Consider the following 72,089-nt stretch of genomic DNA (forward strand, 5'->3'; position numbering starts at 1 on the left):
CATAGCTGCGTATATCTTCTCCTGTTATCATTTCTGCATGGACCTTTGAGGTTCTCAGCAGGTTGAAGATCTCCTACATTCCTGTATTGTAAGACCAACTCTGTCCCTCCTCTTCTGTAAAGGTTGATTGAGGGAACCGTGTATGGTTAGGGTTAATAACATGTTTGATTTGGGTTAGGTTCATTCTGCAGGATGAATAATGGTATTGGGAACCTGCGATATTTATAAGATGATAGAGGTGAAATATATGTATGAAAACAGAAATCTCGGTAAGATTTGAAGCCCAGAAGGTCATTGGGTCCTTGATTTGGATACTTAGCTTTGAATTACGTTCTGCACAGATGTCTCAGATAAATCTATAGAGAATGGCATAGGATCTTGTACCTTGGATGATTGAATGTTGAGGAGAACATTCATTCAAAAAGGGAGAGTCGGTAGGATTAGGAAGATAGTTGGTAGAATTAGAAAAAAGTGTGAGTATAGGATTTGGACAAAATGTTCTTTAGCAATAGGGTTTCAGGTAGACAAAAAATGTAAATGTCAGCACATATGAAGAGTCAGTCACAATGATGAACGGGGGAAATATGTAGGAAAGCAGATATCAATAGAGACATTAGGAAATCATGCAAAGTATGAAGTGAGTGATAGCAATAGACATTTTCAACAGGCTTGAGATTGAATATATAATCTTAGGAACAACAAATATGTAGTCTACAATAGGATTGACATTTGAGAGCATTAGGCAAACTGGACATGGGTGATTTTCATAATCCATACTCACATTCCATTTAGGCTTTGGTACAATCATAAGTGTGACTTTGCATTTTGTGGCCAGAATATTACTGTGATAAAATGTATATGTAGATCAGGTGACATGAGTATTTCTACCACCATTTCTTGGATCAATATTTTGAAGAGGTATAAATTAGTATTGGGGGTACATATAGGTGTACCATGTGTGTATGAATATAGAGATAATGCATGAATAGACCATACTGTGAATAAATAATATAACTGTTTCGAACTTTAGAAATTGGAAAAAATTGATATCTGAAAATACACAGGGAATCATATATTGATATACATACATTCATTCCAACCAGTTATACATCTAATGGTAATATTACAGTTGTGGTTTATCATAAAGAGTGTGTGAATTTTGCTTCTAAATTGATTATGGAAATCGAAAATAATGTGTTTGGAACGAAGTCTCATGAAATGACCAGTCAAAAACAAGGAGGAATACATATGTTCTGAAGCAGGAAGTGATAGAATGTGTTACAAATCTCTTTAAATTTATGAAGTTTTGTCTGAAATGTATATTCTATGATGTAAAAAAACTGAAGAAATAGTAATGTACCAGTGTTGAATAAAAATGAATGTCAAAATACACATCATGTCCCATAGGAATCTACTTGCATTGATGTTAAAGTGGGTCAGTTACTGTCAAAATATAAGGATTTGTTTGCACCATTCACTGAAGTGAATTTTCAGTACTATAAAACAAATATGTACTTCAGGTGGATGAATATTTCTGAAAATAATCTTATGAAAAGTTGAATATAAAACCACATACATGAACAAGAATGAATTTAGGGAGTGAATAATATGACACATATATTTCATATTTTGAAAAACCTAGAGAGTATATATATATATATATATATATATATATATATATATATATATACACAAAACACACACAGAGACATTAAAAAGTAGCAATACATATGCCAATTAAAATTCATCGTGAAATATATATCATCCACAGATCCAAAAATATTAATTTTACTGAACATGGATTTATGTATAATGTTTTTCAACTAAGAAGCTCACTCATATTTTGAATTTTCAGTTCCAAAAGCGTTTAGGAGGAGTGATTTCTTCTCACACTTTGTATCTGCCTAGTTAGCCACCTGTCAAGAATATAGGTGTGATACCAGGTAGGATTCTATATGTGCGTGTAAAAATACATGTGCTGAATTGGCTACAGAAAAATGGAGACAGTAATTCACATATGTGTTAACTTTAATAACACATGCAGAACTATTTCAACAAAAAATTGACAAGATTTATAACTCCTACCCTATATCATGCAAAAGGCAAGACCAACTATACACCATGCCTCCTCTGAAGTGCTAGTATTTCTATTCTGTTTGGGTTATTTTTCTCCATTATATTAGAATTAGTAGTCAGAATCTAGTAGGGTATGGGTTATTGTCAAGGATTCAGTATTCTGAACGGAAAATTGAAAAATGAATTCAATGTGTATGTAAATATGTGCTACACAAAAATCTTCCCACTCTCATCCAGAACAATGCCTTGACAATACCTTCGCCCCAAGTAAGACACAATCAGAGGAGAAGATTTAGAAAATCTGTGAACAAATATCTGGAATGGAATATGCTCAGGAGTTCACAACCTTGGAAGTGGTAGAGAAGTTTCCAAATGTAAGGGACAGGGTAAACACTTCACAAACATGGAGGTCTGCTGGCATAGAGACTTCTTGAAAAACTGCCTGTGAGGTTGGGCACTTGAAAAATATGTTGTTGTCAGGAGCTTTAGCTTCCTTTCTAGTGAGACCATAAAAGCTTGGTCTGCATCTATGAAACCTGGAGGACATGGTTTCTTATTTCCCAATGAACATGAGGCAGCAGTGCTGAATTCTCTTTTTAGGTAAACTGTGGCCACTGGGGGCTAAATGTCTCCCCATGTGCACTGTGAAGCCACATGGTCATCCTCCATTTTCGTGGTGTTTCTTCCTGCTGCACTGGGAGTTTGGTATTTGCTTCACGAAATACAAGGAATTCAATTGGGTCACAGTGCAAGAGGGAGTTCTGTCACGTGTGGTGGGTCAGGTTCTGCAGGAGGATACAAGAACCAGGATTCTATCCAACATAGCTTGCCCCCTTGACCATAGCAACCTGATTCTGAACAATGTCCTGAAACCTCTCCATATAACAAGTTGCCTTTACATGGAAGGTTCTGCTGGCTGCACCATGTCAGTCACAAGCCATTTGGAAGCCAATGGAAGATCCACATGGCCCCACCACACATGTTTTATCACATACCTGCCCACCACTGCTCTAGGCCAACTACTCAACAGAGTCCAACTTACTGGCATCTTTGTTCTACACCATTTACATGAAACCCAGTCAATCAAGGCACTGTCTGGTATATTCATGATCAGCAACAGGACATCCAAAGGTTCTCCAGTGCCTCCTGGTGATGGGAATTTCAAAAATTTCATGGTATTTTTCCAGCCATTTTTCAAGGATTAAGTTGGAGGCACTGTGAGTTTCAATTCTTTCAGGAAACATTAAATGTTTAGGAAGTTCATTTCAATGAAAGCTCTGGAGAACACTCATAGGTAAGGCTTCCCAAAGAGTGGCCAAAAGATCACATGATGTTATGCCCGTTTAGGCCTACAATGTGAGTTCCATATGAGTTTTGACTCTCAACTATGGGTGCCAAATCTTTCAGAATAAAATCATGTGGTATCCTGGCTGAGAGGCCTAGTGCTCTGTGGAAAGGCATCCTGGGCCTAGAACTTAGTTTCCAAGGGCGACACTAATGCCTGGCTTTCTAAAATCTCAACACTATTCATGGCAATACTTCTCTGAGGTCAGTTTGAGAACTCAGTCTCTAAGGGAATCACACCAGAGTTCAAGCACATGTGGACCAAATCATCTCTTCTAACCGCCACCCTAATGACCATAATTTAAAACAAAACACTCCAACGTGGCACTCATCTTCTTCCATATAGACACTCATAATGACCTCTGGCAGAAGTTTTCCATGAAGGGCACAGCCCAAGACCGTGTCCAAAATAAGCTCTCTTGCACCTAATTTGCCTAAAATCAAGGTGGCCTGGACACCCTTCTTGTGAACCAGGAGAGATCAAATAGGCCTCCCGTTAATACTGCTCTGCTTCTTCAATTTGAGGCCAACTGACTGTGGGGTTTGGATTCCTTATGTGAATTGGAGTCTTGAGAAAACCCAAGCAACTATGGGCTAGCCTCTGCAGGGCTTTGAATAACTCATTTGACCCAAAGGATCCCTATTCTGACTTGATGGAGGTCAGGAAAGTTACAGAGGAAGGCGAGAGACTTCATCCACAAACACTGTTCTTTTGGCCATTTTGGTTTTTGATGTACACATGGGATCTTTCTTTAGATCCATCAGGAGCTGAGAATCTTAGCCACAGCCTCACACAGGGCAAATAGGCTGATTCAGACACATCCTTTCCAAAGCAATTAAGCAAAGAGCCACAGGTAATGCCCATTAATTTCCATTTGAAAACTGTTATCTTCAGGCTTCACAAATTGGTGGACTGAGGAAAAGACCTTCCTGACATTCAGGGCAACAGAAGAATTGGTAAACAAAAGGCCCCAAGCAGGGTTTCTCCACTGAGACTTTCCTGGTCACACTGATATCTGAGTTTTCTTAGATGCTCGCCATTCCCTTCAGCTATACAGTACATGGTCATGTCACAGACCTTCGAGGATGCACATATCTTAAACACAAAACCATGAGCCTATTCTGGAGAGTGGTGAGAATTCAGAAAGAAAACAGGAACTTAGGTAGATAGCAGGTGTTGCACATCAATAAGGCATGCTGCAGTCCATTCATAAATGGGGCTGGATGAATGCTGGGAAGCTTTCTACTAGATAGGACATATTCATTGATGCATTCTATTTTCTAGTATCTAAAACCACGGACACAGTGGGGTACACAGACATAGAAACACTCACCTTGTCAAATGACATACTAGAAACAGTTCACTCCAAACAAAACAAACCGCCTTTCATACCTATTCCCAGAACATGAGACAAAACGACAAACCCACACCCACACCACAAAGGAACCTCCTTCCTCCATGTAGGTCTGTGACTATCTGGAGTGTCCTCTGACTGGTGGGCCATACTATGTTCCCTGGAAATGGCCCGTTCTGTCTCAATCTGGTTCCTTGGCCAACTCTGTGAAGTTGTCAGGAGCCAGCAGTGAGCCACTGCCTGCTTTCTCAGGAAAGGCCCCTCTTCATAGCTTTCCTTGCATTTGGCCATCCTCACATCAGTAGGTCCCAAGAAAGACTGAGTCTTTCCTTGGTAAATCAAAATAAGTTTGACCACTGGGACTGGGACTGGGACTGGCTCTGGGTGCCTGGCTTCCTGGATTCCAAGTTCAGAGTGTTCCATCACCAAGGAAGTTAGGTGAGCTCACTTCCTTTAGGATATGAATGAGGTCACTGCCTTGGCAACAAATTTGTCCTAACAGTTGCTTCCAATGTTCCCATGAGAAGGAGGCTGCCCCTACTTCCCGTGACACTTTCACCAGTTAGAGTGGTATGTCAACCATAGGCATGCAGGAGCAGCTCTCAACACATGCCTGCTTTGGTCCATCTTCTATACATTAAGAAGAGAGTGTCTGATTCAGACACATCCCTTCATCCTGAGCAGGTTGTTTGCCATGGAAGACTTTTGCTCTCTCAGGTCCTTCACAGTTGCCTACATCGTCTCCAGGGATCATTTCTGCATGGACCTTTGAGTTTCTCAGCAGGTGGAAGATCCTCTATATTCCTGTATTTTAAGACCAACTCTGTCCCCACTGTTCTGTAAAATTAGATTGAGAGAACAGTGTATGGTTAGGGTTAATAACAGGCTCGATTTGGTTTAGAAAGGAAACTACACGGTAGAGCAAACAGGGTCCTACAGTTAGCAATAATATGAGGATTATTAATGGACCGGCCATGGCAGATAAAAGCGTAGTTAACCAGGTTGACTATGTGAACCAAGACTCAAACCTCCCTTTTGGGGCCTCTGTCTCTGTTTGACTCTCTTCAAGTCGTTTTCTTAATTTACTCATAGATACTTTTACAACTCCAGTATTGTTGGCATAAAAACAACATTCTTCCCTCAATACAAGCAAAAAGGCACCTTTCTCTCATTAAGAGGAGGTCCAACACTCGCCTGCTCTGTAAAACAACTTCAGAGAGAGAGAGGTTAAAATTTCTGTAAAGCTGTAATGTCGTTTTTTAACGTCTTTAAGCTTTGGTCTATTTCTGCTTCTAATTGTGTGTTTGTTGTGTCTCATGGACTAGTGCAGTTGTTCCTGTGCCCACCCCTTCAGCAACAATTATTCCTAATAGTATGGCTAAAGTGGGGATACAGGTTCCCGGTGGAACCGGGTTGTATGCCACCCTATTTGAACTTTAAATGAACCTACGTCATGATAGAGCACTCTGAAAAACATCTGCATCATTACATAATTAATCACATCTATTGACCATTTTCTGAAAACATAAATAATGTTAAAGTCTACAGAATTATACTGTTTTAGGGACGGACAAGGAAAGGCACCAAAGAGCACCAAAGTCAGGAAAACAGTCTTATTTGGTTGCATCCGGATTTAGAGGGCATTGCTTCTGTTGTAATCAATTAATCCCCTGAATCCCAATTTTCGGTAGTTTTAGAATTTGTACCCAAAATGTAAGGGAAGGGGCTCAGAAGTTCACCGTCCGCAGAAATTCACAAAAATTAGTTTTTGTTTCTATTTTTTTTCCTCTGTTCTGGGCAAGTTAACTTTTCAAGGACACCTTGGAAGGGGAGAGCTTTTTTGTCTCTTTTTTTTCTTCCTGCCAGCTGTCACCATGGAGCCCAGTTGGTAACTTTTTATCTTAGAAATGTAGCCATCTCTGTGAAGCCCCAGCTCATGGCCAGAGGCCTTGTTCACATATTTTGTGAAAAACTGGTAAGGCGGTGTCTAGCTTAGGGCTGGTAATTTTTCCAGCCAGTGGCCAAGTAGAACAGGGCAACATGAAAAGTGGAAGTTTATCTACATTGAACTCTTTCAGAGGTAATCTTTTGCTGAAAGACCTAAAGTAAGCCTTGGTGAAGACTTCTGGAGAAGGTCATTTAAGACATTTCTTTCTACCTGGTACAGAGGGGGAAGACGGGGAAGGCGAGGCTGACAGCAGCTCCGTGGATCTGAGAATGAGGAAGGAGAGATGTAAAAGAATAATGGAAAAGGGGTTTGAGATTTTCCTAGAACAAAACTTGAGCAGTAGAACAGGTAGAGCAGAGGGGAAGATGGGAGTGAGAATCCCAAAAAGCCTGTGAGGGACTTTAAATTCTTAGTAACCTGTCTTCAGTGTTGACAAAGCAACTTTAAAGGCCATTTTTATTACATCTTTGATAGGGGTCTGAGGGCTCTTCTCAGCTGGTTTGAGCTTTGGGTTAGCTTGCTAGAGGACTTGGTGGGACCTAGTGCAGGCACTGATAGGAAAAGAGAGGAGTGAGTGGGTGGAGGGGTACCTCGGTATCTGCTACCTCAGCAAGGGGGCAATGTTCTGAAAACCAGTGGAGGTTTGGGTTTTTGATTTAGTAATTGGAGGAGAGAAATCAGGTTGCTGAGGTGGGAGTGACAGCAGCAAGTCTAGAGCAGAAGGCTGAGGGTGAGGAATTATTGGAGAAGCATAGTACAGGATGTGAGCGAAGGAGAGAAAAGGATTCCACATAGGGAAATTTCACCCTTTTGAGAACTTGCCAAAGTTAAAAATGTCACGCAGAATTTGAGGATCTAGAGAACCCTCTGGGGGCTATAGTATTTGGTTGTCTAATTGGTAATATGGCCAATGCTGTGTACTAAATTTGATGAGGAGTTTGGGTTCCACAAGGCACCCCCTGTATGCTCACATCCCCTTGACTTACACAAGAAGTCGGCTTCTCTCCCACACAGCCGTGGCTATTTGTGGCTTTGGTAGTCTGCCGGGCAAACATAGTAATCTAGGCTAGCCAACCTGAATCTGTCTCGCATGTCCCTGCATCCATAATGTTTGTTTCAATTATCTATGGTACGGAAGGGATTTAATGGAATTTTAGTGGGATCCTCTTCATAAGGGATATCTCAATAGGAAAGACCTATACCGAGCTGAAAAATGTCTGGGTGGAGAGATGGCCACCTGGTCCCTAAGGGGGCTGTATGCGAGATAGACCATACTTCTTGTCTAGTAGGATTTGTGATCAGCCATCGCTGCTGAACCGGATGATGAGGGTTAGAACTACTGGTGGCCAAGGGGAGAGTCTACAGTCTTATCCACATAGCGAATATGCAATTTGAAATGGTTACCAGGCTTTTCCAGTTTCCAACAAGAGTCTGGACACAGCGAAGGCTTGAGATGAGAGGCATGGATCCAAAAAGTGATTCCGTCTACTTTTACCGCTGTAGGTTTTATAAGTAGCACCTGGTATGTTTCTTTCCAGTGGGGTTCCAGGGATGACACCTGATGTTCTCTTATGTAGACGAAGTCTCTTTCTTGATATTGATTTGGAGTCCCCTCCTGCCCAGGTTGGTAGGCAGTCGCCAGCTGTTTCCACAGGAATCGCTGAGTTCTTTCAATGACTTTAAGTCTGTCAAGCAAGGGGGTGTGGAAGTGATCGTTAGGCCTTAGAGTTGGGGTTAGGTCCCTTACTGGATGATGGGCATCATAGAGAATTTCATAGGGGGTGAGGTTACACAAAGAAACAGAAGGAGTATTTCTCGCATGAAACAGTGCATAAGGCAGGAGCATAATCCAATCTTTTATGCCGGACTCTTAGCTTAATTTCATTAAGGTCTATTTAAGGTTCTATTTATTTTTTCTACCTTTCCTGAGCTCTGGGGTATATAAGCATAATGTAACTTCCAATTAATCCACAGGGTCCTGGTTAACAACTGACTTACCTGGGCCATGAACACCAGTCCATTATCAGACATTATTACTTTAGGCAGACCGTATCTTGGAAAAATATCTTTCAGGATCTTCTTGAAAACCATTTGTGCAGTTTTTTTTTTATGTGTGTGTGTGTGTGTGTGTGTGTGTGTGTGTGTGTGTGTGTGCGCGGAAGGCTTCAATCCATCCTGAAAATGTATCTACAAAGACTAGGAGATATTTAAGTCCATACCTTCCTGGCTTAATTTCACTAATGTCCACTTCCCAGAATTGTCGTTGTCTGGTTCTTCGTAGGTGCTTTCCTCTAGGAAACTGGAAGGGTAAGCATTAACCAGTTGATTGCCTCGACAGGCTTTTGTTACCCGTTCAGTTATTTCCTTTCGCTGTGAGTCGGTTAGTGGAAAACTCTGTTCTTAATCCTACAGGAATGCCTGCAGTTTCTTTGAACCAAGGTGAGTGAGTTGATGTACATTTTTAACGTAGTGTACGACTTTCTGTAATTGCAGGCTGAGCTCAGTGAAGTTGAGGCGTTTAGTGTCAGTGTCCTTAGATGTTATCAAAAACTTCCTGGTGATCAGGGGTCCATTGGAATTGGGCATCTCCCTTTAACACCGGGTATAAAGGAGCAGCTAAGGACACAAACCCAGGTATCCATAATCTTCAAAAGCCAGCAGTCCCAAAAATCTCTCTGAGTTGTCTCTTGTTAGATGGGGGTGGTATCTACACAATGGTTTGTTTTCTGGGCTCAGTGAGCCATCATTTACTGCCCCTAAGGGAATAGCCCAGGAAGATTACTTCATGCCAGCAAATTTGGGATTTTTTGGCTGAAAATCTATGCCCGAGTTGAGCAAGCTCATATAATAGTGCTTGGGTCCCAGACTCAGTTTTCCTTGGTGTTGGCTGCCAGTAGCAGGTCATTCACGTATTGAAGCCGGGTGACTTTGGGGTGTGTAGTTCTGAAATTGCTGAGATCTCTGCGGAAGGCTTCAACAAAAAGAGTGGGGGAGTTTTTGAACCCCAGTGGGAGTCCAGTCCAAGTTAGTTGACCAGACGTTCCGGTTTCTGGGTCTACCCACCCAAAAGCAAACAGCAACTGACTATCTTTATGCAGAGGCAAGCAAAAGAAAGCATCTTTTAAGTCCAGAACAGTAAACTATTTCCACTCAGGGTTCAGAGTGCTAAGCAGATTGTACGGAATAGGTACCGTGGGGTGAATGTCCTGCACTCTGTTGTTGATTTCTCTTAGGTCTTTAACAGGGGGATAGTCCCCGGGTCCTGGCTTTTTTTTTTCTAGTAGCATGGGAGGGTTCCAGGCCGATTGACAGGGCCTTAGGACCCCTAAGGCCAGATATTTCTGAATATGGGGCCTTATCCCATCTTTAGGTTTTTTTGCTTAGAGGATATTATTTGACATTAATTGGGGAGGCTGAGGTTTTTAACTCCACTGTTATTGGAGGTTGTTTCATGGCCAGGCCTAACCCAGCAGTTTTTGCCCAGGCATCTGGGTAATCTGTTATCCAATTCTGGGGTAGCTTGCCTGTTTGATCAGTCTTGGAGGGTGTGAAGAGTGGATGTTCATCTTCTACTAATATAGTTAAAGCCGTGACGATAAGAGTTTTTTACTGAAGGATTTAGAAATTTCATTTGGGGGCCTTTAGGGTTAAAAGTTATTTTGGCCAAGAGCTTGATGAGCAGATCTCTGCCCATCAATGGGTCCGGGCATTCCTGGATTACTAGGAAGGAGTGATGGATTTTTTCCTTTCCCCAGGTCCATGGTCCTCTTAGTAGTCTAAGCCCAATATTTACTGCCATTAGCCCTTTTAACTACAGACCTTTCATATGATAGAGGGCCCAATGGGGCCTTAAGGGCTGAGTATACTGCTCCTGTATTCATTTCAAAGTTTACTGGGGTCCCCTACACTTCAAAAGTTACCCTGAGCTAGGGAAAGGGATCTGAGCCGCAACTTTCTTAGTCATCCTCCAGAGTCAGAATGGCTGGCTGGCGTGGCTGTCTCTTTATAGGGCACTCTTTGGCCCATTGTCCTTTTTCTTTACAGTAGGCACATTGATCTGAGGCCAGGGGTGGCCTCTGGCATGGGCCCAGATATCCCTTCCCGTCACCTTATGTCTTAATTTCTGGCCTCTTTCTTGTTGTGACCAGGATCTTAGTCAATGCCTTAGTCTGTCTTTTGCTTCTCTCATCCTCCCTTTGCTCCTTTCTTTCTCCCTGTTTCTCTCTTATAGTATACTTTCTCGGCTTCTCTGACTAAATCTCTCTTTTAACTTTTTTTTTTAATATCCATGGCAGCTTGCCCAATTAAGGCCATCATTACAGATGCCTTTTGATCCTCTGCCTGAGGATCGAAAGGAGTATATCTCTTATATGCCTCCATAATTCTCTCTAGAAACAAAGAGGGAGATTCATCAGGCCTTTGTATAATTTCTCTTACCATGGCTAAATTAGTTGGTCACCTAGCAGCCCCTTGGAGACCCGCTATTAGAGCCAGGCAATAATTGGACAGATGCTCCCTATCTTCAAAGGTGTTGGGGTCCCAGTTGGGTCGGTTTAATGGTAAGCCGGCTTTGATTATGTTGGGAAGTTGTGTTGGTCGCCCATCAGGTCCGAGGATATTTTTTTCTAGCTTCCAGGAGGTGTTTCTCTCATTCCTCTGTTATGAAGAGAGTCCCTAGGAGTTGTTGGCAGTCATCCCAAGTAGGCAGGTGTGAAAACGTTGGCGAGTTCTCTGAGTTCTTTTAGCCGAGCCAGCTTCCTCCAGGGAAGGAGGGGCTGTGTGTGCCGTGGGACAGTCATCTGGATGGCGCTCGGCCAGCCTAGCTTCCTCGAATGGTGGAGAGGCTGAGTCAGCAGCAGGGGGATCACTTAGAGGGTGTTGGGAGTTGCGGGATGAAGGCAGAGGATAAGGAGGGGGAGGAGAGTCCAGTAGAGTCTTGAGACTCAGGGAGAACAGAGGGTTCAGGAGGAGGAGCAGAGAGTTTAAGAGATAGAATCGTGGGAGAAGGAGTAGGAGGTGGTGCAGGGACAAGGAAAGGCTTCACCCTGGGAGGAGGAGATTTGCAGAGGTCCTGACAAGTTAAGATATGTGGCTGTTGATCTGGATGTCTATGTGGCCCCTGCTGAAAGACAATATCTTGAACTTTTCACATGAGTGCGAAGTAGAAAGATTCTTCTATGGGCCATCCGACTACAAAGGTGGGTCATTCTGAGACACAGAATCTGCCAGGTCCGTCGTTTTACTGAAAATGAAAGATTCTGAGCCCTTAAGCAAACTTTGGTCCAGTGATCAAGGGTCAGGGACAGAGGCATTGAAGTGCTCTGTCCCATAATGAAATATACACAGACAGTGAAAGCAACGACACACGACACAGACAAGACAAGACAATAAAGACAGGAAATGGACGTCCAATTCTGAGACGAGGACTGAGTAGCCGGCAAAACATGATGGGCTGGCAATACCGAATCCGAAACAAAATATCACTGAATCGAGGAGACTATTGTTCCTCGATTTCTCGAGTCCATCCCCCAGGGACATGCCCTGTGGCTCTGTGACTTGTGTGTCAGCCACCATGGGAGAGAGCTCACGCTCTTTACCAATAGCCATTTTGTCAAACCCTAACCTTAATCCTGAAACCAGAAAGAGGGGCCTTATGTACCCCTAGAGGAGCCCGTTGGGGGTCTTTCATCTGCGGCTGCCGGAACTCGCTGGGGCCACCAGATGTAAAGGTCGGGCGAGGGTTGGTGGAAGAGACCACCAAGAGACTGTCTCATGCAACAGCAAAGGGTTTATTGGGAGTCCGGCATGCAAGGGCTCAGAGCTCACTTGAATACAGCAGAGAGCCCTGAGAACAGCTTAAGAAGTGCTTATATATTTTCCTTGGAGAGGGCAGGGAGGGAAGTTTATTGATGGGTAAGAGCGAGTGGGCGGTTTGCATGCAACTGGTTGACGGAGTACATTCTGCAGTTTGGCAGTTGGGGACAGCACATTCTGGGAATAAGAATAGCAAACAGTTCTCAAGATTTCAACAGTTTTTCGTTAAGCATACAGAAAATCAAGAAGTGACAAGTACCTATTTTATTAACCTTTCAATATAAGTATGAAAACAAAAATCTAGGTAAGATTTGAAGCCCAGAAGTTCATTGGGCCCTTGATTGGTATACTTAGCGTTGAATGCATTCTGTAGAGATGTCCCAGAAATATGGATATACAATGGCATAGGACCTTGTACCTTCTCGGAGGTCAATTCCAAAACACAGACTCTAAGGGGAATCACACCAAAGTTCAATCCAAGGTTGACCCAATTATCTCTTCCAACCGCCACACAAATGACCACAATTAAAACCAAAACACTCCCACATGACACTGATCTTCTTCCATATAGACACTCATCATAACTTCTGGCAGAAGGATTCCATGAGAGGCGCAGCACAAGACAGTGTTCCAAATAAGCTCCCTTTCCCCTCATTTGCCAAAAGTCAGGGTGGCCCGGACACCCTTCCTGTGAACCAGAAGTTATCAAATAGGCCTGCCATTAATACAGCTCTGTTCTCCAATTTGAGGCCTACTGACTGTGGGGTTTAGATTCTTTATTTGAATTGTATTATTAAGAAAACCCAAGAACCTATGGGCTACCATTTGCAGGGCTGTGAAGAACTCATTTGACGCAATGGATCCCTATTCTCACTTGATGGAGTTCAGGAACCTTACAGAGGAATGCAAGGGACTTCACCCACAGTGACTGATTTTTTGGCCATTTTGATTTTGGATCCACTCATGGGATCATTCTTTAGATCCATCAGGTGCTGAGAATTTAAGCCACAGGCTCACACAAGGCCAAGAGGCTGATTCAGACACATCCCTTTACAAAGCAATTAAGCAAAGAGCCACAAGTGATGCCCACTCATTTCCGTTTGAAAACTGTTTTCTTCAGGGTTCTCAAAGGCCTGGCCTAAGGCAAAGAACTTACTGACATTCAGGGCAACAGAAAAATAGGTAATCAAAAGGCCCATTGCAGGGGTTCTCCACTGAGACTTTCCTGGTCACATCGATATCTGAGTTTTCTGAGATGCTTGCTATTCCCTTCAGCTATCCAGTACATGTCCATGTCACAGTGCTTGGAGGTGGTACATATAGTGGACTCAAAAGCATGAGCATATTTTGGAGAGTGGCTAGATTTCAGGAAGAAAACAGGAACTTAGGAAGATAGCAGGTGTTTTCCATCGATATGGCAAGCCCTAGTGCATTCATAAATTGGGCAGGATGAATGCTGGGAAACTTTCTACTAGACAAGAAACATCCATTGATGCATTCTCTTTTCTAATGTCTATAACCACGGACACAGTGGGATACACAGACATAGAAACACTCGCCTTGTCAAACAACCTACTAGAAACAGTTCACTCCATTCCAAACAAACCGACTTTCTTACCTATTCTCAGAACATGGGACAAAACCACAAACACACATCCACACCCACAAAGGCACCTCCTTCCCCCAAGTAGGTCTCTCACTATCCGGAGTGCCCTCTGACAGCTGGGCCATACTATGTTCCCCCGATATGGCCTGTCCTGTTTCAGATCTGGTCTCCTTGTCCAACTCTGTGAAGAGGTTAGGAGCCAGCTGTGAGCCACTACCTGCTTTTTCAGGAAAGGCCCCTCTTCAGAGCACTCCTGGCATTTGGCCATCCTCACATCAGTAGGTACCAAGAAAGACTGACTCTGTCCTTGCTAAATTGAAGCAAGTGAGACCACTGGGACTGGGACAGGGACTGATTCTGTGTGCCTGGCTTCCTGCATCCCAAGTTCAGAGAGTTCCATTACCAAGGAAGTGAGGTGAGGTCGCATCCTTCAGGAACTGAATGAGGTCACTGCCTTGGCAACCACTTTGTCCAAACAGTTGCATTCAAGCGTACCATGAGAAGGAGGCTTACCCTACTTTCTGTGGCACTTTCACAAATTAGAATGGTATATCAACCATAGGCACCAAGGAACAGCTCTCCACACAGGCCTGATTTGGTCCATCTTCTCTTTATTAGGAAGAGAGCCTTTAGTCCGGGGAGCACAGCAGTGAACCTCTGCACTAAAACTATTAGCAAGCACCTGGTGGAAGAGGCCTCCATAGGTAAGTGGCGCCTTTATAACATCTGATATCCGGTTAAGGGAGATCTCTTCTGATCACAGAGATGTGGCCTGGGGAGGCTCACATATACTCCTGTCCAGGAGAGTAACCAGAATCGTTCTGTCCTCTGTTCTGTTCTGTAGGGAATTCCTCTGGAACTGTAGAGCGGGGCCGATGGGCACGCACGCGCTCCTACCCTGGAGCTTTAGCAAGATGTTGCACTGTTCCACTGTTTTTCTGTTTAGGCGCCAGGTTTCTGTTTTTTTGTGTTTTGTTTTGTGTTCTATTTTTTTTATTTGTTTGTTTGTTTTTGTTCATTTTGTTGTGTGATTTCGGTGGTAAAACTTAAGGATTTCGGACGTGAAAATGGGTAATAAAGAGAGTAAGCCTGACACCCCTTTGGACTGTGTTTTAGGGAACTGCGATGAACTTTACCCCCCTTTGTTAAGCCGAATGATAGAAGCCCCTAGATGGCTGCCTGGAGCACACCCATTGCAGAGGGCAATGCCTGCTAGGGACCTAAGAACTGAGTATCTCCCAGGTTAACAAGTGAAACTCCTTTAAAACCCCTTGTCACTCCAGATCAAGAAAGTCACAACCTTTGGCAGAGTCCCCTGTGTTTCTCCTTTGTTAGCAAAGCAATTAACCTCCCTTTTTCTTTTTTTCAAAACCCAGGCCTCATTATTAAATTGGTATTAATTGGCTTCAAGGTAAGGAATTGAACTTTAAGTTACAAATTTGGTACCCCCCCCTTTGCCCCGGAACTTTATGAGAGCTGTCTACTGAAATATTAGGAGATGGAGCATGCTTGGTGTGGAACTGAACCAGAGGAGCTAATCCTGTAAGTAAAAGGAGGGACTCAGGGACTCCCAGCAGCTGCCAAAGCCCTGTTGATTCTGGGAATTCCCTCCTTCCTTCCCTGCACAGTAAGGATTATGCCACGTCTGTCTTGTTAAAAAAGAGAAAAAGAAAAAGGGGACACTAAATGCAGTGAAGTCACCATGGAGACACTTTATTTTACATTTCAGGTTGCCCCTCTGTTAAAACATGTGGTCCTCCCCTGTGGATATCTATGGTGCACACTGGTGTAGGAGATTTTACTCTTATCTGCTCTGGTTTAAAGGGTTCCGTCTGACACCCATAGTCTGGACCTCCTTTCTGTCTGTATTGTGTCTTTGTTTCTGGCCTTTTAAGACATGTGCAATAAAGTGTTGATACTATAAATTGTTTCTTGGGAATGATGTTAGCTGAATGTGTGTCTAAATGATGATGTTTTATTTTAACAATCTGGTATCTGAATGGGTTTTTGAAGCATTGCACATTATTGCAGTTAAAAGTCGGGTTTTGGTAATTGTTTAGTTTATGATTCCAGATAATTCATGCCAGAGAACTTAAATACTTAGGATGGAAAACTGAAGAACTCTACTTCCAAGTTGGCAAGTAACTTCCCAATCATACAGTCTTTTTTTTCACCAATTTTGAATTGGGTATCCTTGGAAAATGTCACTGTGTGTACCAGTGCATAAATTTGGACAAGGATAGTAAATCATAGAATGGTATCTGTTGACAAAACAAGATGTAAAGATATAAAATTTTGTGAATTGTATCTTAAACTTGTATCATAATTTTCAACATCCGAACCTCAAAATTATGGTTAAAATGCCTTAGGCCTGAGGTGTCTGCTCAGAATAGCAGTTTTTTCCTGCTCCTTCCAGACCTCAGCCATGACTTATTTTGAAATGCAATGAAAGAAGCCTGCAAGCTTAATAGGAGACTGATTTGAGGCCTAAGGGAAACAAAAGGTAAATTGTGTGGTATTTACTAATTACTAGCCAGTCATTTTTTCTAGGACTTTTATTTTTTTCCTTAGATACTTTATTTTTTTTTTTGAGCACATGATTTTAGCATTCAGACCTTGGTTAATGTTTTTCTGATCAGTTCTATCTTTGACCAACTGTGGACTTTTTGAAACATTGCAATGGAGATTTCACCTGCGAAAAGCTACAAGGCCTTTACTATTATTATGTGTGCACAATTTTGTTATGTGTTGTATGTCTATATATACATATGTCCGTATATCATATATTTGATACACAAATTAACATATATAAGGAGCACTCATAAAAAAAAGTGCTCATAAAAACAAATTTAAAAAGTGGATCCAAAGATATTTAATTCACGTGATTTAAATGTTTCAAATTAATTGGATAAACAGATACAAATAAATGCCTTTAAATTTAAGCTTACAAATTTTTCAAGGAGTTCAAAAATCTAATAATATATTAATATCTACAAAATGTCTAATATGCCTTGGTTCTAGGACCTTTCCTTCAACATAAAAATGGTTTACACTGTTCAATACAATTCTCTAATAATTTGATAAATAAGTAAAGTAAATTTGATATGGGATTACTCATTCATGAGTACTTTTGTTAGATATCTGATTCATTTACTACGGTCTGTATAAGTTTTTACTAAGTCTGTATAAGATTGTAAAAATCAGTCATGTGATAATGAGACAAAAATTTCTTAAAACATAAGTTTACCCATAACGTTGTTTATTAAGTTTTATTTTTTTCTAGAACAAGCAACCATAAAAATTAAACAACTGATTAAATAAGAACTGTTATTTTAGAGCACTGTACTGCCATTTCTTTAAAAGCTAAACTTGGTTAATGTAGAAACATCAATGTAATTGTGATGCTATTAATGTTTTTATATCTTACAGGTATGCAAGTCTGTAAGGAAGAAACTTTAAAAGAGCATTATATCAAGCTGGTGCTCTAAAGTTGTATGGTAAAAAATATATTGGGGATTTATTTACCTGTTATCAAAAAGATATGTAAACGCTTATGTTACTTTTTATATTGGGGAACAATTTAAATGCATATTTAAGTCAATGAGAGCCTAATCTATGTAAAGGTTAAAAACTTCAGCCTTTCTTTAATTCATGTTTTGAATGTGATATCATATGGTGTTAGCTAACGTTCATGTGACCTCAAACAATTTATGTAAACTTTGTCAAATGATATTTAAAAATAAAGATCAGCTTCAGAACTAAAATACTTAAGATTTATAAAGAGCCCTGCCTTACCTGAGATAAGGCTCTGTGTCCCATCTTACTACATGTGAGAATGACTATGAAACCAGTAGGTCAGATAATATTTCTTTAAAGTTATGTTAAAAAGTTGTTTTTTTGAGGTCAATAATCCTAGGATCTCAAACAGGGGATATAATGTGTAACGCAGCCAGAAAATTCAGGGTAGCTATTACACGAACTAAGTATCTTTACTTTTGTTAATTTTATTTTGAAATTTTCATATAAGTGATCTAAATATTCCCTGTTAGTGTTTTACAAATGTGTTGCTTTAAGAACACAACATGGGTTTATTCAAGATAATAAGTCTTTACCTACAATACCGACAGAATAATACAGATCCCAATTAATAAAAAGATAATAATAGAGTTATAGACATTAAAGCCCAGTACTCAATATAAGGCTGTTAAAATTTATTTGCTGGATGTTTAAGATTAGGATTTAAAATTAAAGTTAAATGAAAAGGGCCAAAAAAACAATATTTGGCTCTTGCCCTCTGAGTCAGTCTGAATCCAGGGAACAGGGGAATTCTCTAAAGAGCTTTGTAACTCTGAGCCACATAACCTCCTGATCAGGGAGATTAATGAGACCACTGGAGAACAGAAAGCCAATTAGTGTATTTGTTATGAAGAGGAGAGTCATCAGAGAAAGCAGACATCCCTGATGCTTCCGAGGGAAGCCAAATGGTCAAGCAAGACCTGGACCCACCTAGCGCAAATGGCACTAGCAGAACTGAGAAGCTGCTCTCACGTTTCCCCAGGAATGACTCCCATAAAAGCTCAGCTGACTGTTATCAATAGATACAAACAAAAGTCAGTTTGACTGCTTCATCTTAAACACTTAGCAAAGACAGTTAAGATCAAAATACAGCAATTCCTGGGCATTTTAAATAATAATAATAATAATAATAATAAAATTTTAAGGTATGCACTTTATGTTAGCCTCCCAAAATAAGTAAGACTGGAGGCTACAAAGAAGGATTCTCAGACAGGAATGCCTGATACTTATAAAAAGAGACTATCAAGAAGAGCTGCCACAGGCAGAAGTTTTCAGTTTAAGGCCTACAGATATTCCTAACGTACACAGGTAGGCTTGGTGTTTGCTAGTACGATTATCCAGCCCCAAGTAACAGAATTAAAGGTTTCTCTATTAGACACAGAGGTCATACTAGTAAAAGGATTTTACAAGATCAGATGACATTAAATTATTAAACTGTATCTTATGGGGAGGGACAAGTGTAACACTAAAAGTTAAATATTAAGTTGACAGTCCTGATAACTGGGGATATTAAAGACTGGTGAGGGAACTTCTATACAGTGACATGTTCCAGCTGCTGCAACATTTATTCAATACTCATGGTTTTTGTTTCTGTCATAGAAGAACCCATCCCCAGATGACTTTACAACCTGTTCTTCCCCAACCAGACTTCAAACCGAACTGACTTCTAAAAGGCAACTCATGTCCCTCAACTGACTTCTAAAAGGCAACTCTTGTCCCTCACCCCATGCCCACTCACGTCACCCTGTCTCAGGTCACAAGGAGAAAAAATGAGTGACGCCACTCTTCTTACAACAATGGAGAGAAAGATAAATAGACTATCAATATAAGTAATTATTTAAGTCAGGTAAAATCAGGGAGATCGGTTTTCGGTGAGTTCTAAAAATTTGGAGACTCTTATCTGAGGGATTAAAATTTCCTCAGTGCTCTTCCCCTAATCTATCAAAGATTTTAAAGGGACACAGAGAAAAAGGGGGAATGATAGACCCAACCTGGGCAATGGGTCTGGGAGCTAGCCCAAGTCCATGCTGATGAAAATCATAGGACCATTCCTAACCACCCCACAGGCCCTCATGCTCTCCCAGAGCAGGATCCCCTATGGGATTACAACACCCCTGAAGGCTTACAGTCTCGTGACATTTTTTACATCCTGACTCTTGGCGGGCCTGAAAAAGGCCACCCGCAAGGCTGTTAACTTTCAAAAGGTGCAGGAGGTCAGTCAAAGGAAGAAGAAAACACCTTCAGAATTCCTGGATAGACTAACCAAGGCCCTTCAACAGTACACAAACCTTGACTCAGAAACCCCTGATGGCCGTCATGTCTTAATGACATATGTTCTGGCCCAAAGCTACCCTGACATTAAAGCCAAGCTTACAAAGCTTGAACAGGGCCCTGCTACTCCTCAGACCAAAATCCTCACTGTCACTTTCAAGGTTTTTCATGGTAGAGTGGATGAAAGTGAATGCCGTAGTCAGAGGGCTGAAAATGCCAAATTCCAAATGTTGGCCCAGGTCATTCAGAGAAGGACATCAGCACGCCGTCCCAATATGACACCCCCTGGAGCTTGCTTCAAATGTGGTAAGGAGGGACATTGGGCCAGGGATTGTCCTTCACCAAGGACACCCTACAACCCCTGCCCAAAATGCCATCGAAGGGGACACTGGGGGGCAGACTGCCCAACAACCCGGAAGGGAGGTTGGTCAGCCGCCCGGCAACCACAGCCTCTCTTGAGCTTGGCAGAGGAGGATTGACGGAGCCCTGGGCCTTCTTTCCAGACTATTACCATCAAGAATCAAGAGCTTAGGGTTACCTTCCTGGTGGATGGACGCTTCATTACCTTCCTCTTGGATACTGGTGACGCTTTTTCGATCTTGAGGGAGTATTGGGGTTCTACCACACCCTCAAAAACTCCTATTGTCAGGGTAGGAGGTAAACAGATTTTCCCTCAAACCCCCCCATCATTTATATGCAGGGATCCGTTTTGTCCTTCACTCACTCCTTTCTCATTATGAGCCGTTGCCCCATTCCCCTTCTGGGAAAGGACATACTCTCACTATTAAAAGTCACCATTCACATATCACCCCACACCTCTCCTACCTCTCATTTCCTCATGATGTTCCTACGGGCAGATACACCTCCTTCATGCACTCTCCCACGACTATCTAAACCAGTTAACCCTGAGGTTTGAGACACAACTACACCCTTTATAGCTAAATGTAGTCCTATTCATATTGTCTTACGGGACCCTTCAAGATATATTAGTCAACCACAATATCCACTCACAACCACAGCCCTCCTCGAATTAGAACCCATCATCCAGGATTTAATGCAAAAGGGGTATTTTAGGCCTACACACTCTCCTTTCAACACCCCCATTATGGCACTTAAAAAACCTAACGTCTCCTACAGGCTGGTTCAAGACCTTCGCCTTGTCAACTCCTCTGTGGTCCCGATCCACCCGCTAGTGCCCAACCCTTACACCCTCCTCTCTCAGATCCCTGCCACTACTACCCACTTCTCGGTCCTAGATTTAAAAGATGCATTCTTTTCTATTCCCTTGTTCTCAGAATCTCAGGATATCTTTGCTTTTACGTGGATTGACTCTCACACCCGCCATTCTCATCAGCTTACTTGGACTGTCCTCCCACAGGGATTCAGGGATAACCCCCATCTCTTTGGCCAAGTTCTTGCCCAGGACCTCACATCCTTTCACCCGACCTGACCTGACTCTATTCTCCTTCAATATGTCGATGACCTTCTTCTATGTAGTCCCTCTGGGAACACTCAATCCCACACCGCTCAGCTTCTTAATTTCCTAGCAGACAAGGGATATAGGCAGTGTCCCCACAAGGCCCAGGTTTCCCAGTCTTCTGACACCTATCTTGGTTTTTGCCTTACACCCAGGAAAAAGGAAATAACACTGGATAGGAGGCAACTCCTCTCTGATCTTCCAGTGCCCTATACGAAAGCCAAAATACTATCATTCCTAGGATTAGCAGGTTATTTTAGGGCCTGGATCCCAAATTATTCTCTTCTATCCAAACCCCTGTATGACCTCGCAAAGGGACCCCCTAGTGAATCTCTTGCCTCCTCCCCCATCTATCACTTCCGCAGGCTTCAGCAACTCCTCTTAAAGGCACCTGCACTTCACCTTCCTGATCTTTCAAGACCATTTTTTCTATATGTTCATGAAAAAGGGGGGCAAGCACTTGGGGTCTTAGGTCAAAACAATGGGCCTACATTTGCACCTGTGTCATATTTTTCCAAGCAACTAGACCCTACCATCCGTGGGTGGGCCCCTTGCTTAAGAGCTCTGGTTGCTGGACAAATTTTACACAAAGAAACCTCTAAGCTGAATTTTGGGGCACCTTGAACGATCCATACCCCACATCACTTGAAAGATCTTTCAGCTTATAAGGGCCTTCAAACCCTTCCTCCATCCAGAGTTCTGTCGCTCCTCACTTCCTTTCTGGAAAACCCTAATATTACTTTCCTCCCCTTCTCTGCACTGAACCCTGCCTCGCTGCTCCCAATGACTCCCACGTCTAACACACCAACTCATAATTGCTTGGAATCCTTAGATGATTTCCTCCCCTGTCATTCTTCCATTTCTGAGGGACCACTCACCAAGCCTGACCTTATCTGGTTTACTGACAGCAGTTCCTTTAGGCAGAAAGGCACTCATTTCCCTTTATACGATGTAGTTTCAGCCACTGAGATAATAGAGGCCAAAGCTTTGGCTTCAGGAACTACCAACCAGCAGGCTGAACTTATAGTAGCCACTCGTGCCTGCCTTCTAGCAGAAGGCAAATCCCTCACCCTCTATACTGATTCAAAATATGTCTTCCATATCTTATTATCCCATGCTTCAATATGAAAGGAGCGAGGCCTACTTACCACCAAATGTAATGCGATCACTAATCCGGCTCTTATAACCAATCTGATAGAGGCCTCCCACTTACCCACCCAGTTGGGAGTTGTCCATTGTAGGTCCCATCAGAAGGACGGCTCTCTTATCACTGAGGGCAATGCCAAAGCTGACCAGGCGGCACGAATGGCTGCTACCACTTCCAATTATGGCCCCCCTGAAGGACATACAATGGCCACTTTAGAAAGCTCATCTGAAGCCCCTACTTCTTCCAGTAAGAACAAGGATCTTTTCAAGTTCCTTCATACTCTATTCCTTTCCAATTCTCAGTCTTTGACCCTCCTTTTACAGAGCTTCTTCTCCCTCACCCCCTCTGACATAGCCATGCTACAGAATATAGCCTCTAATTGTCAGATCTGTCAGCGGACCAACCTTCATACTCCTTTAAGGCCCAAACTGTTCCCTTCCCACCAAGCCCGGGGACACATTCCCGCTGCTGACTGGCAGGTAGACTTCACCAACATGCCCACAGTATGGCGCACTAAATACCTCCTTGTCTTTGTGGACACTTTCTCTGTTTGGGTTGAGGCATTTCCCACTTCCAATAAAAAGGCTTCCACTGTAGCTTCAATCTTACTGACAGACATCATCCCCAGGTTTGGTATGCCCACTTCCCTACAATATGACAATGGCCCTGAGATTATTTCTAGGATTACACAAATGGTCTCTCAAGCCTTTTGTGTAATGGCATTTCCACTGTCCATATTACCCCCAGGCTTCAGGGAAAGTGGAAAGGGTAAATCGTACTCTGAAGGAACTCCTTACCAAATTGACAATGGAATTAAATTTAGACTGGGTCAAACTCCTTCCCTTGGCTTTGCTTCGAATCAGAGCTCTCCCTAAGAAACCATCTTTACTGTCTCCCTTTGAGATAACGTATGGAAGACCTATTATACCCACTGGGTTGGTCATTTCACAAGGACCTCTCACCCGAGATTTGTCTTTGCCTCTCTTGTTTCATCTCTGCTCGGAACTCTGGATATATCAGGATTGGCTTCTTCCGGACCAAGTCTCCTCTCCAAACACTCCTCCCTTAACACCTGGGAGTCTAGTCTATTATAATACCCCAGAGGAGAAAGGGACTCTTGCCCCAAAATTGGAAGGCCCCTATCCTGTCATTCTCTGTACCACCGCTGAAAAAACTCTCCTTACCAGACAACCGTCTCACTCCCTGGATTCACATTTCTAGGTTGAAGCCATACCACCAGGAGGCTCCACCTGCTGACGACAGGACCACCCCAGAGGAACTCCAAGAGTCACCTCCTGAACCTCCCCTTTACTTCTGCTTTCCACACCCATCTCACCCATTTAAGTTGCTGCTCAAACGGTGTTCCCTGCAGCCCAATTCCTCTTAAAGAAGGCACAATGATCTCTCCCAACACCCTAGTCTTCTCTAACTGCTTGTTTTTTGTGCTCTGCTTATTTTTTGTGTTCTGTCGGCACTGGTCTTTACCCTCCTCACCTACCATGTATTTATTCACTCTTTGGGAACAATACTCAGAACATGGCATGCAGAAGGTCCGCGCAGTGAATGCAACTACTTGCTTCATCCACAACTGCACCTCTATTTTCCTAAAATTGTCACCTTCAAGGACCTTCGTCCCTGGTAGCTGGAACTGGCCTTTCATTTGCTTCCTTTTTGATCAAACCAAAGACTATTGTCATTGGTGGCCTGAGATATATAATGGGTGTCCCTATTGGTCATGCAGGTTCCATGATGAACGTGGTAGCTGTTCTTACCACTCACTTGGTTACCCTGAAGGGTGGACTTCTAGTTACCTAAAGTGGAATAAAGGCTCTTCATTTGATAACAATGGATGGTATACTTTAGATATACCTGACCCCAAGGCCAAACGTTGGGGCTATGTTGAGTTTGCTGTCTATGGTCGTAAAACCTCAGCCAGACCCACAGGGTGGATGACTGTTGGCCGCACCCTGATTACGCCACCTACGGCAACCATCCAGGTAGTCGAACACATTAAGGAGTCAGAATCAAAACTTCGAGATCTTATCCATAGCTCATGCAAAAAGGATTCAGAGCCTTCAACCCCGTCAGGTCCTCCTCCCACATGGCTCAATTTGCTACACCAAACTCTTCGATTATTAAACTCCACCCCTCTTTCTGTGCCTACTTCTCAGTGCTTTCTCTGTTCTTCACTTAGTCGTCCACTTCTAGCAGCGGTCCCATTAGCAGCAAGAAATATTTCAGCAAAAACCTACAATTTCTCTAAGAAAGGACAACCCCTACATGTGACACGTATCCCACTGTGGGAAAGTTATTCCACCAATACTTTATTTCCTTTCATCTGTTTCCACCTTCCAATAATGAATCCTTTACCCATTTGTTCCTTGAGCTATAGCACCCCATAGAGCCCTGCGTTTATGCAACCTGGACATTTCCTCTGGTGTAATGGGTCTTTAAGTACCTCAACGATCAATGATTCTGGCACCCGTTTCTTGGTTACTGTAGTTCCTCAGCTGTCTTTGTATACTCCCACCGAATTCCAACAGTTGGCCCTACCTTCCTGCACCTGTAGGGCAGTCTTTCTGCCGGTTCTGGTAGGCCTCACTTTAACAACCTCAGTGGCGAGTCTCCGACTCTCTGTTCGAGCTATAGGTCATGCTCTATGGCATCCAATGACCTGCAACAAAAACTGCAGGAAGCACTCGATACCACTGCTGAGTCTCTGGGCTCCTTGCAGTGGCAGGTTACTTCATTGGCACAAGTGGCTTTACAGAACCGAAGGGCAATTGATCTTCTCTCTGCAGAAAAACGGAGTACATGCCTATTCCTCAGAGAGGAATGTTGCTATTATGTTAATGAATCTGAGCTAATAAAAAAAAAGTTCTTAAATTGCAGGAATTATCGACCCAACTGCTCAAACCTACCTCATCCATTCCCATAACGGGGTTCTTCCAATCCTATTTTGCCATGTACTTACTACCTATCTCGGGGCCCCTTATTGGGATGCTGCTTTTGTGCTCTCTTGCCCTACATAATGAAGTTCTTTCAAACCCAGCTGCAAAAAATTCCTAATCAAACTTTCAACCAGCTTTTGCTTAGGCACTACCAGCGTCTGATGACCGACGAACCCCCAACATCTCCAAGAGATCAGTCCACTCAGTGATGAAGCTCACTACCAGGCACGATGGAATGCAATGGACATCAGACAGTGGGAGACAATGAGCTCGGAGATCCTCTTAATCTGCCACCCTGGATTCATGAGTCTTTATGACCTTCTAAGCTTTCTCATGGCCCTTGGCCTCTTCTATGTCAATCCCCCAACATGGAACTTCTGCCAAAAATTGACCTTTGCTTTAATTTTGATCTTCATTCTGTTTTTATTCACTCTGATCTTCTTCAGGTGCGGGTGACACCATGTCCAGGCAGCGCTTCCAGTATTTCCTAGAGTCTCTGTTGCAAGACCAGTGGCTGATACCAACAATTTTCTCCATCCAGCACTGGTTACATGCCATCAATAACTTGTGGCTACAGGGAACTTTCATTGACTTCACCCCTACGGAAGTAGCTGTCTATAGCCACTGGGTTTTAGTTCTGGCTGCCATGATATCCCCAGACCTGCCCCCTGAGCATTCCTCCACTTCCTTTTCTGTGCCCCACAGCACCCCCATACAGCAGGAAGCAGCCGAGTCTGACAAATGATGCCCCACTTCTTAAGAAAACAAAAAGGGAGGAATGTTGGGAAAAGTATAAATGGCAGCCATACCACCGAGAAAAACGCCAACATGACGCCATAGACTTCTTCTTCCTACCTTCTTCATTTCTGCAGTGGCGCAAAAAGTTCCTGCCCTTGTGAACTCTCCCGCCAGCACGAATTTCAAATCTCGCTGGTGGAGAACCTTAGCCCCAATGAGAACTAATTCCTGGGCTCCGAAGATGATATCTGAAAGAACTCGCCAATAAACGGGTTGCTGCCATTTATCTAAGCCCTACCATCTCCCCCTTACTTCTATATAATCACACAGCTTTTTGCAATAAAATTGAGATTCTCCCTTTGAAGTGTCTTTGTGTGGGGAAGTATTTCACTCATGATCACCAACAGGACATCCAAAGGTTCTCCAGTGCCACCTGGTCATGGGAATTTCAGAAATTTGTTGGTATTTATTTAGCCATTTTTGAAGGATGAATTTGGAGGCACTGTGGGTTTCAATTCATGCAGGAACCATGATATGGTAAGGAAGCTCATTTCAATGAAATCTCTGGAGAACACTCACAGGCAAGCCTGCCCAAAGAGTGGCCAAAAGGTCACATGAAGCCAGGATCATTGAGGTCTACAATGTGAGTTCCATGTGTGTTTAGACTCTCAACTATGGCTGCCATGTCTTTCAAAATAAAATCATGTGATATCCTGGCTGAGATTCCCAGTGCACTGTGGAAAGCCACCATGGCCCTCGATCTCAGTTTCCAAGGGTGATTCTCATGCGTGGCCTTCTAAAATCCCAACACATTTCATGGCAATACTTCTCTGAGGACAGTTCCAGAACTCAGTCTCTAAGAGGAATCACACCAGAGTTCAAGCCCAGGTGAATCCAGTCATCTCTTCCAACCGCCACACAAATGACCACAATTAAAACCAAAACACTCACACATGGCCCTCATCTTCTTCCATATAGACACTAATCATAACCTCTGGCTGGAGTTTTCCATGAGGGGTGCAGCCCAAGACAGTGTCAAAAATAAGCTCCCTTGCCCCTCATTTGCTAAATTCAGGGTGTCCTGGTCACCCATCCTGTGAACCAGGAGTGATCAAATAGGCCAGGTCTTAATACTGCACTGCATCTCCAATTTGAGGCCTACTGACTGTCAGGTATAGATTCTTTATATGATTTGGAGTCATGAGAAAACCCAAAAACCTATAGGCTAGCCTCTGCAGGGCTTTGAATAAATCATTTCACCAAAGGATCCCTATTCTCACTTGATGGGGGTCAGGAAACTTACAAATGAATGCGAGAGACTTCATTCACAATAACTGCTTTTTTGGCCATTTTGGTTTTGGATGCACACATGGCATATCTCTTTACATACATCAGGTGCTGAGAATCTAAGCCACAGCCTCACACAGGGCCACGAGGCTTATTCAGACACATCCCTTTCCAAAGCAATTAAGCAAAGAGCCACAGGTGATGCCCATTCATTTCCATTTGAAAACTGTTTTCTTCAGGCTTCACAAAGGGGTGACCTGAGGCAAAGACCTTCCTGACATCCAGGACAACAGAACAATTGATAAGCAAATGGCCGAAAGCAGGGTTTCTCCACTGAGACTTTCTTGGTCACACTGATATCTGAGTTTTCTGAGATGCTCGCCATTCCCTTCAGCTATACAATACATGGCCATGTCACAGATTTTGGAGGTGGTACATATCTTTGACACAAAACCATGAGCCTATTCTGGAGAGTGGCCAGAATTCAGGAAGAAAACAGAAAATTAGGAAGATAGCAGGTGTTGCCCATGGATAAGGCAAGCCAAAGTTCATTCATAAGTTGGGCAAGATGAATGCTGGGAATCTTTCTACTATACAGGAAACATCAATTGTTGCATTTTCTTTTCTAATGTCTACAACCACGGACACAGTGGGATACACACACATAGAAACACTCGCCTTGTCAAACGACTTACTAGAAGATGTCCACTCCAAATCAAACAAACCGTCTTTCCTACCTATTCTCAGATCATGAGACAAAACCTGAATCACACCCACTAAGGCACATCCTTCCCCCATGTAACTCTGTGACTATCCGGAGTGTCCTCTGAGTGGTGGGCCATACTATGTTCTCCCAAATTGGTCTGTCCTATCTCAGATCTGGTCTCCTTTGCCAACTCTGTGAAGTTTTCAGGAGCCAGCAGTGAACAACCACCTGCTTTCTCAGGAAAGGCCCCTATTCAGAGCTCTTCTGGTATTTGGCCATCCTCACATCTGTAGGTACCAAGAAAGACTGACACTCTCCTTGGTAAATCCAAACAAGTGAGCCAATGGGTCTGGAAATGGACTGGCTCCGGGTGCCTGGCTTCCTGGATCCCAAATTCAGAGAGTTCCATCACCAAGGAAGTGAGGTAGATCACTTCTTCAGGAACTGAATGTGGTCACATCCTTGACAACCACTTTGTCCTAACAGTTGCTTTCAAGGGTCCCATGAGATGGAGGCTGCCCCTACTTCCTGTGACATTTTCACAAGTTAGAATGGTATATAAACCATGGGCACCCGGGAACAGATCTCCATCTCGGACTGGTTTGGTCCATCTTCTTTACATTAAGAAGAGAGAGGCTGATTCATACACATCCCTTCATGCTGACAAGTTTGTTTGCCATAGAAGATGACTTTTCTCTCTCAGGTCTTTCATAGCTGCCTCCAACTTCTCAAGGGATCATTTCTGCATGAACTTTTGATGTTCTCAACAGGTGGAAGATACCCTACATTCCTGTATTGTAAGACCAACCCTGTCCCTGCTCTTCTGTAAATTTCTATTGAGAGAACAGTGTATGGTTTGGGTTAATAACATGATCAATTTTGGTAGGAATCCTTCTGCATGACGAATAATGGTATTGGGAAACAATGATATTTACAAGAATATATAGGTGAAATATATGTATAAAAAGAGAAATCTAGGGAAGATATGTAGCCCAGAAGGGCATTGGGTCCTTAATTGGTACACTTAGCTTTGAATTATCTTCTGCAAAAATGTCTCAGATAAATCTATATACAATGGCATAGGAGCCTGTACCTTGGATGATTGAATGTCGAAGAAAACATCCACTCAAAAAGGGATAGTCGGTAGGATTAGGAAGATAGTCGGTAGGTTTAGCAAGAAGAGTGAGTATAGGATTTAGACCAAAAGATCTTAAGCAATAGGGTTTCGGGTAGACAGTGAATGTAAAAGTCAGCATATGAGAAGAGTCAGTCACAATGATGAACAGGGGAAAATATGTAGGAAAACAGACATAAATAGAGACTTTACTAAATCAGGCAAAGTATAAAGTGAGTGATAGGATTAGACATTTTCAACAGGCTTGAGGTTGAATATATAATCTTAGGAAGAAACAAATATGTAGTCACCAATACGATTGACATTTGAGTGCATTAGGCAACCTGGACATGGAAGGTTTTAGTAATCCATGCTAACATTACATTTAGGGTTTGGTACAATCTTAAGAGTGACCTTTGCTTTTTTTTCAGAATATTACTGTGATAAATGTATATGTAGATCAGATGACATGAGTGTTTCTTCCACCATTTCTTTGAGGAATATTTTGAAAACACATAAAATAGTATTGAGGGTAAAAAGAGGTGTACCCTGTGTCTATAAATATAGAGATAATGCTTGAATAGACCATACAGTTAATAAATAATATAACTGGTTCCAATTTAAATAATGGATTGAATGGATATCTGAAAATATATAAGAAATCATATATTGATATAGAATCATTCAGAACAACTAGTTATACATCTAATTGTAATCTTAGTGTTATGGTTTATCATGAAGAGTATGTGAGTTTTGCTTCAAAAGTAATTATGGAAATCGAAAATAATGTTTTTGGAAAGAAGTCTCATGAAAAGACCAGTCAGAAACCAGGAGAAATACATGTGTTCTGAAGCAGTAAGTGATTGAAAGTGAAATAAATGCCTAAAAATTTATGAACGTTTGGATGAAATATATATCCTATAATGTGCATAAACTCAAGAAATAGAAATGTTCCAGTGTTGAATAAAAATGAACTTCAAAATACATATCATGTCCCATAGGACATGCATTGATATTAAACTGAGTCAGTTACTGTAAAAATATTAGGATTTATATGCACTATTCACTGAAGTTAGTTTTCAATACTAGGAAATAAATATGTATTTCAGGTTAATGAATATTTCTGAGAATAATCTTGTGAAAATTTGATTATAAATCCACATATATTAACAAGAATGAATTTAGGAAGTGTATAATAAGACACATATGTTAAATATTATGAAATATCTGGAGAGTATATATATAGATAGATAGATAGATAGATAGATAGATAGATAGATAATAACCACACACAGAATTTAAAAAGTAGCAATATATATGCCAATCTAATTACACTGTGAAATATACATCATCCAAAGATCCTAATATATTCAATTTACTGGATACGGATTTATGTATAACTTTTTTCAACTAGGAAGCACCCCTATAGGTTGAATTTTCAGTTCCAACAGCATTTAGGAGGAGTGATATCTTCTCACACTTTGTATCTGCCAAGTCATGTAACTCAGAAGAATGTAGATGTGATACCAGGTAGGATTTTATATGTGCATATAAAAATACATGTGCTGAATAGACTACAGAGAAAGGGAGACAGGAATTCACATATTTGTTAACTTTAAAAGCACAGGGAGAACTATTTCAATTAAAAATTGACTAGATTTATAAATCCTACCCTATATAATGCAAAAGGCAAGTCCAAGTATACAGCATGCCTCCTCTGAACTGCTTGTATTTCTATTCTGTTTCGGTTATTTTTCTCCATCATATTATGATTAGTATTCAGAATCTATTAAGTTATGTGTTAGTGTCAGGGATTCAGTATTTCAAATGTAAAATAGAAAAATGAATCCAATGTGTATACAAATATGTGCTAAACAAAATCTTCCCACTCTCATCCAGAACAATTCCTTGACATTACCTTCACCCAAAGTAAGACACAATTAGAGGAGAAGAGTTAGGAAATCTGTGAATACATATATGGAATGGAATATGCTCATGGTTTCACAACCTTGGAAGTGTTAGAGGAGTTTCCAATAGTATGGGACAGGGTAAAAATTCCATAAACATGGAGCTCTACTGGCCTAAATACTTCTTTAGAAACTGCCTCTGAGGTTGGGCACTTGAAATATATGTTGTTGTCAGGAGCTTTAGATTCTTTCTAGTGAGACCATCAAAGCTGTTTCTGCATCTATGTGACCTGGAGAAAATGGTTTTTTATTTTCCATGTACATGAGGCAGCAGTGCTGAATTCTCTATTTGTAAGTAAACTGTGACCACTGGGGGCTAAGTGTCTTTTCATGTGGACTGTGAAGCCATTTGGTCATCTTCTATTTTCGTGGTGTTTCTTGCTGCTGCACTGGGACTTTGGAATTTGCTTCATGAAATAAAAGGAGTTCAACTGGGACACAGTTCTGGAGGCAATTCTGTCATGTGTGGTGAGTCAGGGTCTGCAGGAGAATGCACCAACCAGGCTTCTATCCCACATAGCTTGCCCCCATGTCCATAGCAACTTGATTCTGAACATTGCCCGGAGACATCTCCATATAACAAGATGCCTTTATATGTAAGGGTCTGCATGCTGCACCATGTCAGTCACAAGCCATTTGTAAGCCAATGGCAGATTCACATGGTCCCACAACAAATTTTTTTTCACACACCTACCCACCACTGTTCTAGGCCCATTACTCAGCAGGTTCCAACTAACTGGCATCTTTGTTCTACACCATTTTCATGAAACCCAGTCAATCAAGGCACTGTCTGGTACACTCATGATCAGCAACAGGACATCCAAAGGTTCTCTAGTGCCACCTGGTCATGGGAATTTCAAAAATTTTATGGTATTTATCTAGGCATTTTTCAAGAATGACGTTGGAGGCACTGTGGGTTTCAATTCTTTAAGGAACCATTAAATGGTGAGGAAGCTCATTTTAATGAATGCTCTGGAGAACTCTCACAGGCAAGGCTTCCCAAAGAGTGGCCAAAAGGTCACATGAAGCCAGTCCCATTGAGGTCTTCAATGTGATGTCCATGAGTGTTGTGACTCTCAACTATGGATACCAAGTCTTTCAGAATAATATCATGTGATATCCTGGCTGAGATTTACCGGGCTCTTTGGAAAGCCACCCTGGGCCTAGATCTCAGTTTCCAAGGGTGATTCTCATGGGTGGCCTCCTAAAATCACAACAAAATTCATGGCAATACTTCTCTGAAGTCAGTTCCAGAACTCAGTCTATAAGGGGAATCACACCAGAGTTCAAGCCCAGGTGGTCCCAGTCATGTCTTCCAACCGGAAACAAATGACAAAAATTAAAACCAAAACACTCCCATAAGGCCCTCATCTGCTTCCATATAGACACTAATCATAACCTCTGGCTGTAGGTTTCCATGAGTGGCGGAGTCCAAGAGATTGTACAAAATAACTCCCTTGCCCCTCGTTGGCGTAAAGTCAGGGTGGTCTGGACACCCTTCATGGGAACCAGGAGTGATCAAATATGCTAGACGTTAATACTTCTAAGCTTCTCCAATTTGTGGAAAACTGAGTGTCTGTTATATAGTATTATGCGATTTGCAGTCATGAGAAAACACAAGCACTTCTGCAGGTCTTTGAAGAACCCATTTGACCCAAAGGATCCCTATTCTCACTTGATGGAGTTCAAGAACTTTGAAAAGGAAGGCAAGAGACTTCATCAAAAATGACTACTCTTTTGGCCATTTTGGTTTTGGATGCACACATGGGATCTCTCTTTACATCCATCAGGTGCTGAGAATCTAAGCCACAACCTCACACAGGGCCAAGAGGCTGATTCAGACACATCCCTTTCCAAAGCAATTAAGCAAAGAGCCACAGGTGATGCCCATTCATTTCCATTTGAAAACTGTTTTCTTCAGGCTTCACAAAGGGATGGCATTAGGCAACGACCTTCCTGACATTCAGGGCAACAGAACAGTAGGTTAGCAATAGGCCCAAAGCAGGGTTTCTCCCCTGAGACTTTCCTGGTCACACTGATATTTGAGTTTTCTGAGATGCTCGCCATTCCCTTTAGCTATCCAGTACATGGCCATGTCACAGAGCTTGGAGGTGGTACATATCTTGGACACAAAACCATGAGCCTATTCTGGAGAGTTGCCAGAATTCAGGAAGAAATCAGGAACTTAGGAAGATAGCAGGTGTTACCCATCCATAAGGCAAGCCGCATTCTGTTCATAAATTGGGCAAGAAGAATGATGGTAAGCTTTCTACTAGACTGGACACATCCTTTGATGCATTCTCTTTTCTAATGTCTACAACCATGGACACAGTGGGATTCACAGACATAGAAACCCTCGCCTGTCAAATTGCTTATTAGAAACCGTCCCGTGAGCGACATGAGTTGCTTTTTTGAAGTCAGTTGAGGGACATGAGTTGCCTTTTAGAAGTCAGTTCGTTTTGAAGTCTGGTTTGGGAAGAACAGGATGTAAAGTCATCTGGGGATGGGTTATTTTAAGAGAGAAACAAAAAACATGAGTACTGAATAAATGTTGCAGAAGCTAGAACATGTCACTGTATGAAGTTTCCTCACCAGTCTTTAATATCTTCAGTTATTAGGACTGTCAACTTAATATTTAACATTTAGTGTTACACTTGTCCCTCCCCATAAGATACAGTTTAATAATTTAATGTCATCTGATCTTTCAAAATCCTTTCACTAGTATGACCTCTGTGTCTAATATAGAAACATTTAATTCTGTTACTCAGGGCTGGATAATCGTACTAGCAAACACCAAGCCTACCTGTGTAGGTTAGGAATATCTGTAGGCCGTAAACTAAAAACTTCTGCCTCTGGAAGCTACTCTTGATAGTCTCTTTTTATAGTTATCAGGCATTCCTGTCTGAGAATCCTTCTTTGAAGCCAACAGTCTTACTTATTTTGGGAGGCTAACATAAAGTGTATGCCTAAAAATATTATTATTATTATTATTATTATTATATAAAATGCCCAGAAATGGCTGTATTTTGCTTTCAACTGTATTTGCTAAGTGTTTAAGATGAAGCAGTCAAACTGACTTTTGTTTCTATCTATTGTTAACAGTCAGCTGAGATTTTATGGGAGTCATTCCTCGGGAAACTTGAGAGCAGCTTCTCAGTTCTGCTAGTGCCATTTGCGCTAGGTTGGTCCAGGTCTTGCTTGACCATGTGGCTTCCCTCGGAAGCATCAGGGATGTCTCCCTTCTCTGATGACTCTCCTCTTTGTAGCAAATTCACTGATTGGCATTCTGTTCTCCAGTGGTCTCATTCATCTCCCTGATCGGGAGGTTATGTGGCCCAGAATTGCAAAGCTCTTAGAGAAGTCCCCTCTTCCCTGGATTCAGACTGGCTCAGAGGGCAAGAGCCAAATATTGGTTTTCTTGGCCCTTTCATTTAACTTTAATTTTAAATCCTAATCTGAAACAACCAGCAAATAAATTTTAACAGTCTTATTTTAAGAGTACTGGGCTTTAATGTCTATAACATTATAATAATTTATATTTTATTAATTGGGATCTTATTATTCTGTCTGTCTTGTTGATGATGACTTATTATCTTAAATTAACCCATGTTGTGTTCTTAAAGCAACACCTGTAAAATACCAACAGGGAATCTTTAGATCAGTTATAAGGAAATTACAAAATAAAATTTTTTATCAAGGGTAAAAATTCTTAGTTCATGTAATAGCTACCCTGAATTTTTTGGGTGAGTTATAAATTATATCCTCTTTTTGAGATCCTATTAATCTTGACAGAAAAAAAAATACCTTTTGAACATAACTTTAAATGAAATAAAATCTGACCTGTTTCTTTTGTAGTCATTCTCACATGTAGTAAGATGGGACACAGAGCCTTATCTCAGGTAAGGCAGGGCTCTTTATAAATCTTAATTGTATTAGTTATAAAGTTGATCTTTGTTTTTTAAATATCATTTTACAAAGTTTACATAAATTGTTTGAGGTCAAATGAACATTAGCTAACACCATATGATATCACATTTAAAACATGAATTAAAGAACGGCTGGAAGTTTTTAACTTTTACATAGATTAGGGTCTCATTAACTTAAAAATATATTTAAATTGTTCCACAATGTAAAAAAGTAACATAAAACTTTACATATCTTATTGATAACAGGTAAATAAATGCCCAATATATATTTTATTTACCATGCAACTTCAGAACACCAGCTTGATATAATGCTCTTTTAAAGGTTCTACCTTATTGACTTGTATACCTGGAAGATATGAGCACACTAATAGCATCACAATTACACTGATGTTTCTACATTAACCAAGTTTAGCATTTAAAGAAACGGCAGTACAGTGCTCTCAAATAACAGTTCTTATTTAAACAGTGGTTTAATTTTTATGGTTGCTTGCTCTAGAAAAAATAAAACTTAATAAACACAATGTAATGGGTAAACTTAAACTTATGTTTTAGGAAATTTTTGTCTCTTTAACACGAGTGATTTTTAAATCTTATACAGACATTAGTACAAACTTATACAGACCTTAGAATATCAACCAGATATCAAACAAAAGTACTCATGAATGAGTAATCCCATATCAAATTCACTTTACTTATTTATCAAAATATTAGACAAATGTATTGAACAGTGTAAACCATTTTTATTGGTTGAAGGAAAAGTCCTAGATCAAAGGCATATTAGACCTTTTGTAGACATTAATATTTTATTAGATTTTTGAACACCTAGAAAAACTTGTAAGCTTAAATTTAAAGACATTTATATTTATGTGTTTATCTAATTTAAATTGAAACATTTAAATCACGTGAACTAAAGATCCATGGATCCACTTTTTAAAATTGTTTTCATGAGTGATTTTTTTTATGTAAGTGCTCATTTATATGTTAATTTGTGTATCATATATATGATTTACGGACATATGTATATATATAGTCATACAACACATAACAAATGTGTGCACACATAATAATAGTGAAGGCCTTGTAGCTTTTCACAGGTGAAATCTCCGTTGCAATGTTTCAAAAAGTCCACAGTTGGTCAAAGTTAGAACTAATCAGAAAAACATTAACCTAGGTCTGTAGGATCAAAATCATGAGTCAAAAAATAAATAAAGAATCTAAGGAAAAAATAATGAGTCCTAGACAAAATGACTGGCCAGTAATTAGTAAATACCACACAATATACCTTTTTTCTCCTTAGGCCTTAGATCAGTCTCCTACTGAGCTTGCAGGCTTCTTTCACTTGCATTTGAAAATAAGTCCTGGCTGAGGTCTGGAAGAAGCAGGAAAAAATGGCTATTCTGAGAAGACACCTCAGACCTAAGGCATTTTAACCATAATTTTGAGGTTCGGATGTTGAAAATTATGATACAAGTTTAAGATACAATTCACAAAATTTTATATCTTTACATCTTGTTTTGACAACAGATACCATACAATGATTTACTATCCTTGTCCAAATTAATGCACTGGTACACACAGTGACATTTTCCCAGGCTACCCAATTTAAAATTGGTGAAAAAAAGACTGAATGATTGGGAAGTTACTTGCCAACTTGGAAGTAGAGTTCTTTAGTTTTTCTTCCTAAGTATTTAAATTCTCTGGCATGAATTATCTGAAATCATAAACTAAACAATTACCTAAACCCGACTTTTCACTGCAAGATTGTGCAATGCTTCAAAACCCATTCAGATACCAGATTGTTACAATGAAACATCATCATTTAGACACACATTCATCTAAGATCATTCCCAAGAAACAATTTATAATATCAACACATTATTTCACATGTCTTAAAGGGCCAGAAAAAAGGAACAAGACAAAAACAAAGGAACTCCAGACTATGTCTGACAGACAGAAGCCTTTCAACTAGAGCAGATAAGAGAAAAATCTCCTACACCAGTGGCACCACAGATGTCCCCACAAGGGTACCAGATGTTTTCACAGAGGAAAACCCTGAAATGTAAATTCAAGGGTCTCCATGGTGACTTTACTGCATTTAGTGTCCCCTTTTTCTTTTTCTCATTTTTAAGAAGACAGAGGTGGCATAATCCTTACAGTTCAGGGGACGAAGGAGGAAATTCCCTGAAGCAACAGGGCTTTGGCAGATGCTGGGAGTCTCTCAGTCCCTCCTTTTACTTACAGGAAAAGCTTTTTTGTTTTGGTTCCACCCCAAGCATGCTCCATCTCCTAACATTTCAGTAGTCAGCTCTTAAAAAGTTCTGGGACGGGGGGGGGTATCAAAATTTGTAACTTAAAGTTTGGTTTCTTAATTTGAAGCCAATTCAAGCCAATTTAATAATGAGGACAGGGTTTTGAGAAAAATAAAATGGGAGGTTTATTGCTTTGCTAACAAAGGAAAAACAAGGGGCTCTGCTCAAAAGTTGTGACTCTCTTGATCTGGAGGGACAAGGGGTTTTTAAAAAGTTTCACTTGTTAACCTGGGAGATCCTCAGTTCTTCGTTTCCCAGCAGGCATTGCCATCTGCAGTGGGTGTGCTCCAGGCAACCAGCTAGGAACTTCTCTCATCTTGCTTAACAATGGGTGGTAAAGTTCATCGGAGTTTCTTAAAACACAGTCCAAAGTTACTTGCTTTGTTACCCATTTTCACGTCCAATGTCCTTAAGATTTTACCACAGAAATCACACAACAAAACGCACAAAAACAAACAAACAAAAAACACGTAGAACACATAACAAAACACAAAGGAACAGAAACCAGGCAAAGAAACAGAAAAACAGAGGAGCAATGTAACATCTTGCTAAAGCTCCAGGTAGGAGCACGTGGGTGCTCCTAGGCACCACTCTACCCTTCCTTAGGAACTCCCTACAGAACAGAACAGAGGACAGAATGATTCTCATTACTGTCCTGGACAGGAGTGTATGTGAGCCTCCCCAGGCCACCTCTCTGTCATCAGAAGAGATCTCCCTTAACAAGATATCAGATGTTATAAAGGCATCACTTACCTATGGAGGCCTCCTCCACCAGGTGCTTGCTAATAGTTTTAGTGCGGTGGTTCACTGCAGTGCTCCCCAGACTGAAGGCTCACCCCAAGGCCTTGGAACATCTCAAGTTGTGCACCCCCTAGAGTGGCTCTCCAGCCCGGTGTCCTTGAGGGAAGGCCAGCTTCAGAATTTTCAGTAGTCTGGTCTTGTGATCTGGTCGGGCAGGGTCATCTCACTGGGGAACTCCAAAATGTTGGACTAGGATGCAAGAAAAGACTACTGACTCCAATTAAAATCATATTAGGGCAAGCTTATTATTAAAACCAGCTGGGCTACCTCTCCCTCGCAAAATGGTGGGAACAAGACAGCAACACTACCTTTCCTACAGCCCGGCTATATAGCCCAGAAAGTTACACAAAAGGGGCTTACAGATAACAGAACTTTGAAAACATCACACTAATGGTAGTTTACATTTTTTTTTTTGCTGGCCCCAGCATCAGAAATTATGAGGACCATTAGAGCCTCAGAGAGGGTCATTGTCTGGCCTGGGAAGGAAAATATTTATGAGGTGTAACTAATGTTTCAGAGAGTGCTGTTATCTGGTCAGAGAGCCAGGCATGGATGAGTTCAAGGCACGGGCAGGCATTTCAAGCAGGTTCAGAATTTGCAGTAATTAATAGTAAAGCCAAAATTATCTTTTCACAGCTTTCTGGCAAGATGGCTCCCCATTTTAATAAGAGATCAGGTTAGGTCTATCAAGCCTGTCCATTACTTTTGGAAACTTCTCTACAACCTGCAAGGTTGTGAACTCCTGAGCATTTTACATTCCAGATATGTATTCACAGATTTTCTAACTCTTCTCCTCCAATTGTGTCTTACTTGGGGTGACGGTAATATCAAGGCATTGTTTTGGATGAGAGTGGGAAGATTTTTGTGTATCACATATTTGCATACACATTTAGGAGATCACTCTTCCTAAACACTGTTGGAACAGAAAATTGAATCCATGGGGGAGCTTCCTAGCTGAACAACATTATACATAAATCCAAGTCCATTAAATAAATAGTTTTGGATCAGTGAATGATATATACTTCAAGATGAATTTAAATTGGCATATATATTACTACATTTTAATGTCCGTGTGTGTTTTGTGTTTAAAATGTTTTATGATTTATGTGGATTTATAATCAAATTTTCACTCAGAAATATTCATCCACCTGAAATACATATTTTTTTCTAGTACTGAAAACTAACTTCAGTGAATGGTGCATAAATATCCTAATTATTCTTCAGCAACTGACCCAGATTAACATCAATGCAAGTAGATTTCAATGGGACATGATGTGTATTTTGATGTTTTATTCAACACTGGTACATTACTATTTCTGCAGTTTATTAACATCATACAATATATATTTCATCCAAAAGTTCGCAAATTGATCGGCATGTGTTTCACAGTCAATCAGTTCCTGCTTCAGAAAACATGTATTCCTCCAGGTTTCTTGACTATTCTTTTCATGAGACTTCTTTCCAAACACATTATTTTTGATTTGCATAATCACTTTTGAAGCAAAACTCACACATTTTTCAGGATAAACCCTAACCCTAATATTACCATTAGATGTATAACTGGTTGGAATGAATGATTGTATATCAATATGAGATTTCTTTTATATTTTCAGATATCAATTCAATCCATTATTTAAAGTGGAGCCAGTTATATTATTTACACACAGTATGGTCTATTCATGCATTATCTGCATATTCTTAGACACAGGGTACACCTATTTGTACCCTCAATACTAATTTATACGTCTACGAAATATTGCTAAAGAAATGGTGGAAGAAATACGCATGTCACCTGATCTACATATACATTTTATCACAATAATATTCTGGACACAAAATGCAAAGGTCACACTTATGATTTTACCAAAGCCTAAATGGAAAGTGAGCATGGATTAATAAAAACATCCATGTCCTGGTTACCTAATGCTCTAAAAGGTCAATCCAATTTGTCACAAAATATTTGTTTCTTCCTAAGAATATAGATGCACTCAACCCTGTTGAAAATGTCTAAACAAATTACACACTTAATACTTTTTCTTATTTCCTAATGTCTGTATTTATACCTTATTTCCAACATATTTTCCCCAGTTCATCATTGTGACTGACTCTTCACATGTGGTGACATTTACATTTATTCTCTACCCGAAACCAACACTCATCCTGCTCGATTTATGAAAGGACGGAGGCTTGCCTTATTGATGGGCAAGACCAGCTTTCTTCCTAAGTTCCTGTTTTCTTACTGAATTCTGGCCACTCTCCAAAATAGGCTAATGGTTTTGTGACGAAGATATGTACCCCCTCCAAGCTCTGTGACATGGCCATGTACTGGATAGCTGAAGGGAATGGCGAGAATCCCAGAAAACTCAGATATCAGTGTGACCAAGAAAGTCTCAGTGGAGAATCCCTGCTTTGGGCTTTTTGCTTACCTATTGTTCTATAGCACTGAATGTCAGGAAGGTCTTTGCCTAAGGCCACCCCTTTGTGAAACCTGAATAAACAGTTCTCTAATGGAAATGAATGGGTATCACCTGTGGCTCTTTGCTTAATTGCTTTGGAAAGGGATGTGTCTGAATCAGCCTCTTGTCACTCTGTGAGGCCGTGGCTTAGATTCTCAGCACCTGATGGATCTAAAGAAAGATGCCATGTGTGCATCCAAAACCAAAATGGCCAAAAGAGCATTCATTATGGATGAAGTCTCTCGCCTTCCTCTGTAAGGTTCCTGAACTCCATCAAGTGAGAATAGGAATCCTTTGGGTCAAATGAGTTCTTCAAATCCCTGCAGAGTCTATCCCATTGGTGCTTGGGATTTCTCATGACCCCAATCTATATAAAGAAAGTAAACCCAGAGTCAGTAGGCCTCCAATTGGAGAAGCGGAACAGTATTAATGGTACGCCTATTTGATCACTCTGGTTCATAGGAAGGGTGGCCTGGCAACCCTGACATTAGGCAAATGACGGGTAAGGGATCTTATTTTGGACACTGTCTTGTTCAGCGCCCTTCATAGCAACCTCCAGCTAGAGGTTATGATGAGTGTCTATATGGAAGAAGATGAGGGCCATATGGGAGTGTTTTGGTTTAAATTGTTATCATTTGTGTGGCAATTGGAAGAGATAACTTGGTCCACCTGGGCTTGAACTCTGGTGTGAATGCCCTTAGAGACTGAGTTCTGGAACTGACCTCAGAGAAGTATTGCCATGAGTTGTGTTGGGATTTTAGAAGGCCACACGTGAGAGTCACCCTTATAAACTGAGGTCAAGGCCCAGGGTGGCTTTGCACAGAACACTTGGAATCTCAGCCAAGACATCCCTAGATTTTATTCTTAAAGAATTGGCAGCCATAGTTGAGAGTCAAAACACACATGGAGCTCACATTGTAGACATCAATTGGCCTGGCTTCATTTGACAATTTGTCCACTCTCTGGGAAACCTTGCTTATGAGAGTTCTCCAGAGTTTCATTGAAATGAGCTTCCTAAATATTTAATGGTTCTTGAAACCCACAGTGCCTCCAACTTCATCCTTGAATAATGGCTAGATAAACACCATGAAATTTTTGAAATTCCCATGACCAGGGGGCACTGGAGAATCTTTGGATGTCCTTTTGCTGATCATGAATATACCAGAGAGTGCCTTGATTGACTGGGTTTTATGAAAATAATGTATAACAGAGATGCCAGTAAGTTGGAGGCTGCTGAGAAGTGGGCCAAGAGCATTGTTAGGCAGGTGTGTGATAAAACATCTGTGGTGGGTCCATGTGGTTCGGCCATTGGCTTCCAAATGGCTTGTGGCTGAAATGGTGCAGCCAGTAGACCCTAATTTGTAAAGGCATCTTGTTATATGGAAAGGTTTCAGGGCAATGTTCAGAATCAGGTTGATATGCTCAAGGGTGCAAGGTATGTGGAAAAGAAGCCTGGTTGATGCATTCTCCTGCAGACCCTGTCCCACCACATGTGGCAGAACAATCTCCAGCACTGTTTCCCAGTTGAAATTGTTGTATTTCGTGAAGCAAATACCAAAGTCCCAGTGCAGCAGCAAGAACCACCACGAAATGTGGAGGAGGACCAAATGGCTTCACAGTCCACACGGGGAGACACTTAGCCCCCAGTGGCCACAGTTTACCTACAAAGAGAGAATACAGCACAGCTGCCTCATGTTCATTGTAAAATAAGAATCCATGTCCTCCAGGTCACATAGATGCAGACCCAGCTTTGATGATCTCACTAGAAAGAAAACTAAAGCTCCTGACAACAACATATATTTCAAGTGCCCAACCTCAGAGGCAGTTTCTCAATAACTCATTAGGCCAGCAGAGCTCCATGTTTTTGGAATGGTTACCATGCCCCTTACTTTTGGAAACTGCTCTACCACCTCCAAGATTGTGAACTCCTGAGCGTATTCCATTCCAGATATGCATTCACAGATTTTCTAACTCTTCTCCTCTAATTGTGTCTTGCTTGGGGTGAAGGTAATTTCAAGGCCTTGTTGTGGATAAGAGTGGGAAGATATTTGTGTAGCACATATTTGCATACACATTGGATTCCTTTTCCAATATTCCATTCGAAATACTGAATCCCTGACACTAATTCATAAACAACTAGACTCTGACTACTAATCCTAATATGATGGGGAAAAATAACCCAAACAGAATAGAAATACAAGCAGTTCAGAGAAGGCATGGTGTATAGTAGTACTTGCTATTTGCATTATGTAGGGTAGGTTTATTAAATCTAGTTAATTTTTAATTGAAATAGATCTCCATGTGTTTTTAAAGTTAATAAATATGTGAATTTCCTGTATCCCTTTCTCTGTTGCCTATTCAGAACATGTATTTTTATGTGCACATGTAGAATCCTACCTGGTATCACATGTACATTCTTGTGAGGTGGCTGACTTGGCAGATACAAATTATAAGAAGAGATCACTCCTCCCAAACCCTGTTGGGTCTTAAAATTCAACCTATGAGTGACCTTCCTAGATGAACAACATTATTCATAAAATCCATGTTCAGTAAAATTAATAATTTTGGATCTGTGGACGATATATATTTCACCATGAATTTCGATTGGCATATATATTCCTAATTTTTAATGTCTCTGTGTGTTTTGAATATATATATATATATATATATATATATATATATATATATATACTCTCCAGATTTTTCAAAATATGAAATATATGTGTCTCATTATACACTCCGTAAATACATTCATATTTATATATGTGGATTTATAGTCAACTTTTCACAAGATTATTCTCAGAAATATTCATTCACCTGAAATACACATTTGTTTCTTAGAACTGAGAACTAACTTCAGTGAAAGGTGCATACAAATTCTAATATTTCTACATTCACTTACCCAGTTTAACATCAATGCAAGTAGATTCCTATGGGACATGATGCGTATTTTGACGTTCATATTTATTGAACACTGGTACACTGGTATTTCTTCAGTTTCTGCACATCATTGGAAAAATATTTAATCCAAAATTTCAAAATTTAAAACATTTGTTTCTCTTTCAATCACTTCCTGCTCCAGAACACATGTATTCCTCCAGGTTTCTTGACTGGTCTTTCATTAGACTTCTTTCCAAACACATTATTTTCGTTTTTCATAATCACTTTTGAAGCAAAACTCACACACTCTTCATGTTAAACCGTAACCCTATTATTAACATTAGATGTATAACTGGTTGTAATGAATGTATGTATACCAATATCAATATAAGATTTCTGGTATATTTTCAGATATCAAGTTATTCCAATTCCAATTTCTAAAGTTGGATCCAGTTATATTATTTATTCACAGTATGGTCTATTCATGCATCATCTCTATATTCATTGACACAGGGTACACCTATTTGTATCCTCAATACTAATTTATAGGTTTTAAAAATATTGCTCCCCATAATGGTGGAAGAAATACTCATGTCACCTGATCTACATGTACATTTTATCACAGTAATATTCTGGACACAAATGCAAAGTTCACACTTATGAATGTACCAAAGCCTAAATTGAAAGTGACTATATATTACTAAAAACATCCACGTCCAGGTTGCCTAATGCTCTCAAATGTCAATACTATTGGTGACTACATATTTGTTTCTTCCTAAGATTATATATTCAACCTCAAGCCTGTTGAAAATGTCTAATCCTATCACTCAAGTTACACTTTGCCTGATTTCCTAATGTCTCTATTGATATCTGCTTTCCTACATATTTTCCCCAGTTTATCATTGTGACTGACTCTTCATATGTGCTGACATTTACATTCACTCTATAAAGGAAACCTTATTGCTAAAGAACTATTGGTCCAACTCGAAGACTCACTCTTCTTCCTAAAACTACTCTCTTCCTAAACCTACCGATTTTCCCTTTTTGACTGGATGTTCTCTTCGACATTCAGCATTTGAGGTACAAGGTTTTATTTCTTTGTATATAGATTTATCTGATACCACAGTGCAGAATGTATTTCAAAGCTAAGTATCCCAATCAAGGGCCCAATGCCCTTCCTGGCTTCAAATATTACCTAGATTTCTGTTTTCATACCTACATTTCAATTATATATTCTTATAAATATTGCAGGTTCCCAATACCATTATTCATCTAGCAAAATGATTTCTAATACAAATCAAACATGTTATTAACCCTAACCATACACTGTTCCCTCATTCTAAATTTACAGAGAGGAGAGACAGAGTTGGTCTTACAATACAGGAATGTAGGGGATCTTCCCACTAATGAGAACCTCAAAGTTCCATGCAGAAGTGATCACTGGAGAAGATGTAGGCAGCTTTGAAGGACCTGAGAGAGCAAAAGTCATGTTCAATGGCAAACATCCTGGTCAGGATGAAGGGTTCTGTCTGAATCAGCCTCTCTCTTCTTAATACAGAGAAGATGGACCAAACCAGGCCTATGTGGGTAGCTGTTCCTGGGTGCCTGTGGTTGATATACCATTCTAACTTGTGAAATTGTCACAGGAAGTAGGGGCAGCCTCCTTCTCATGTGACACTTGGAAGCCAAACCTGGCCTTTCTGGAGAGATTTTCCTGGGTGCCTATGGTTGATATTCCTTTATAACTTGTAAAATTGTCACAGGTATTAGGGGCAGCTTCCGTCTCATGGGACCGTTGGAAGCAACTGTTACGACAAATTGGTTGCCAAGGCAGTGACCTCATTCAGTTCTTGAAGGAAGTCACCTCACCTCACTTCCTTGGTGATGGAAAGCACTGAACTTGAGAATCATGAAGTCAGGCACCCAGAGGCAGTCCGAGTCCCAGTCCCAGTGTTCTCACTTGTTTGGATTTACCAAGGACAGAGTCAATCTTTCTTGGTACCTACAGATGTGAGGATGGCCAAATGCCAGGAAAGCTCTGAAGAGGGGCCTTTCCTGAGAAAGCAGGTAGTGGCTCACCTCTGGGTCCTGACACCTTCACAGAGTTGGCCAAGGAGACCAGAATTGAGACAGGTAAGGCCATTTTGGGGGAACATAGAAGGGCACACAAGTCAGAGGACAATCCAGATAGTCACAGACCTTCTTGGGGGAAGGAGGTGCCTTTGTGGGTGTGGGTGTGGGTTTGTGGTTTTGTCTCATGTTCTCAGAATAGGTAGGCAAGGCGCTTTTTTTGGTGTGGAATGAACTGTTTCTAGTAAGTCATTTGACAAGGCTTGTGTTTCTGTGTCTGTTTATCACACTGTGTCCCTGGTTGTAGACATTAGAAAAGAGAATGCATCAATGGATGTGTCCTGTCTAGTAGAAAGCTTCCCAGCATTCATCCTGCCCAATTTTTAAATGGACTTCAGATTGCCTTATCAATGGGTAACACTTGGAATCTTCCTAAGTTCCAGTTTTCTTCCGGAATTCTGGCCCCTCTCCAGAATAGGCTCATGGTTTTGTGTCTAAGGTATGTACCACCTCCAAGCTCTGTGTCATGGCCATGTACTGGATAGCTCAAGGGAATGGTGAGCATCTCCGAAAAATGAGATATCAGTATGACCATTAAAACTCAGTGGAGAAAACCTGCTTTGGGCCTTTTGCTTACCTATTGTTCTGTTGCCCTGAATGTCAGGAAGTTCTTTGCCTCAGGCCACCCCTTTGTGAAGCCTGAAGAAAACAGTTTTCAAATGGAAATAAATGGGCATCACCTGTGGCTCTTTGCTTAATTGCTTTGGAAAGGGATGTGTCTGAATCAGCCTCTTGGCCCTGTGTGAGGCTGTGTCTTAGATTCTCAGCACCTGATGGATCTAAATAAAGATCCCATGTGTGCATCCAAAACTAAAATATCCAAAAGAGCAGTCATTGTGGATGAAAACTCTCGTCTTCCTCTCTAGTGTTCCTGACATCCATCAATTGAGAATAGGGATCCTTTGTTTCAAATGAGTTCTTCAAAGCCCTGCAGAGGCTAGCCCATATGCTCTTGGGTTTTCTCATGACTCCAGTTCACATAAAGAATCTAAACCCCACAGTCAGTAGGCCTTAAATTGGAGAAGCCGATCAGAATTAATGGCAGGCCTATTTGATCACTCCTGATTCACAGTCAGGATTTCCAGGCCACACAGACTTTAGGCAAATGAGGGGCAAGAAGGTTATTTTGGAAAATGTCTTGGGGTGCGCCCCTCATGGAAACCTCCATCCAGAGGTTATGATGAGTGTCTACATAGAAGAAGATAAGGGCCATGTGGGAGTGTTTTGTTTTGAATTGCGGTAATTTGTGTGACACTTGGAAGAGATGACTGGATCCACCTGGGCTTCATCACTTGTGTGATTTCCCTTAGAGACTTTCCTTAATCACTTTTGAAGCAAAACTCCCACACTCTTCATGATAAACCATAATCCTAATATTACCTTTAGATGCATAAGTGGTTGGAATTAATGTATGTGTATCAATATAAGATTTCCTGTATGTTTTCAGATATAAATTGAATGCATTATTTAAATTTGGAACCAGTTATATTTTATTTATTCACAGTATGGTCTATTCATGCATTATCTTTATATTCATAGTCACAGGGTACACCTATTTGTACACCCAATACTAATTTGTACATCTTCAAAATATTGCTCCCAGAAATGGTGGAAGATAGTCACCTTATCTACATATACATTTAATCACAGTAATATTCTGGACAAAAAAAGCAAAGGTCACACGTATCATTTTACCATTGTAAAGGTCATGCGAGCGTCGGAGGAAGAGATCACAAGAGACTGCCTCATGCAACATCCAATGGTTTATGGGTGTCCAGGATGCTGGGGCTCAGAGCTCCCTTGAATAGAGCAGAGAGCCCTGAGAACAGCTTATGCAGAGCTTATATAGTTTCCTTGGAGAGGGCAGGAAGGGAAGATTATTGATGGCTCAGGGTGAGTGGGCAGTTTTCATGCAAACGGGTGAGGGAGTACATTCTGCAGTTTTGCAGTTGGTACAGCACATTCAGGGAACAAGAATAGCAAACAGTTCTCAAGATATCAACAGTGTTTTGTTAAGCATACCGAAAAACTGGAAGTGACAAGTACCTATTTTATTAAACTTTCATTCCCCACTTCTTCTTTTGGTTACTTTAAATCATAAAAGTGATCATTGGGGGTGTCACATTTTATGTCTGCTAGTGTGGTATATTGTTTTCTGATTACCATAAGTTTAATTTGTCCAATTTGAGCTTGGAGAAAGGAAACTACACGGTTGAGCAAACAGGGTCCTACAGTTAGCAATAATATGAGGATTATTAATGCACCGGCCAGGCCCGATAAAAGCGTAGTTAACCAGGGGGACTCTGTGAACCAAGACTCAAACCACCCTTTTTGGGCCTCTCTCTCTCTTGTTGATGCTCTACAAGGCGTCTTCTTAATTTAATCATAGATTCTTTTACAACTCCAGTAGGTCAGCATAATAACAACATTTTTCCCTCAATGAAAGACAAAGGCCCCTTCTCTCATGAAGAGGAGGTCGAACCCTCACCTGTTCTGTAAAACAACTTCAGAGAGAGAGGTTGAAGATTTCTGTAAAGCTGTGATGGAGGTTTTTAATATCTTTAAGTTTTGGTCTATTGCTTCTTCTAATTGGGTCATTTGCTGTGTCCCATGGCCTAGGGCAGTGGTTCCTGTGCCCACCCCTGCAACAACTCCTATTCCTAATAGGATGGAGAAAGTGAAAGATACAGGTTCCCGGTGGAACCAGGATATATTCCCCCCTATTGGAACTTTATTGATCCTTCATCATGAGAGAGCACTCTGGAAAACATCTGCACCATTACATACTTAATCATATCTGTTGATCATTTTATGAAAACATAAAAAATGTTTAAGTATATAGAATTATACTGCTGTAGGGACAGAAAAGGCAAGGCACCTAAGATAGCACAGAAAGCAGCAAAACAGTCCTACTTGGTTGTAACCAAATTTAGAGGGCATTGCTTCTGTTGTAATCAATTAATCCCCTGAACCCCAAGTTTAGGTAGTTTCTGAATTTTGTACCCAACATGTAACGTAATGGGCTCAGAAATTCACAGTCTGCAGAAGTTCACAAAAAGCAGTTTTGTTTCTGTTTTTTTTTTTCCTCTGCTCTGGGCAAGTTAACTTTTAGAGGACATCTGGGAGGGGGAGAGCTTTTTTCTTCTTTTTTTTTTCTCACTGCCAGCTGTTATCATGGAGCCCAGTTGGTAACTTCTTTATCTTAGAAATGTAGACATCTCTGGAAGCCCCAGCCAAGGCCAGAGGCCTTGTTCACATATTTTGGTAAAAACAAGAAAGGGGGTGTCTAGCTTAAGAGTGCAGATTTTTCCAGCCAGTGGCCAAGTAGAACACAGCAAAACAAAAAGAAGTTTATCTACACTGAACTCTTTTATAGGGACTCTGTTGCTGAACGTCCTAAAGTCATCCATGATTAAGACTTCTGGAGAAGGCCATTTAAGATTTTTCTGTGGGCCTGGTACAGAGGGGAAAACTGGGAAGGCTGGGGGTGAGAGCAGCTCCGTGGTTCTGAGAATGAGGAAATAGAGATATAAAAGAATAATGGGAAAAGGGTTGGGGATTTTCCTGGCAACAAAACTTGAGCAGTAGAACAGGTAGAGCAGAGGGGAAGATGGGAGTGAGCATCCCAAAAAGCCTGTGAGGGACTTCAAATTCTTTGTAACCTGTTTTCAGTGATGACAAAGCAACTTTAAAGGCCATTTTCATTACATCTTGGATAGGCGTCTGAGGGCACTCCTCAGCTGGTTTGAGCTTTGGGTTAGCTGGTAAGAGGACCTGGTGGGACCCGGTGTGGGCACTGACAGGAGAAGAGAGGAGTGAGTGGGTGGAAGGGTACCTTAGTACCTGCTACCTCAGCAAGGGGGCAATGGTCTGAAAACCAGCGGAGGTTTGTTTTTTGATCTAGGAATTGGAGGGGAGAAATCAGGTTGCTGATGTGGGAGTGACAGCAGAGAATCTGGAGCAGAAGGCAGGGGTGAGGATTTATTGGAGAAGCATAGTTCGGGATGTGAGCAAAGGAGGAAAAAGGCCTACACATAGGGAAATTTCCTTGGAAGGGAATTCCAAAAGGATGGATCCTTTTGAACACTTGCCGAAGTTGAAAAGGTCACACAGAATTTGAGGATCTAGAGACCCCTCTTGGGGCCATCGGTTTTGGTTGTCTAATTGGTAATATGTCCAATGATGTGTACTGAATTTGATGAGGAGTATGGTTTCCACCAGGCAGCCTCTGTATGATCACATCCCCATTATTTACAGAAGAAGTCAGCTTTTCCCCCACACAGTCGTGGCTGTTTGTGGCTTTGATAGTCGGCGGGGCAAACATAGTAATCTAGACTAGCCAACCTGCATCTGGCTCTTGTGTCCCTACATCCAAAATGTTTGTTTCCATTATCTATGGTACTGAAGGAATTTAATGAAATTTTAGTGGGATCCTCTTCATCAAAGATATCCCAATTGGAAAGACGTATAGCCAGCTGACAATTGTCTGGGTGGAGAGATGGCCACCAGGTCCCTAAGGGGGCTGTATGCGAGATAGACCATACTTCTTGTCTAGCAAGATTGTCATCAGCCATCGCTGCTGAACGGGCTGATGAGGGTTAGGACTACTGGTGGCCAATGGGAGAGTCTATAGCCTTATCCACATGGCGAATATGCAATTTGAAAGGGTTACCAGTCTTTTCTATTTTCCAGCCAGAGTCTGGACAGGGCGCAGGCTTGAGATGAGAATCATGACCCAGGATGTGATTCCGTCTACCTTTACCACTATAGGTTTTATAAGTAGCACCTGGTATGGTCCTGTCCAGGGGGGTCCAGGGATGACACCTGATGTTGTCTTATGTAGAGGGAGTCTCTTATTTGATATCTATTTGGAGTCCCCTGTTCACCAGGTTGGTAGACAGTGGCCAGCTGTTTCGACAGGCATCGCTGAGTTCTTTCAAGAGCTTTAAGTCTGTCAAACAAGGGGGTGTGGAAGAGATCATTAGGTCTTAAAGTTGGGGTTAGGTCCCTTACTGGAGGAGGGACCTTATAGAGAATTTCATAGGGGGTGAGGTTAAACAAAGAAACAGAGGGAGTATTTCTTGCATGAAACAGTGCATAAGGCAGGAGCATAGTCCAATCTTTTATGCCGCTCTCTATGCTTAATTTCGTTAAGGTCTCTTTAATGGTTCTATTTATATTTTTTAACTGTCCTGAGTTCTGGGGTCTATAAGCACAATGTAACTTCCAATTTATCCCCAGGGTCCTGGCTAACCCCTGACTTACATGGGCCATGAATGCCGGTCCAATATCATACCCTATTACCTTAGGCAGGCCTATCTTGGAAAAATATCATTCAGGATCTTCTTGACCAACATTTGTGCATTTTATTTTGTGGGGAAGGCTTCAATCCATCCTGAAAATGTATCTACAAAGACTAGGAGATATTTAAGTCCATAACTTGCTGGCTTAATATCAGTAAAGTCCACTTCCCAGAATTGTCCTGGTCTGGTTGCTCATAGGTGCTTTCCTGTAGGAAGCTTGGAAAGATAAGCATTAACCTATTGACAGACCCTACAGGCTTTTGTTACCCATTCAGTTATTTTTTTTTCGCTGTGAGTCGGTTAGTGGGAAACTCTGTTCTTGATCCTTCAGGAATGCCTGCAGTTTCTTTGAACCAAGGAGTGTGAATTGATGTACATTTTTAACGTAGTGTAGGGCTTTCTGAAATTGCAGGCTTGGCTCAGTCAAGTTGAGGAGTTCAGTGCCAGTGTCGTTAGATGTTATCAAAAGCTTGCTGGTGCTCTGGGGTCCGTGGGAATTGGGCATCTCCCTTTAACAGCGGGTATAAATGAGAAGTTAAGGATGCAAACACAGGAATCCATAACCTGCAAAACCCAGAAGTCCCAAAACGCTCTCTGTGTTGTCTGCTGCTAGATGGGGGTGGTATCTGCACAAAAGTTTGTTTTCTGGGCTCAGTGAGCCATCGTTTACCGCCCCTAAGGGAATAGCCCAGGAAGATTACTTCTGGCTGGCAAATTTGGGCCTTTTTTGCAGAAGCTCTATACCCGAGTTGAGCAAGCTCATGTAATAGTGTTTGGGTCCCAGACTCACAGTTTTCCTTGGTGTTGGCTGCCAGCAGCAGGTCATCCACATATTGAAGCAGGGTGACTTCAGGGTGCATAATTCTGAAGTTGTTGAGATCTCTGTGGAGGGCTTAAGCAAAGAGAGTGGGGGAGTTTTTGAACCCCTGTGGGAGTCTAGTACATGTTAGTTGAGCAGACGTCCCGGTTTCTGGGTCTACACACTCAAAAGCAAATAGCAACTGACTATCTTTAAGCAGAGGCAATCAAAAGGAAGCATCTTTTAAGTCCCGAACAGTATACCATTTCTGCTCAGGGTTCAGAGTGATAAGCAGATTGTACGCATTAGTTACCGTGGGGTGAATGTCCTGCACTCTGTTGTTGATCTCTCTTAGGTCTTGAACGGGGGATAGTCCCCGGTTCCTGGCATTTTTTACTGGTAGCAGGCGAGTGTTCCAGGCTGATTGACAGGGACTTAGGACCCTAAGGCCAGATATTTCTGAATATGGGGCCTTATCCCATCTTTAGCTTTTTTGCTCAGAGGATATTGTTTGACATTGATTGGGGAGGCTGAGGTTTTTAACTCCACTGTTCTTGGAGGTTGTTTCACGGCTAGGCCTAACCCAGCAGTTTTTTCCCAGGCATCTGGGTAATCTGTTATCCATTTCTGGGGTAGCTTGCATGTTTGATCAGTCTTGGGAGGTGTGAAGAGTGGATGTTCATCTTCTACTGACCTTCACAAATCAAGACAATAGGAGTTTTTACTGAAGGATTTAGAAATTTCATTTTGGGGCCTTTGGGGTTAAAAGTTGTTTTGGCCCGGAATTTACTGAGCAGATCTCTGCCCATCAATGGGGCCAGGCATTCTGGGATTACAAGGAAGGAGTGATGGATTTTTCCTTTCCCCATGTCCATGGTCCTCTTAGTTGTCTAAGTCTGATATTTACTGCCCTTAGCTCTTTGAACTAGAGACCTTTTATTTGATAGTGAGCCCAGTGGGGCCTTAAGGGCTGAGTATACTGCCCCTGTATCCACTTCAAAGTTTACTGGGGTCCTCTCCATTTCAAAAGTTACCCTAAGCTCGGGGAAAAGAACTGAGTTCCGACGTTCTTAGTCATCATCCAGAGTCAGAATGGCTGACTGGCGTGGCTGTCTCTTTCTAGGGCACTCTTTGGCCCAGTGTCCTTTTGCTTTAGAGTAGGCACATTGATCTGAGGCCAGGGGTGACCTCTGGCATGTGCCCAGGTATCCCTTCCTGTCTCCCTGTTTCTTAATTTCTGGCCTATTTATTGTTGTGACCAGGACCTTAGTCAATGCCTTAGTCTGTATTTTGCATCTCTCATCTTGCCTTTGCTCCCTTTCTTTCTCTCTGTTTCTCTCTTATAGTACTCTTTCTCGGCTTCTCTGACTAAATCTCTCAAAGTCGTATCTTGTAATCCATCTAAGTATTGTAACTGTCTTTTAATATCCAGGGCAGCTTGCCCAATGAAGGCCATAATGACTGATGCCTTTTGATCCTCTGCCTGAGGATCAAAAGGAGTAGATCTCCTATATGCCTCCATAATTCTCTCTAGAAACATAGAGGGATATTCATCAGGCCCTGGAATAATCTCTCTTACCTTGGCCAAATTAGTTGGTTGCCTAGCGACCAGTTGGAAACCCACTATTAGGGCCCGGCAATAAGTGGACATATGCTCCCTACCTTCAAAAGTGTCGGGGTCCCAGTTGGGTCAGTTCAAGGGGAAGTCGGCTTTGATTCTGTTGGGAAGTTGTGTTGGTCACCCATGTGGTCCGAGGATATTTTTTTCTAGCTTCCAGGAGGTTTCTCTCTCATTCCTCTTTCATGAAGAGTGTCCCTAGGATTTGATGGCAGTCATCTCAAGTAGGCAGGTGTGAAAACGCCAGGGAGTTCTTTGAGTTCTTTTAGCCGGGCCAGCTTCCTCCAGGGAAGGAGGGGCTGTGTGTGACGTGGGGGAGTCATCTGGAGGGTTCTGGGCCAGCCTAATTCCTCCAATGGCGGACAGGCTGAATCAGCAGCAGGGGAATCACTTAGGGGTTGTTGGGGGTTGGGGACGAGGCAGGGGATAAGAAGGGGGAGGAGAGTCCAGTAGAGTCTTGAGACTGAGGGAGAACAGAGGGTGGAGGAGAAGGAGCAGAGGCTTTGAGAGATAGAATCGTGGTGGAAGGAGAAGGAGCAGGGGCAGGGACAAAGAAATACTTCACCTTTGAAGGAGGAGATTTGCAGAGGTCCTGCCAAGTTAAGATATACGGCTGTTGATCTGGATGACTATGTGGCCCCGGCTGAAAGACAACATCTCTGATTTTTCAAATTAGTGGGAAGTAGAAACATCCTTCTGGCGGCCATCCAACTCCAAAGGTGTGTCATTCTGAGGAACAGAGAGTCTGCCAGGTCCAGCGTTTTACTGAAAAAGAAAGATTCTGGGCCATTAAGTGGACTTTGGTCCAGTGATCAAGGGTCAGGGAGAGAGGTGTTGAAGTGCTCTGTCCCAAAATGAGAGATACGCAAACAGTGAAAGCAACGACACACTACACAGACAAGACAAGACAATAAAGACAGGCAATTAATGTCCAATACTGAGACCATGACTGAGTACCTGACAAAACCTGATGGGCTGGCAATACCGAATCCGAAACAAAGTATCACTGAGTTGAGGAGACTATTGTTCCTCGATTTCCTGAGTCCTCAGGGACGTCTCCCAGGGACGTGGCCTGTGGCTCTGTGACATGTCTGTCAGCCACCGTCAGAGAGAGCTCACGCTCATCATCAATAGCGACTTTGCCAAACCCTAACCTGAAACCTGAAACCAGAAAGAGTCACCTTACTTACCCTGAAAGGAGCCCCTGGGGGTCTTTCGTCAGCCACTGCTGGATATCGCTGGTGCCTCCGGATGTAAAGGTCGGGCGAGCTTCAGAGGAAGAGACCACAAAGACAATGTCTCAAGCAACAGTAAAGGGTTTTTTGGGATTCCAGCATTCTGGGGCTCAGAGCTCACTTGTTTAGAGCAGAGAGCAATGACAACAGCTTAAGCAGAGCTTATATACTTTCCTTGGAGAGGGCAGGAAGGGAAGTTTATTGATGGGTCAGGGCAAGGGGGCAGTTTGTGTGTAAACAGGTGAGGGTGTACATTCTGCAGTTTGGCAGTTGGGGACAGCACATTCTGGAAACAAGATTAGCAAACAGTCCTCAAGATTTCAACAGTGTTTTGTTAAGCATACAGAAAAACAGGTAGTTACAAGTACCTATTTTATTAACCTTTCTCCAAAGCCTAAATGCAAAGTGAGCATGGATTACTTAAAACATCCATGTCCAGGTTTCCTAATGCTCTCAAATCAATCCTATTGGTGACTACATATTTGTTTCTTCCTAAGATTTTATATTGAACCTCAACCCTGTTGAAAATGACTAATCCTATCACTCACTTTGTATTTTCCCTGATTTCCTAATGTCTCTATTGATATCTGCTTTCCTACATATATTCACGAGTTCATCATTGTGACTTACTCTTCACATGTGCTGACATTTACATTCTCTCTCTATCTGAAACCCTATTGCTAAAGAACTTTTGGTCCAAATCCTATACTCACTATTTTTTCTAAACCTACCGACTATATTCCTAATCCTACCGACTATACCTTTTTGACTGGATGATCTCTTCGACAATCAATCATCCAAGGTACAAGGTCCTATGCCATTGTATATTGATTTATTTGAGAAAACTGTGCAGAATATAATTCAAAGCTAAGTACCCAATCAACAGCCCAATGCCCTTCTTGGATTCAAATCTTATCTAGATTTCTGTTTTCATACTTATATTTCACCAATATATGCTTGTAAATTTTGCAAGTTCCCAATACCATTGTTCATTCCTAAGTATGATTCCTAACCGAAATTGAACCTGTTATTACCCTAACCTTAAACTGTTCTCTCAAACTAAGTTTACAGATGAGCTGGGACAAAGTTTTTCTTACAATACAGTAATGTAGGGGATCTTCCACCTGCTGAGAACATCAAAGGTCCATGCAGAGATGATACCCTGGAGAAGTTGCAGGCAGCTATGAAGGACCTAAGTGAGCAAAAGTCATATTCCATGGCAAACAACCTGGTCAGTATGAAGGGATGTGTCTGAATCAGCCTCTCCTTTCCTAATGTGGAGAAGACTGATCAAACCATGGATGTGTGGAGAGCTGTTCCCAGGTGCCTATGGTTGATATACCATTCTAACTTGTGAAAGTGTCAAAGGAAGTAGGAGTAGCCTCCATCTCATGGGACCCTTGGAAGCAACTGTTAGGACAAAGTGGTGGCCAAGGCAGTGACCTCATTCAGTTCCTGAAGGAAGTGACCTCACCTCACTTCCTTGGTGATGGAAATCTCTGAACTTGTGATCCAGGAAGATAGGCACCCAGTGCCAGTACCAGTGGTCTCACTTGTTTGGATTTACAAAGGACAGAGTCAGCCTTTCTTGGTACCTACTGATATGAGGATGGTCAAATGCCAGAAGATCTCTGAAGAGGAACGTTTGTTGAGAAAGCAGGTATTGGTTCACCGCTGGCCCTGACAACTTCACATAGTTGGCCAAGGAGACCAGATATGAGACAGGACAGGCCATTTCACGGGAACATAGTATGGCCCACCAGTTAGAGGACACTCTGGATAGTCACAGACCTACTTGGGTTAAGGAGGTGCCTTTTTCAGTGTGGTGTGAGTTTGTTGTTTTCTCTCAAGTTCTGAGAATAGGTAGGAAAGGCTCTTTGTTTAGATTGGAGTGGACTGTTTCTAGTAAGTCGTTTGACAAGGCTAGTGTTTCTATGTCTGTGTATCCCACTGTGTCCGTGGTTGTAGACATTATAAAAGAGAATACATCAATGGATGTGTCCTGTCTAGTAGAAAACTTCCCAGCATTCATCCTGCCTGATTTATGCATGGACTGTGGTGTGCCTTATGGTGGGCAACACCTAGTAAATTCCTAAATTCCTATTTTCTTCCTGGATTCTGGCCACTCTCCAGAATAGGCTCATGGTTTTTTGTCCAAGATATGTACCACCTCCAAGCTCTGTGACATGTCCATATACTTGAGAGCTGTGGAGAACGGGAACATCTTAGAAAACTCAGATATCAGTGTGACAAGTAAAGTCTCTGTGGAGAAACCCTGCTTTGGTTCACTTGCTTACCTATGGTTCTGTTGCCCTGAATGTCAGGAAGGTCTTTGCCTCAGGCCACCCCTTTGTGAAGTCTGAATAAAACAGTTTTCAAATGGAAATAAATGGGCATAACCTGTGGCTCTTTGCTTAATTGCTTTGGAAAAGGATGTGTCTGAATCAGCCTCTTGGCCCTGTATGAGGTTGTGGCTTAGATTCTCAGCACATGATGGATCTAAAGATAGATTCCATGTGTGCATTCAAAAGGAAAATGGCCCAAAATCTGTTATTGTTGATGTGTCTCTTGCCTTCCTCTGTTAGGTTCCTGACCTCTATCAAGTGATAATAGGGATCCTTTGGGTCAAATGAGTTCTTCGAAGAACTGCAGAGGTGCTTGCGTTTTCTTATGACTCCAAATCACATAAAGAATCCATCCCTGAGAGTCAGTAGGCCTCAAATTGGAGAAGCAGAACAGTATTAACGGCAGGACTATTGGATCACTCCAGGTTCACAGGAAGGGTGTCCATGCCACCCTGACTTTAGGCAAATGAAGGGTAAGGGTGATTATTTTGGACACTCTTTTGGGATGTGTCCCGCATAGAAACCTCCAGCCAGAGGTTATGATGACTGTCTATATTTAAAAAGATGAGGGCCATGTGGGAGTGTTTTGGTTTTAATTGGGGTCATTCGTGTGGCAGTTGGAAGAGATGACTGGATCCACCTGGGCTTGAACTCTATTGTCCTTCCCCTTAAAGTCTGAGTTCTGTATCAGACATCAAAGAAGTATTGCCATGAATTGTGTTGGGATTTTAGGAGGCCACACATGAGATTCGCCCTTGGAATCTGAGATGTAGGCCCAGGGTGGCTTTCCACAGAGCACTGGGAATCTCAGCCAGGATATCACATAATTTTATTCTGAAAGACTTGAAAGCCATATTTGCTAGTCAAAACAAACATGGACCTCAATTGTGTACCTCAATGGTCCTGGATTTATCTGACCATTGGGCCACTCTTTGGGAGGCCTTGCCTGTGAGAGTTCTCCAAAACTTTCATCGAAATGAGCTTCCTCACCATTAAATGATTCCTTAATGAATTGAAACCCGCAGTGCCTCCAACTTCATCCTTGAAAATTGGCTAGATTAATACCATGAAATTTTTGAAATTCAAATGACCAGGTGGCACTGAAGAACCTTTGGATGTCTTGTTGCTGATCATGACTGTACCAGACAGTGTCTTGATTGACTGGGTTTCATGAAAATGGTGGAGAAAAGAGATGCCATTAAGTTGGTGCCTGCTTAGTAGTGGGCCTAGAGCAGTGGTGAACAAGTGTGTGATAAAACATCTGTTGTGGGGTCATGTGGATCTGCCATTGGCTTCCAAATAGCTTGTGACTGACATGGTGCAGACCGCAGACCCTTATATGTACAGGCATCTTTTTTATGGAGAGGTTTCAGGGCAATGTTCAGAATCAGGTTGCTATGGTCAAGGGGGGAACCTATGTTGTATACAAGCCCTGTTGGTGCATTCTCCTGCAGACCCTGACCCACCACACGTGACAGAACTTCCTGCAGCATGGTGTCCCAGTTGAACTCCTTGTATTTCGTAAAGCAAGTACAAAACTCTGAGTGCAGCAGCAAGAAACACCATGAGTAGTGGAGGATGATGAAATGGCTTCACAGTCCACATGGGGAGACACTTAGCCCCCAGTGGCCACAGTTTACCTACAAAGAGAGAATTCAGCACTGCTGTCTCATGTTCATTGTAAAATAAGAATCCATGTCCTCCAGGTCACATAGATGCAGACCCAGCTTTGATGCTCTCACTACAAAAAGAATTCAGCACTGCTGCATCATGTTCATTGGAAAATTATGAACCATGTCCTCCAGATCACAGAGATGCAGACCTAGCTTTGATAGTCTCATTAGAAAGGAAGCTAAAGATCTTGACAACAACATGTATTCCAAGTGACCAACCTAGAGGCAGTTTCTCCAGACTTTTTTAGGCAGGCAAATCTCCATGTTTGTGGAGTTTTTACACTATCCCTTACTTTTGGAAACTCCTCTACCATCTCCAAGTTTGTGAACTTCTGAGAATTTTCCATTTCAGCTATGTATTCAAAGATTTTCTAACTCTTCTCCTCTAATTGTGTCTTACTTATGGTGAAGGTAATGTCAAGGCATTGTTCTGAATGAGAGTGAGAAAATTTTTTTGTAGCACACATTTGCACACACATTGATCCATTTTCCAATTTTCCATTCGAAATACTGAATCCCTGACACTAACTCATACGCTACTAGACTCTCACTACTAATCCTAAGATGATGGAGAAAAATACCCAAACAGAATGAAAATACAAGCATTTCAGAGAAGTCATGGTGTATAGTTGGACTTCCCTCTTTCATGATAAAGGGTAGGTTTTATTAATCTACGCAATTTTTAATTGAAATATTCCTCCATGTGTTTTTACAGTAAACAAATATGTGAATTCAGTCTCCCTTTCTCCATAGCCTGCTCAGCACATATATTTTTTATATGCACATATAGAATTCTACCTGGTATCACAAGTACATTTTTATGAGTTGGCTGGCTTGGCAGAAAAAAAAAAATGTGACAAGAGATCACTCCTGCTAAACGCTGTTAGAACTGAAAATTCAACCTATGGGTGAGCTTCCTCGTAGAACAATATTATACATAAATCCATGTTTAGTAAAATAAATATTTTTGCATCTGTGGATGATTTATATTAGATGATGAATTATGATTTGCATATATATATTCATAAATTTTAATGTGTTTTTTGTGGCTTTTGGTATATATATATATATACACACACACACACACTCTCCACATTTTATAAAATATGAAATATATGTGTCTTATATACACTCCGAAAATTCATTCATGTTCATCTATGAGGATTTATAATCAACTTTTCACAAGATTATTCTCAGAAATACTCATCCACCTGAAATACATATTTTTTTTTCCAGTACTGAAAACTAACTTCAATAAATGGTGCTTAAAAATCCTAATATTTCTACAGTAAATGACCCAGTTTAACATCAATGCAAGTAGATTCCTATGGGACATAATCTCTATTTTGACGTTCATTTTAATTCAACACTGGTACATTACTATTTCTTCAGTTTTTGCACATCATAAGATATATATTTCATCCACAGGTTCACAAATTTATAGGAATTTGTTTCACTTTAAATCACTTCCTGCTTCAGAACACATGTATTTCTCCATGTTACTTGACTGGTCTTTTCATGAGACATCTTTCCAAACACATTATTTTCGATTTCCATAATCAATTTCGAAGCTAAACTCACACTCTTCAAGATAAACCATAACATTAATATTACCATTAGATGTGTAACTGGTTGGAATGAATGTATGTATATCAATATAAGAATTCCTGTATATTTTCACATTTTAATTCAATCTATGATTTAAAGTTGGAACCAGTTTTTCTATTTATTCACTGTATGGTCTCTTAATGCATTATCTCTATATTCATAGACACAGTGTACACCTCTTTGTCCCCCCAATACTAATTTATACCTCTTCAAATTATTGCTCCCAGAAATGCTGGAAGAAATACTCATGTCACCATATATATAATCACAGTAATATTCTAGACACAAAAAGCAAAGGTCACACTCATGATTGTATCAAAGCCTAAATGGAAAGTGAGCATGGATTACTAAAACATCTATGTCCAAGTTGCCTAATGCTGTCAAATGCAAATCCTATTGGCGACTACATTTTGTTTCTTCCTAAGATTATATATTGAACCTCATGCCTGTGGAAAATATTTAATCCTATCACTCACTTTAAGCTTTGCCTGATTTCCTAATATCTCTATTGATATCTGCTTTCCTCCATATTTTCCCCAGTTCATCATTGTGTCTGACACAACATATGCTGACATATACATTCACTGTCTACCCTAGACCCTATTGCTAAAGAAATTTTGGCCCAAATCCTATACTCACTCTTATTTCTAAACCTACTGACTATCTTCCTAATCTTACTGACTATCGCTTTTTGACACTATGTTCTCTTTGACAATCAATCATCTAAGGTGTAAGGTCCTAAGCCATTGTATTTCAATTTATCTGAGACATAAATGCGGAACATAATTCAAACCTAAGTATCCCACTCAAGGGCCCAATGCCCTTGTGGTTTCAAATCTTACCTAGATTTCTGTTTTCATACTTGTATTTCACCTATATATTCTTGTAAATATCACAGGTTCCCAATACCATTATTCATCCGGCAGAGAGATTCCCACCCAAATCAAACATGTTATTAACCCTAAATATACACTCTTCAATCAATCTAACTTTACAGAAGAGGATGGACAGAGTGGGTCTTACAATACAGAAATGTATGGGATCTTCCACCTGCTGAGAACATCAAAGGTCCACGCAGAAATGATCCCTGGAGAAGATGTAGGCAGCTATGAAGGACCTGAGAGAGCAAAAGTCAAATTCCTTGGCAAACAATCTTGTCAAGATGAAGGGATGTGTCTGAATCAACCTCTATCTTCTAAATGTAGAGAAGATGGACCAAACAAGGCCTGTGTGAAGAGCTGTTCCCAGGTGCCTATGGTATATACCATTCTAACTTGTGAAAGTGTCACAAGAATTAGGGACAGCCTCCATATCATGGGACCCTTAGAAGTAACTGTTAGGACAAAGAGGTTGCAAAGGTAGTGACCTCATTCAGTTGCTGAAGGAAGTGACCTCACCTCACCTCCTTGGCGATGGAACTCTCAGATCTTGTGATATAGGAAGAGCGGCACACAGAGCCTGTCGCAGTCCCCGTCCCAGTGGTCTCACTTGTTTCAATTTACCAAGGACAGAGTCAGTCTTTCTTAGTATCTACTGATGTGAGGATGGCCAAATGCCAGGAAAGCTCTGAAGAGAGGCCGTTCCTGAGAAAGCAGGTAGTTGCTCACCCATGGCTCCTGACAACTTCACAGAGTTGGACAAGGAGACCAGATTTGAGACAGGAGAGGCTATTTTGGGGAAATATAATATGCCCCATCATTCAGAGGACACTCTGGATAGTCACAGACCTACTTGTGCAAAGGAGGTGCCTTTGTGGGTGTGGGTGTGTGTTTGTTGTTTTGTCTCATGTTCTGAGAATAGGTAGGAAAGGCTGTTTCTTTGGATTGGCGTTGACTGTTTCAAGTAAGTGGTTTGACAAGGCGAGTGCTTCTATATTGTGTATCCCACTCTGTTAGTGATTGTAGACATTAGAAAAGAGAATGCATCAATGGATGTGTCCTGTCTAGTAGAAAGCTTCCCAGCATTCATACTGCGCAATTTATAAATGGACTGTGGCTTGCCTTATCAAAGGGCAACACCTGCTATCTTCCTAAGTTTCTGTTTTCTTCCTGAATTCTGGCCACTCTCCAGAATAGCCTCATGGTTTTGTGTCCAAGATACGTACCACCTCCAATCTCTGTGATATGGCCACGTACTGGATAGCTGATGGGAATGGCGAGTATCTCAGAAAACTCAGATACCAGTGTGACCAGGAAAGTCTCAGTGGAGAAACCCTGCTTTGTGCCATTTGTTTACCTATTGTTTGCTGCCCTGAATTTCAGGAACGTCTTTTCCTCAGGCCACTCCTTTTTGAAGCCTGAAGAAAACAGTTTCAAATGGAAATAAATGGGCATCACCTGTGGCTCTTTGCTTATTTGCTTTGGAAATGGATGTGTCTGAATTAGCCTCTTGGCCCTGTGTGAGGCTGTGGTTAGATTCTCAGCACCTGGTGGATCCCATGCTTTCATCCAAACCCAAAATGGACAAAAGAGCAGTCATTGTGGATGAAGTCTCTCGCCTTCCTCTCTAAGGTTCCTGACCTCCATCAAGTGAGAATAGGGATCCTTTGGGTCAAATGATTTCTTCAAAGGCCTGAAGAGGGAAGCCCAAAGGTGCTAGGGTTTTCTCATGTTTCCAATTCACATAAAGAGACTAAACCCCACAGTCAGTAGTCCTCAAATTGGAGAAAGAGAGCAGTATTAACGGCAGGCCTACTTGATCACTCATGGTTCACAGAAAGGTGTTCAGGCTACCCCCACTTTAGGCAAATGAGGGGTAAGAGAGCTTATTTTGGACACCTTCATGGGCTCCGCCCCTCATGGAAACCTCCAGTCAGAGGTTTTAATGAATGTCTATATGGAAGAAGAATAGGGCCATGTGGAAGTGTTTTGGTTTTAATTGTGGTTATTAGTTTGACGGTTGGAAATGATTACTGGCTCCACCAGAGCTTGAACTCTGCTGTGATTCTCCTTAGAGACTGAGTTCTGGAACTGACCTCAGAGAAGAATTGCCATGAGTTCTTTTGGGATTTTAGGAGGCCATGCATGAGAGTCATCCTTGGAATTGAGATGTGTGCCCAGGAAAGCTTTCCACAAGGCATGGAAAATCTCAGCCAGGATATCACATGTTTTTATTCTGACAGACTTGGCAGCCATAGTTGAGAGTCAAAACACACGTGGATCTCACATTGTAGACCTCAATGGTCCTGGCTTCATGTGACATTTTGGCCACTCTTTAAGAAGCCTTGCCTGTGAGTGTTCTCCAGAGCTTCCATTGAAATGAGCTTCCTCAACATTTAATGGTTCCTGAATGAATTGAAAATCATAGTGACTCCAACTTCATGCTGGAAAAATGGCTAGATAAATAACATGGAATTTTTGAAATTTTCATGACCAGGTGGCACTGGAGAACCTTTTGATGTCTGTTTGCTGATCATGAGTAAACCAGGCAATGCGTTGATTGACTGGGTTTCATGAAAATGGTGTAGAACAGAGATGCCAGTAAGTTGGTGCCTGCTTAGTAGCGGGCCTAGAGCAGTGGTGGGCAGGTGTGTGATAAAACATCTGTGTAGGGGCCATGTGGATCTGCCATTGGCTTCCAAATGGCTTGTGACTGACATGGTGCAGCCAGCAGACCCTTATATGTTAAGGCATCTTGATATATGGAGAGGTTTCAGGGCAATGCTCAGAATCAGGTTGCTATGGTCCTGGGTGCAAGCTATGTGGAATAGAAGCCTGATTGGTGCATTCTTCTGCAGTCCCTTATGCACTGCATGTGACAGAACTCCCTCCAGCACGATGTCCCAGTTGAAATCCTTGTATTTCAAGAAACAAATACCAAACTCCCAGTGCAGCAGCAAGACACACCAGGAAAACTAGAGGATGACCAAATGGCTTCACAGTCCACACGGAGAGACACTTAGACCCCAGTTGCCACAATTTACCTACAAAGTGAGAATTCAGCACTGCTGCCCCATGTTCAGTGAAATATAAGACAACATGTCCTCCAGGTCACATAGATGCAGACCCAGTTTTGATGCTCTCACTACATAGGAAGATAAAGCTCCTGACAACAACATATATTTCAAGTGCCCAAACTCAGAGGCAGTTTCTCAAGAAGTCTTTAGGCCTGCAGAGATCCATGTTTGTGGAGTGTTTACCCTGTCCCTTACTTTTGGAAAATCCTCTACAACCTCCAAGGTTGTGAATTCCTGAGAATTTTCCATTCCATATATGTATTCACTAATTTTCTAACTCTTCTCCCCTAATTGTGTCTTACTTGGGGCATAGGTAATGGCAAGGCATTGTTCTGGATGAGAGTGGGGAGATATTTGTGCAGCACATGTTTGCATACACATTGGATTCATTTTTCAATTTTCCTTTTGAAATACTGAATCACTGACACTAACCCATACCTACTAGACTCAGACAACTCATCCTAATATGATAGAGAAAAATAACCCAAACCTATAGAAATACAAGCAGTTCAGAGAGGCATGTTGTATAGCTGGACTTGCCTTTTGCATTATATAAGTCAGGAGTTATAAATCTACTCAATTTTTAATAGAAATAGTTCTCCATGTATTTTTAAAGTTAACAAATATGTGAATTCTTGTTTCTTTTTCTCTGTAGTCTATTAAAACATGTATATTTATATGAACATATAGAATCTTACCAAGTATCACACGTACATTTTTCTGAGGTAGCTGACTTGGCAGATACAAATTGTGAGAAGAGATTACTCGTCCTAAACGCTGTTGGAACTGAAAATTCAACCTATAGGGGAGCTTTCTAGTAGAACAACATTACACATAAACTCATGTTCAGTAAAATAAATATTTTTGAATCCGTGGATGATATATATTTAATGATGAATTTCGATTGACATATATTGCTACTTTTTAATGTCTGTGTGTGTTATATATATATATATATATATATATATATATATATATATATATATATATATACACACTCTCCAGATTTTTCAAAATATAAAATATATGTGTCTTATATACACTCTCTAAATTCATTCATGATCATGTTTTCATGTATGTGGATTTATAATCAACTTTGCATAAGATTTTCTCAGAAATATTCATCCACCAGAAATACATATTTGTTTCCTAGTACAGAAAACTAACTTCAGTGAATGGTTCATACAAATCCTAATTATTCTACAGTAACTGACCCACTCTAACATCAATGCAAGTAGATTCCTATGGGACATGATATGTCATTTGACGTTCATTTGTATTCAACACTGCTACATTATTATATCTTCAGGTTCTGCACATTATAGGATATACATTTCATCCACAAGTTCACAAATTTATAGGCATTTGTTTCAACTTTAATCACTTCTTGCTTCAGAAGACATGTATTGTCAAGGATTCTTGACTGGTCTTTTCATGAGACTTCTTTCCAAACACATTATTATCGATTTCTATAATCTTTTTGAAGCAAAACTCACACACTCTTTATGATAAATCAAAACACTAATATTACCATTAGATGTATAACTGGTTGGAATTAATGATTGTATATCAATATAAGATTTCCTGTAATTTTTCAGATATTAGTTCAATCCATTATTTAAAGTTGGAACAAGTTATATTATTTATTAACAGTATGGTCTATTCATGCTATATCTCTATATTCATATACACAAGGTACACCTCTTTGCACCCCCAATACTAATTTTACATCTTCAGTATATTGCTCCCAGAAATGGTGGAAGAAATACTCATGTCACCTGATCTACATATACATTTTATCACAGTAGTATTCTGGACAAAAAATGTAAAGGTCACACTTATGATTGTACCAAAACCTAAATGGAAAGTGAACATGGATAACTAAAAACATCCATTTCCAGGTTGTCTAATGCTTTCAAATATCAATACTATTGGTGACTACATATTTGTTTCTTCCAAAAATTATTTATTCAAACTCAACCCTGTTGAAAATATCTAATCCTATCACTCACTTTATACTTTTCCTGATTTCGTAATGTCTCTATTGATACCTGCTTTCCTACATATTTTCCCCAGTTCATCATACTGACTGACTCTTCATATGTGGTGATATTTACATTTACTCTCCTACCGAAACCCTATTGCTAAAGAACTTTTGGTCCAAATCCTACACTCACTCTTCTTCCTAAACCTACTGACTATCTTCCTAATCCTACCGACTATCCCTTTTTGACTGGATGTTCTCTTCTACATTCAATCATCCAAGGTACAAGGTCCTATGCCATTGTATATCAAATTATCTGAGACATCTTTGCAGAACATTACTCAAAGCTAAGTTTCCCAATCAAGGGCCCAATGCACTTCTGGGCTTCAAATCATACCTAGATTTCTGTTTCATACTTATATTTCACCTCTATATTCTTGTAAATATTGCAGGTTCTCAATATGATTATTCATCCAACAGAAGGATTCGTAACCTAAATCGAACCTGCTATTAACCCTAAACATAGACTGTTCCCTCAATCTCATTTTACAGAAGAGCAAGGACAGAGTGGTTCTTAATATACAGAAAAGTAAGGGACCTTACACCTGTTGAGAACCTCAAAGGTCCATGCAGAATTAATATCTGGAGAAGTTGTAGGCAGATATGAAGGACCTGAGAGAGTAAAAGTCATATTCCATGGCAAACAACCTGGTCAGGATGAAGGGATGTGTCTGAATCAGCCTCTCTCTTCTTATTGTAGAGTAGATGGACCAAACCAGGCCTGTGTGGAGAGCTGTTCCCAGGTGCCTATGGTTGATATGCCTTTCTAACTTGTGAAAGTGTCACAGGAAGTAGGGGCAGCCTCAATCTCATGGGACCCTTGGAAACAACTGTTTGGACAAAGTGGTTGCCAAGGGAGTGACCTCATTCAATTCCAAAAAAAGTGACATACGTCATTTCCTTGGTGATGGAACTCTCTGAACTTGGTATCCAAGAAGCCAGGCACCCATAGGCAGTCCCAGTCCCAGTCCCAGTGGGCTCACTTGTTTGGATTTACCAAGGTCAGAGTTAGTTTTCTTGGTACCTATAGATGTGAAGATTTATTTTCCTATTTTCCATTCAAAATACTGAATCTCTGACACTAACCCATACCCTACTAGACTGTATGATGGAGAATAGTAAAAAAATCCTAATATGATGGAAAATAGTAACCCAAACAGAATAGAAATACAAGCAGTTCAGAGGAGACATGGTGTATAGTTGGACTTCCCTTTTGCATTATATAGGGTAGGAGTAATAAATATAGTCAATGTTTATTCAAATAGTTCACCATGTGTTTTTAAGGTTAAGAAATACGTGAATTCCTGTCTCTCTGTAGCCTATTCAGCTCATGTATTTTTATATGCACATATAGATTCCTACATGGTATCACACGTACCTTCTTCTGAGGTGGGTGACTTGGCAGATACAAATTGTGAGAAGAGATCACTCCTCCTAAACACTGTTGGAACTGAAAATTCAACCTATAGGTGAGCTTCCTAGTTGAACAACATTATACATAAATCCATTTTTAGTAAAATGTATTTTTTTTGGATATGTGGATGATATATATTTCATGATGAATTTCGTTTGGCATATATATTGGTAATTTTTAATGTCTGTGCGTGTGTGTGTTTGTGTATATATATATATATATATATATATATATATATATATATATATACACTCTCCAGATTTTTCATAATATGAAATGTATGTGTCTTATTATATACTCCCTAAATTCATTCATATTCATGTATATGGATTTATAATCAACTATTCACAAGATTATTCTGAGAAATATTCATCCACCGGAAATTCATATTTGTTTCCTAATACTGAAAACTAACTTCAGTAAATGGTGCATACAAATCATAATATTTCATCATTGCAAGATGGCCGCAAATAGAGTGCATCACACCGAGTGTACCGCACCACTGCACAGGTGAATTACCAGTTAGAACAACAAAAAACTATCTTGTTCGGAAATTACAGCAAAATGGGGGTGCACCAAAACCTAGAAGAAGGATTTCTAGCACCATGGTCCGGTAATAGAGTCTCAAACATGAGCCAACTGTGCGACCCAAGATCGTTCTGACTGATCAGTGCGGCCCGCCCAGTGGCTACAGACGGTGCGGCACCACCGAGAGGCGACCAATAAGCAGGGAGAAACGTTGATGCAGATTCTGTGGAATCTTGCCGGTAGAACCCCCATTGAGCCCTGATCTGAGTTCAGGATTTCAGGTGGGGAAGGAAGCAGTACAGTTCTAATTCCCACAACGGAAACTCCTCCAAGGAAACCAAAAAAAAAAAAAAAAAATGAAAAAATCAAAACAATAGAGCGCCGGGCTTCAGAGATGAAAGATGGATGGGATTACCAAATCCTGGAAGCCTAAAGGACCCCAAACATTCAAAACCATAATAGACCAATTCCAAGACATATAATTATGAAGATTGCTAACATACAGAACAAGGAGAGAATATTAAACACTATAAGAGAAAGGAGGCTGATTACATTCAGGAGTAAACCAATTAGGTTAATGACTGATTTTTCATCACAGACTTTGAAAGCGAGAAGATCCTAGAACAATGTATTTCAAATGCTGAAAAATAATGGATTCCAACCAAGAATACTGTATCCAGCAAAATTAAGCTTCAGATTTGAAAATGGAATAAAAATTTTTAATGAGAAACAAAAGCTAAAAGAATTCGTAGCCAGAAAACCAGCACTGCAAAGCATTTTGAGCAAAATACTACAAGAAGAAGAATTGAAAAATAGTGCCCAAAACTAACAGCGGGAGGTATCTCAGTAAAGGGGGAGGAAAATAACCAAAAATGTAATAACTGGCCAAACTAAAATATAATAAATAAATAAACATGACTGGAAGTACAAATCATATTTCAATTATAACCTTAAATGTTAATGGCCTAAATCACAAATCAAGAGACATGGGCTAGAAACGTGGATCAAAAAAACAAATTCAACAATATGTTGCCTTCAGGAGACTCATATGATAGGAAAAGACATACACAGGCTTAAGGTAAAAGATTGGGAAAAAATCATACCACTCACATGGCCCTCAGAAGCAAGAAGCAGTGGCCATACTCATATGGAATAAAATCAACTTCACATCTAAGTTAATCAAAAGGGACAAAGAAGGACACTATATTCTCTTAAAAGGAACCATCCACCAACAAGTCATAACAATTATCAATTTGTATGCACCAAGCAATGGAGCTGCAATGTTCATAAAACAAACTCTCCTCAAGTTCAAGAGTCAAATAGACTACAACACAATAATTATGGGTGACATCAACACACCACACTCGGCATTAGACAGATCCTCTAGACAGAAACTGAATAAAGAAACAATAGAACTCAACAGCACAATCAATAACCTAGACTTAACCGACATACATAGAGTATATCAACCATCATCAAGTGGATACACGTTCTTCTCAGTAGCAGCACATGGATCCTACTCAAAGATATATTATGACATAGGGCAATTCTTAGGAAATATAAAGGCATGGAAATAGTACCATGCACCATTTCTGTTCATAATGGAATGAAACTGGAAATGAATGATAAAAGAAGGAAGGAAAAATCCTACATCACATGGAAAATGAACGGATGCTACTGAATGATCAATGGGTTACAGAACACATAAAGGAGGAGATAAAAAAAAAATTCTTAGAGACAAATGTCAATACAGACACAATGTACCAGAATCTATGGGACACAGTGAAAGCAGTTTTAAGAGGGAAATTCATTTCTTGGAGTTCTTTCCTCAAAAAAAGTAAAAAACAACAAATAAATGAACTCACACTACACCTCAAAAACCAGAAAAGAAGAGCAAAACAAAAGCAAATGTAGTAGAAGACAAGAAATAATTAAATTTAGAGCACAAATCAACAAAATTGAAACAAAAAAATTGAAAAATTTGATGACACTAAAAGTTGGTTCTTTGAAAAAATAAATAAGATTGACAGGCCCATAGCCATGCTAATGAAGAGAAGAAGAGAGAGAACTCAAATTACTAACATACTGGATGAAACAGGCAATATCACAACAGACACTACAGAAATACAGAAAATAATTAGAAAGTATTTTGAAACACTGATATCTTCATTATCTTCTATTTTATTGGAATTAATAAGTCATATGATCTGCCCAGATTGAGTCAGGAAGACACACACAATTTAAACAGACCAATAACAAAGAAAGAAATAGAAGAAGCCATCAAAGGACTACCAACCAAAAAAAGCCCTGAACTTGATGCGTATACAGCAGAGTTCTACAAAACCTTCAAAGAAGAATTAATACCAATATTTTTCAAGATATTTCAAGAAATACAAAAAGAAGGAGCTCTTCCAAATTCATTCTATGAGGCTAACATCACCCTTATCCCGAAACCAGACAAAGACACTTTAAAGAAAGAAAACTACAGACCAATATCTCTAATGAACTAGGATGCAAAAATTCTCAATAAAATTTTGGCAAATAGAATACAAAAGCATATCAAAAAAATTGTGCACCATGATCAAGTAGGATTCATCCCTGGGATGCAAGGATAGTTCAGTATATGGAAATCAATAAATGCCATTCACTACATCAATAGATTTAAAGACAGGAACCATATGATCATCTCGATAGATGCAGAAAAAGCATGTGACAAAGTTCAGCATTCCTTTATGCTCAAAAAACTAGAAAAACTAGGGATAACCGGAACTTACCTCAACATTGTAAAAGCTATATATGCTAAAACTCAGGCTAGCATTATGCTAAATCGAGAAAAAATGAAGGCATTCCCTCTAAAATCTGGAACAAGACAGGGATGTCCTCTATCACCACTTCTATTCAATTTAGTTCTTGAAATACTAGCCAGAGCAATTAGACAGACAAAAGAAATTAAAGGCATAAAAATAGAAAAAAAAGAATTTAAATTATCACTATTTGCAGAGGACATGATAATATATTTAACAGACCCAAAAGGGTCTACAAAGAAACGGCTAGAGTTAATAAATGAATTCCGTAAAGTGGCAGGATATAAAATCAACACGCATAAATCAAAGGCATTCTTGTATATCAGCAACAAAACTTGTGAAATGGAAATGAGGGACCACTCCATTCACAATATACTCAAATAAAATAAGACACTTGGAATCAACCTAACAAAAGAGGTGAAAGATTTATATAATGAAAACTACAGAACTCTAAAGAGAGAGATAAAAGAAGATCTTAAAAGATAGAAAAATGAACCCTGTTCATGGATAGGCAGAACTAACATCATCAAAATGGCGATATTACCCAAAGCTCTCTACAGGTTTAAAGCGATGCCAATCAAAATCCCAACAGGATTTGTTGTAGAAAAAGATAAAGCAATAATGAAATTCTTATGGAAAAACAAATGACCAAGACTAGCAAAAGCAACTCCAAGCAAGAAGTGTGAATCTGGAGTTATAGCGATACCAGGGTTCAAACTGTACTACAAAGCAATAGTAATAAAAAGAGCGTGGTACTGGTACCAAAACAGGCAGGTGGACCAACGGTACAGAATAGAGGACACAGAAACCAATCCACAAAATTACCACTTTCTTATATTTGATAAAGGGGCTAAAAGCATGCAATGGAGGAAAGATAGCATCTT

This window comes from Callospermophilus lateralis, chromosome 15 (assembly GCF_048772815.1).
Source record: "Callospermophilus lateralis isolate mCalLat2 chromosome 15, mCalLat2.hap1, whole genome shotgun sequence".
NCBI lineage: Eukaryota > Metazoa > Chordata > Mammalia > Rodentia > Sciuridae > Callospermophilus > Callospermophilus lateralis.